Raw genomic sequence first — 72,089 nt, 5'->3', positions numbered from 1 at the left:
AGCTCTGCCTCCTTCACCATGCACTTTGCCCCACATATCCTTTCTCTCTGACATCTGCTTTACCTTTTCGGCCTGTTTTCTTTTTTATTTAAATTAGTTTATTTATTTGGCTTGCACTGGGTTTTAGTTGCGGCACGTGGGATCTTTGCAGCATCTGGAATCTTTAGTTTTGACATGCGAACTCTTGGCTGTGGCATGTGGGACCTAGCTCCCTGACCAGGGATCAAACCCAGGCCCCCTGCATTGGGAGAGTGGAGTCTTAGCCACTGGACCACCAGGGAAGTCTCCGGCCTGTTTTCCTTATTCCTACAGGAGCTAAGCAAGCCTGTTCTTCATTTCCCACACTCTCTCATTTCCTCATTTCTTCTGGCTGTGGGAGATTTTGCCTCTTCTCTAACCCCCTCTGCCAAGTCTGTAGACCTCACTTCTCTCAACTGTGGCTTGAAGCTGACCAGTTTCAGGAAGAGAAGAGAACGGCCACAGCTAACAGTCTGGTAGTGATAGACATGCAGTTCACAAAGCACTTCTATGAAGTTATCAAATGAACGTCGCCTAGAATCACTTTACCCTTCTTGCTAGTGATTCCCCAGAAGTTAAACTTCAGCACTGTTGTTGCTTGAATGTAGAGCTATTATCTTCTGGGTTCTCTGCTATTTCTTTCTGTGTGTAAACTCTTCCCACAGAAATGGTAAGTTTCTAGAGAGCAATAATTATTTCATTTCTTTTGGAAAAGCTGTCATTTCCCACTCAATTAGCATCCTTTTTAAATGGGGCTGGGGAAGGGAGGTCAAAACAGGCAGTGAAGAGGCAGTGACTGAAGGCGGAAGGTGTGACACTGATGACTGTTTGCCTCAGTCAGGAGGAAGAGACGAACCTGCCTCAGTGATGGGCGCCCTGAGCCCCCCATCCCTGCCCTGCTCCCCTACCCCCACCCTCACCCTCAGTTCTACCCACCCCTGGCTGAAGCCGTGCCTTGTGCAGCCACATTGCAGCCTGAGGGGAAAGAGAAAATCAGTCACACTGATCCTGTCTTTGTTAAAATTTTGTTATTTTGTTTATTGTAGACTTTTTGTGTTAATATGATTTTTAAAATATGGCATCAAAGTATTATCTATCTGGATTATTGCATGTTTTGGTAACTCGCCTGCCTCACCCTAGTCCTAGTCTTAGGCTGAAGCCCCATTGTCAAACATGGGAGACTTTTGCTTGCAAGTTTACGTGTCTATTAAAAGGACGCTGACTCCTTGGAAAAAAGCTATGACAAACCTAGACAGCACATTAAAAAGCAGAGACATCACTTTACTGACAAAGGTCCATATAGTCAAAGCTGTGATTTTTCCAGTAGTCGTGTACAGATGTAAAAGTCGGACTATAAAGAAAGCTGACTGCCAAAGAATTGATGCTTTTGAATTGTGGTGCTAGAGAAGACTCTTGAGAGTCCCTTGGACAGCAAGGAGATCAAACCAGGCAATCCTAAAGGAAATCAACCCTGAATATCCATTGGAAGGACTGATGCTGAAGCTGAAGCTCCAATACTTTGGTCACCTGATACGAAGAGCTGACTCCCTGGGAAAGACCCTGACTGGGAAAGATTGAGGGGAGAAGGAGAAGGGGGTGACCGAGAATGAAATATTTGGATGGCATCACTGACTCACTGGGCATAAGTTTGAGCAAACACAGAGAGATAGTGAAGGACAGAGGAGTCTGGCATGCTGCAGTCCATTGGGTTGCAAAGAGTTGGACACGACTTAGCAACTGAACAACAACAACAAAAAGGATAAAGTAGAGATGCACAGACTTGGAGCAATAGCTATGGAACCTCAGGAAACACCACACTCACTTTTACCTGGAGGGAAAACACAGATTGCTGGGCCTGTCCCCTGAGTCAGCAGAATCCGCATTTCTAACAAGTCCCAGGGAAAGCTGCTACAGCTGTTGGGAGGACCACATTTTAGGAATCACTGATGTGAGATTACTCCATTTGAGATTGCTCAGCCAGGGAGAGGTGAGCATTCAAGGTTGGTTCCCTTGTCTTTTAATTAGTTTTTTGTTTTTTTCCAAGTTTTTGACCACACCCTGTAGCATGTGGGACCCTAGTTCTCAACCAGGGATTGAACCCACTCCCCCTGCACTGGAAAGCAGAGCCTTAACGCCTGGACTGCCAGGCAAGTCCCTCTTCTTTCTCTTTTCTTTTTTGCCTTTTCTTTCCTTGTGTATATGTGAAAATGAAGCAGTTCAGCTCAGTTCAGTTGCTCAGTCGTGTCTGACTCTTTGCGACCCCATGAATCGCAGCACGCCAGGCCTCCCTGTTCATCACCAACTCCTGGAGTTCACTCAGACTCACGTCCATCGAGTCCGTGATGCCATCCAGCCATCTCATCCTGGGTCGTCCCCTTCTCCTCCTGCCCCCAATCCCTCCCAGCATCAGAGTCTTTTCCAGTGAGTCAACTCTTCTCATGAGGTGGCCAAAGTACTGGAGTTTCAGCTTTAGCATCATTCCCTCCAAAGAAATCCCAGGGTTGATCTCCTTCAGAATGGACTGGTTGGATCTCCTTGCAGTTCAAGGGACTCTCAAGATCTTTTCCAACACCACAGTTCAAACGCATCAATTCTTCGGCGCTCTGCCTTCTTCACAGTCCAACTCTCACATCCATACATGACCACAGGAAAAACCATAGCCTTGACTAGACGGACCTTAGTTGGCAAAGTAATGTCTCTGCTTTTGAATATGTTATCTAGGTTGGTCATAACTTTCCTTCCAAGGAGTAAGCGTCTTTTAATTTCATGGCTGCAGTCACCATCTGCAGTGATTTTGGAGCCCCCAAATATAAAGTCCGACACTGTTTCCACTTTTTCCCCATCTATTTCCCATGAAGTGATGGGACTGGATGCCATGATCTTCGTTTTCTGAATGTTGAGCTTTAGGCCAACTTTTTGGCTCTCCTCTTTCACTTTCATCCAGAGGCTTTTGAGTTCCTCTTCACTTTCTGCCATAGGGGTGGTGTCATCTTCATATCTGAGGTTATTTATCTTTCTCTCGGCAATCTTGATTCCAGCTTGTGCTTCTTCCAGTCCAGCGTTTCTCATGATGTACTCTGCATATAAGTTAAATAAGCAGGGTGACAATATACAGCCTTGATGTACTCCTTTTCCTATTTGGAACCAGTCTGTTGTTCCATGTCCACTTCTAACTGTTGCTTCCTGACCTGCATACAGATTTCTCAAGAGGCAGGTCAGGTGGTCTGTTATTCCCATCTCTTTCAGAATTTTCCAGTTTCTTGTGATCCACACAGTCAAAGGCTTTGCCATAGTCAATAAAGCAGAAATAATGTTTTTCTGGAACTCTCTTGCTTTTTTGAGCATCCAGCTGATGTTGGCAATTTGATCTCTGGTTCCTCTGCCTTTTCTAAAACCAGCTTGAACGTCAGGGAGTTCACAGTTCACGTATTGCTGAAGCCTGGCTTGGAGAATTTTGAGCATTACTTTAGTAGCATGTGAGATGAGTGGAATTGTGCGGTAGTTTGAACATTCTTTGGCATTGCCTTTCTTTGGAATTGGAATGAAAACTGACCTTTTCCAGTCCTGTGGCCACTGCTAAGTTTTCCAAATTTGCTGGCATATTGAGTGCAGCACTTTCACAGCATCATCTTTCAGGATTTGAAACAGCTCAATTGGAATTCCATCATCTCCACTAGCTTTGTTCGTAGTGATGCTTTCTAAGGCCCGCTTGACTTCACATTCCAGGATGTCTGGTTCTAGATTAGTGATCACATCATCATGACTATCTGGGTCGTGAAGATCTTTTCCGTACAGTTCTTCTGTGTATTCTTGCCACCTATTCTTAATATCTTCTGCTTCTGTTAGGTCCATACCATTTCTGTCCTTTATCGAGCCCATCTTTGCATGAAATGTTCTCTTGGTGTCTCTAATTTTCTTGAAGAGATCTCTAGTCTTTCCCATTCTGTTGTTTTCCTCTATTTCTTTGCATTGATTGCTGAAGAAGGCTTTCTTATCTCTTCTTGCTATTCTTTGGAACTCTGCATTTAGATGCCTATATCTTTCCTTTTCTCCTTTGCTTTTCACCTCTCTTCTTTTCACAGCTATTTGTAAGGCCTCCCTAGAGAGCCATTTTGCTTTTTTGCATTTCTTTTCTATGGGGATGAAAATAATAACATAGTAATGAACCCAACTACATCTAAATTTGAGTAAGACAGTTTTTTAGTTTTCTATGAAGACTTTTTTTACAGAAAAAATTATAATAATTTTCTGAAAGAACATTATAGTATGTTTTTATTCTGCTATGTTTGGCTCAGTGGTAAAGAATCCACTTGATAATGCAGAAGCTACAGGAGACTCAGGTTCAATCCCTGAATTGGGAAGATCTCCTGGAGGAAGAAATAGCAACCCACTCCAGTATTCCTTTTGAGATAATCCCATGGACAGAGGAACGTGGCAGGCTACAGTCCCTGGGGTTGCAATGAGTCAGACATGACTGAGTGACACCGCACTCACTACTGTTTTTACACAAATTAACAGACTTTGTTTTTAGAGTAGTTTTAGATTTACAGGAAAATTGAGCAGGAAGTACAGAATTCCTATATACTGTTCTCCACACTGTCCAAATTAATAGTTTCTCCTAATGACATTTTGCTTTAGTGTGGTACATTTATTACAATTGAGGATTCAGTGTTAATATTGATATATTATTATTGACTAAAATCCATAGTTTACATACAGAGTCTCTCTTTGTACATTCAGTAGGGCTTTTTTTTTTTTTTTTTTTAATATTTATTTCTTTGGCTGTGGTGCATCTTAACTGTGGCATGCAGGATATTTAGTTGTGAACTCTTAGTTGCAGCAAATGGGATCTAGTTCCTTGACCAGGAATAGAATCTGGGCCCCCTGCATTGCGAGCACAGAGTCTTAGCCACTGGACCACCAGGGAAGTCCCCGGTTCAGTTCACTTGCTCACTCATGTCTGACTCTCTGCACCCCATGAACCACAGCACTCCAGGCCTCTCTGTCCATCACCAGCTCCTGGAGTTTACCGAAACTCACATCCATTGAGTCGGTGATGCCATCCAACCATCTCATCCTCTGTCATCCCCTTTTCCTCCTGCCCCCAATCCCTCCCAGCATCAGAGTCTTTTCCAATGAGTCAACTCTTCACATGAGGTGGCCAAAGTACTGGAGTTTCAGCTTTAGCATCAGTCCTTCCAAAGAACACCCAGGACTGATCTCCTTTAGGATGGGCTGGTTGGATCTCATTGCAGTCCAAGGGACTCTCAAGAGTCTTCTCTCAACACCACAGTCCAAAAGCATCAATTCTTGGTCACTCAGCTTTCTTCACAGTCCAACTCTCACATCCATATGACTATTGGAAAACCACAGTCTTGACTAGATGGACCTTTGTTGACAAAGTAATGTCTCTGCTTTTGAATATGCTATCTAGACTGCTCATAACTTTCCTTCCAAGGAGTAAGCGTCTTTTAATTTCATGGCTGCAATCACCATCTGCAGTGATTTTGGAGCCCCCCAAAATGAAGTCAGCCACCGTGTCCACTTTTTCCCCATCTATTTGCCATGAAGTGATGGGACCGGATGCCATGATCTTCGTTTTCTGAATGTTGAGCTTTAAGCCAACTTTTTCACTCTCCACTTTCACTTTCATCAAGAGGCTCTTTAGTTCCTCTTCACTTTCTGCCATAAGGGTGGTGTCATCTGCATATCTGAGGTTATTGATATTTCTCCTGGCAATCTTGAAGTCCCCAGGAGGTTTTGACAAATGTATAAAGCCCCCGCATCCACCATTACAGACCGTATCATACAGAATACAGTCGACCCTTGAACAACCCTGGGATTAGGGGCATGATCCCTTGTGCAGTTGAAAATCTACAAGTTAGCTCTCTGTATATGCAGTTCCTCTGTATTTGCAGTTCCACATCTCAAAGATTCAACCAACCTCTGATCCTGCAGTACTGTAGTATTTATTATGGGGAAAAAAATCTACATAGAAATGGACTTGTGCAGTTCAAGCTCATGTTGGTCAAGGGTCAACTGTAGTTTTACTGTCTTAAAAATTCCTGTGTTCCATCTATTCATCCTTCCCTCCCTCTCTCCTCCAGGACCTTTAGCAATCACTGATCCCTTTTCTGTATCCATAGTTTTGCCTTTCAGAATGTCATGGAATTGGAATCATACATTTTGTACCCTTTGTAGACTGGCTTCTTTCACTTAGCAATATGTATACCTCAGTTTGTTTATCTATTTGCCCACTGAAGAACAACTTGGTTGCTCCCAAGCTCTGGCAGTTTTGAAAGAGCTACTTTAAACACTCATGCATAGATTTTATGTCAACCTAAGTTTTCAATTCATGTGGGTAAATACCAAGGAACTGCGATGACTTTTTAAAATTGTATTTACTTATTTAACTGTGCCAGGCCTTGGTTGTGGCACTCAGGATCTTTGATCTTTGTTGCAGCATGTAAGATCTTTAGTTGCCACATTCAGGATCTTTTAGCTTCCCGGGTGGTGCTATCGTAAAGAACTGACCTGCCAATGCAGGAGATCTAAGAGACGTGGGTTTAGATCCACGTCTATACAACCCACTCCAGTTTTCTTTCCTGGAGAATCCCATGGACAGAGGAGCCTGGTGGGCTACAGTCCATAGGGTTGCACAGAGTCAGACATGACTGAAGTGACTTAGCAGGCATGGAATCTTAGTTGTGGCATATGGGATCTAATTCCCTGACCAGGGATCAACCTGGCCCCCCTGCACTGTGAGTCTTAGCCACTGGACAATGAGGGAAGACCCTGCAACAATCCTTAAAACCTCCCATCAGTGTATTTCCCCCAGCGAAATGGTGGCATGGATTACAGTCCTCAAACTGAACACTACTGTTACAGGGGCGACTGCCCACTGCTTTTTCTGGAGTAATTTAGTTTATTCATATGAAGTGCTCAGAGAAGTGCCTGGCAAAGATAATCATTCAGTAGAGGTTGTTGGTATCATTATTATCTTCATCTTCATAACTGTTTCTAGGTTCCAGACCCCATGTGAGGAGTTTCATAGACTTTGTCGTCTCAAAGAACCTGGCGAGTTTGGGCTCCTTTTTCCTGCTTTACATGCAGATAGCTAAAGCTTTGTAACATGTCCATTGTCACACAAGTAGAGTGGCAGAAACAAGATGTAAAAACAGGCCTTTCTGAAGCTTTAAAAACAACTCCATGGCAAAGGGAAGGAGTTCACTAAAAAATATTAGAAAGAAAGGAAAATAGTGATAATTAAACTTTGGGATTTTTTTGAAAGGCATTATTTCAAAAAAAAAAAAGCAAACCCAAAGATTCATTTTATCAACACTTGTAAAAAAATTATGTTATAATTACATAGTATAATCATGGATCTAAATATTATAAATAGTTCATTTATGCATATTTGTACAAGCTACAAAATGAGTTGTAATTATTCCCATGATGTAAATAAGTGATGTGACTAAATGCTGCTTGAAAAACATAATGGAATAATCTTTCAAGTTCACTATTCTTCTTGAAGCAAGGTAATTCCATGTTAATTCTTTTTTTAAAAATTTTATTGATTTTCATTGGAGGCTAATTACTTTACAATATTGTAGTGATTTTGCCACACATTGACATGAATCAGCCATGGGTGTAGATGTGTTCCCAATCTGAACCCCGCTCCCACCTCCCTCCCCATCCCATCCCTCACGATCATCCCAGTGCACCAGCCCTGAGCACTCTGTCTCATGCGTTGAACCTGGACTGGTGATCTGTTTCACGTGTGGTAATATACATGTTTCAGTGCTATTCTCTCAAATCATCCCACCCTCGCCTTCTCCCACAGAGTCCAGAAGACTGTTCTATACATCTGTGTCTCTCTTTTCCATGTTACTTCTTATTCTACTTGGGTAGAATAGAATAAATTCTATTTATTTATATAGATAAATATAACATATTCAGTTCAGTTCAGTCACTCAGTCATGTCCAACTCTTTGCGACCCCATGAAATGCAGCACTCCAGGCCTCCCTGTCCATCACCAACTCCCGGAGTTCACTCAGACTCGCTTCCATCGAGTCAGTGATGCCATCCAGCCATCTCATCCTCTGTCGTCCCCTTCTCCTCCTGCCCCCAATCCCTCCCAGCATCAGAGTCTTTTCCAATGAGTCAACTCTTCCCATGAGGTGGCCAAAGTACTGGAGTTTCAGCTTTAGCATCATTCCCTCCAAAGAAATCCCAGGGTTGATCTCCTTCAGAATGGACTGGTTGGATCTCCTTGCAGTTCAAGGGACTCTCAAGAGTCTTCTCCAACACTGCAGTTCAAAAGCATCAATTCTTCGGTGCTCAGCCTTCTTCACAGTCCAACTCTCACATCCATACATGGCTACTGGAAAAACCATAGCCTTGACTAGACGGACCTTTGTTGACAAAGTAATGTCTCTGCTTTTGAATATGCTATCTAGGTTGCTCATAATTTTTCTTCCAAGGAGTAAGCATCTTTTAATTTCATGGCTGCAATCACCATCTGCAGTGATTTTGGAGCCCCCAAAAATAAAGTCTGACATTGTTTCCACTGTTTCCCTATCTATTTCCCATGGAGTGATGGGACCGGATGCCATGATCTTCGTTTTCTGAATGTTGAGCTTTAAGCCAACTTTTTCACTCTCCTCTTTCACTTTCATCAAGAGGCTTTTGAGTTCCTCTTCACTTTCTGCCATAAGGGTGGTGTCATCTGCATATCTGAGGTTATTGATATTTGTCCCAGCAATCTTGATTCCAGCTTGTGCTTCTTCCAGCCCAGCATTTCTCATGATGTACTCTGCATATAAGTTAAATAAGCATATTATGTGGATATAAATTTATTATATCTATATGTTATATACATATAATATGTATATAAAATAAAGTTCTGCCACACCCAAAGACTAGCATTTTAATTATAGCCATGCCTTTCTAAATGAGTTGTTTGTCTCTACCACTTTGTAAGATTAATACATTTATTTACTATTTTTCTCTTACAGTCCAGGGAAATCCATCTTCTGAACAATGCAGTATCTAAATATGGGTTCTAAAATAGAAGAGTGTGGTTTAAAATACTGTGTTTACCCTTTATTAGCTGTGTCTTCACATGGGACATATTACTTATAGGCCTTTTTCTTGTGTACAGTGCTGATAAAGTGGTATACTAATGGACCTTCATGAAGCTAAAATAACAATATATAAATAAACACACACACACACACACTGAGGAAGTGTCTGGTCTGGAACATAAAGAGGAATCAGTACATTTTGCAACTACAATCAGGGCTAGATTCTCATAGATGCTCTTAAAATACTGAGTCAAAGATTCAGTAATTTGGGGAAATGAGCACGAATGTATATGGAAACAAGAAATGTTTCATATCAAAACTGTCCAAAACAAAAGTAAATTGTTTTTTAGATTCATTAAATACTTCTTAGTCAAATGTTTATTTCCATAAATTTTGTACTGTTCTGGGAAGGCCAAAAACAGTAAGACAGATCCCCTGCCCTCATGGAACTCACATTCCAGAAGGGGAAGAGAGACAGGTAAACACAGAAATTAATAAGTGGTACAATGAGGACTGTGAAAAGGTAGAGTAAGTCCTCTGCCTATGAACCTTCAAGCTGTGCACTTTCAAAGATGCGAACATGCATGTCAGCCCCTGGATGCCAGCTCTTGTACTTACTACTGCACTTTTCAAGGTTTTATAAGATTAAAAATGTTTTCTTTATTTTTTGTGTGTGTGTGTTTTTATGTATGTATTCTGTGTATGAAAAGTATTATAAACCTATCACAATACAGTACTATACAGCCGATTGTGTGAATTAGGTATACTGCTTTTGAACTCTGGTGTTGGAGAAGACTCTTAAGAGTCCCTTGGACTTGCAAGGAGATCCAACCAGTCCATCCTAAAGGAGATCAGTCCTAGGTGTTCATTGGAAGGACTGATGCTGATGCTGAAACTCCAATACTTTGGCCACCTGATGTGAAGAGCTGACTCATTTGAAAAGACCCTGATGCTGGGAAAGATTGAGGGCAGGAGGAGAAGGGGACGACAGAGGATGAGATGGTTGGATGGCATCATCAACTCGATGGACATGAGTTTGGGTGAACTCCGGGAGTTGGTGATGGACAGGGAGGCCTGGCGTGCTGCGGTTCATGGGGTCACAAAGAGTCAGACACAACTGAGCAATGAACTGAACTGAACTGAACTGAGGGTAACCTTGTTGGACTTCCAAAGGCAAAAACAGAAGTGGGCAGCAGAGGATGCGATGGTTAGATAGCATCACCGACTCAGTGGACACGAATCTGAGTAAACTCTGGGGTGTAGTGAAGGACAAGGAAGCCTGGCATGCTGCAGTCCATGGGGTCACAAAGAGTCAGACACAACTTAGTAACTGAACAACAACAAACAATTGGACTTACAAATGTGCTCTCAGAATGGAACTCATCTGTATGTAAGGGACTTACTGTACAAACACTGAGTTACTGGATATTTTTGGTCTCCAGAGGCAGGGAGCTATATGGGAGAAGTTAACCTGCTCAGAGTCACCTGGTAGAAATCTGTTCGCTGCTGCCTTCACATCAGGGCAAAAGGAAGCCTTAAGGAGATAGAGTCATTATTCCTGGTTACCTCCAGGTCCTGGACATGGTGCAATTCTAATTTCAGTTGTCAATATCACTGGCGAGAAAAAAGCATAGTAAACAACTATGCTTTTTGTCTCCAAGGCCACATTTCAAACCTTCATTAACCAGAAGAGCCACACAACTGGTTACATTGAAAATTAATCAAAGAATTTGATAAGGAAATGAGAAGATGAGAACTACAGGCTAATGTGAGAGCAACTCAGGGCTCTCAAGAGGGTGGTGCTATCCCTGTACAAATACTGAGCTGCCTCCGTGAATTTCCTTTGAGCTGTTTTCCTGTCTAACACATCTTTGTGACCCTTGTGTCCTAGAAAAGTCTAGTCACACAGACTCTTGTCAAAAGTTTGTTGCATCTAAGTAAATTGAATGATTGGAGTTTAAAGACTTAAAGACTTGCCAAATACTGAGTTGGCCCACAAAAATCCTTATCTTAATTGAAGCATGAGGCTTATGCTACAGAAGAGAAGTGTCAATGCCCAAGAAATTCACTATTCTTAAAGGACTCTAAATGAATGCTCCAGAAAGCACTGCTGGCTAAATAATAGCATTCTTCTTTTTGATAGAATAATGCCAGCAACTTTTTATCCATGGGAAGGATGTTTTAATTTTTTTTCTTTCAGAAGCAATGAATAGCATATTGCTCAATTGTCCACTTTTCTTGATGGAGTTCTGCTTATTTTAACTATGAATTTGTGTTATTTTTGATGTTTAAATTATAAAATAAGGAAGTGCATAATGAAACTATTTTCCCTCCTCCACCTACTGCTCCGTAGTCTGACCTCTTGGTGTACATCTTTCCAGGCTTTTTATGCATAAACTCACATCTAAATGTATACTTTTGTATTTATATGATATTTTAACACAAAACTGATCATATTACATATTTACTCTCTGCAACTGAGAGCCCTTTTACATAAGACACTCAGTCTTTGTACAGAACTCCTAATGTAACTATACATTTCTTTCATTATTTAATTTTAAAATTATTATTATTTTATTTTGCCTGCACAGGCTCTTCACTGTGCTACGTGGGCTTTCTCTAGTTGTGGCAAATGGGCTTAGTTGCCCCACCGCATGTGGGATCTTACTTCCTCAGTCAGGTATTGAACCCATGTCCCGTGCATGGAAAGGTGGATTCTTAATCACTGGACCATCAGAGAAGCCCCTGTACATTTATTTCTAAGTTTATCTTCCCTACCAGACACTCAGTCGCATAAGAACTGTTACTCTCCAATGTATATTCACAAGGTACTTAGCACAATTCTAGGTCCATCAGAGTCCCTTGACTAATATTGATTGAGTAAATGAATGAAAAACATTGTCACTGTCATCACATTATGGACATCCTTTTATGATTGCCTTGAACTCCCCTCTGTCCTTCCGACAACCTCCAGGATCCCATTGCACAGACACATTACTGCCTATTGGAGAAGATACTTTCAATTCTCTGTGGTGAGCACCCATCTTCATCTCTTCTCATTTTAAGCTAGGGCTTCCCTGGTGGCTCAGAGGTTAAAGTGTCTGCCTGCAGTGCAGGAGACCAGGGTTCGATCCCTGGGTTGGGAAGATCCCCTGGAGAAGGAAACGGCAAACTACTCCAGTATTCTTGCCTGGAGAATCCCATAGACAGAGGATCCTGGTGGGCTGCAGTCCATGGGGTCGCAAAGAGTTGGACACTACTGAGTGACTTCACTTCACTTTATAAAAGGTAAAATTTTATTTAGGCATGTCATGGTCCATTCAGACTGCGGTAACAACCAGTGTAGTTTATAAAAAACAAATTAATTTCTCGGTTCTGGAGGCTGGAAGTCCAAGGCCAGGGTGAGATTATGGTCTGGTGAGGGCTCTTTTTGGGTTGCAGGCTTCTCACTGTGTCCTCATGTGGCTGAAGGACTAGGGCGCTCTGTGGGATCTCTTTTGTAAGAGCACTAATCCCATTTGTGAGGGCTCCACCCTCAAGACGTATTCACCTTCTGAAGACTTCACTTCCTAATAATAATAAATAAACCCCTACCTTTGAGAGTTAGGATTTCAACACATGAATTTTGGAGGGGATGCAAACATTCAGACCACGCTGCTGCTGCTACTGCTAAGTCGCTTCAGTCGTGTCCAACTATGTGCGACCCCAGAGACGGCAGGAACAGTAAAAATATTCAAAGCATAAAGAAAAAAATATAAAATGAAAAATAATGTCAATACTTGCCATCTCTCCCTACCACTAATTCTCCTTCTCAAAGAGAATAGTAGTGCCACTTTTGACTACTTTTGTTTTATATTTATTATTTTATCTGTTTATTTTATATTTATTATTTTTTATATTTTATACTCTTGTTTATATCTTTTGGTTCATCTTTTATAATTTAAATAAGATATTATGGTTCATAGCTCATAATTCACAATTTGGATGGTACCTTTTAATTCTCAACTGTGGAATATGAGGATGTTAGTATATATGTACCTCAACCACAATCTCCTCAATTTTATGCTTTCAAAAAGTTGTATTCTTATTTTTTATGATGAAAGTATACATTTACAATATGATTGATAGCTAGGAATCAGCATTCCCTGATTTATCTTTTGATTGACCTAAAATTTTAAACTCAAATAAAAATAACATTTACAATATTAAAATATGCTTTATTGCCAAGTTCTCTTTTTGCTCTAGAAAAACAAAAGCTGTGTCTCTGAAGTCTTAACTACTGGGCAAAGAATACCCAAATTGCCAAAGAAAAATGGATTTGCATCTTCAGTTTTCTTTTCATCTTTTAGGAAATACTCAGTTGCCATGATTTCTTGGCTCTCATGCCATATTCTTTCTTGTATCCCTTTCTCGTTTGGCTAAAGTTTTCTTATTTATTTACTTTTGGCTGTGCCGGTCTTTGCTGCTGTATGAGGGCTTTCTCTAGCTGTGTTGAGTGGAGGCTACTCTTCCCTACAGTGCAGCAAGCTTCTCACTGCATGGCTTCTCTTGTCATGGAGCACAGTCTCGAGGCACGTGGACTGCAGTAGTTGTGGCACACGGGCTTCATTGCTCTTTGACAGGTGGAATCCTCCCAAACCAGGGATCCAACCCATGTCGTCTCTATTGGCAGGTAGAGTCTTACCCACTTTGCCACCAAGGAGGTCCTGAAGTTTTCTTGTGAGATACCTGAGTGTAAACTTTCTGAATGTGTATACAGTTGAAAACTTTTTATTCTCATAAAACTTGATAACTCATATAGGTATAAAATTCTAGGTTGAAAATTATTTTTTCTTGACCTTTGGAGATGTTGCAACTTGGTACTTGCAACATCTTTGGAGATGTTGCAACCAGTGTTGCCAGTTTATTTCTCATTTCTTTGTAGGTAGGTGTGAGTCTTTAAAAAATTATTTTTTTATTAAAGTAGCTCATGATTTCCTCCAAATTTTGCTGTTGATTAAGAGTCAAGTAGCTCTAAAAATCTTATTAAGTAACTTGTTTTACTGCCACTTCTTGTTGTTTTTTGTTTGGGGAATTATCTATTAATCTTTTATCATGGAAATTGAAGATTCACCATTCTTTCATTAATTCTGCATGCAGTCTTCCATTCCTCCTGTCTTTCTGATGAACTTAAGCACAATTTTGTTTTGATCAATTTAATGTTTTTATGATTATGCCCGTTAACTTTATTTTAAAATATTGCACATCTTTTTGCTCTCACTGGACTTCTTCATTCCTTTTCATTTTAGTTTTTAAAATAAATTTATCCTTAATTTAAGCTCAAACTTTTGGCAAATTATTTAAATGTCCTTTATACATAGATTTATGTGCATATGGTATACTATCAATTTTGTCTCTTTGGAGAATTCTTTACAGAAATTTCTGAACTTCTCTAATTTGGACCTATGTCTTCCCAGGGTTGCCTAGCTAGTTCTCCTCTCACCATCACTTTGGGAATTTCCTCACCTCACTTAGGCTCAGTTTCCTGTTCCAGGATCTCACTGACTTGTTTCACATATTCATTCTGGAGGAATACCTCCTCCAGTAGCTTCCTGAGAAACAGTACATCATGCACTGAATACACATTTTGGCATGTTACATTTCTGAAAACATCTTCATTCTATCCTCATACTTAATTGATTATTAGCTAGATTTGAAATTAATCCTGTGTTGGAATCCATTTCTTGCAGATTTTGAAAGCGTTTCCTTATTCTCTTTAAGTTTCCACTTTTGCCTTTGAGAAGGCTGATGCAATTTTGATTACTATTATTATTACTTTATACACAACTGTTTCTACCCTCTGAAAGTTCTTAGAATCATCTTTGTTCCCAGTGTTTTGACGTTTATCCATCATATATGCAATTTTCAATATATGCCTTTTTGCTCTGGAACTTTTTATTAAAGCATCCTAATCTTATTTTAGGAGCTTCCATGGTGGCTCAGATGGTAAAGCATCTGCCCGCAATGCGGGAGACCCAGGTTCAATCCCTGGGTTGGGAAGATCTCCTAGAGAAGGAAATGGCAACCCACTTCAGTACTCTTACCTAAAAAATTCCATTGACAGAGGAGCCTGGTGGGCTACAGTCCATGGGGTCACAAAGAGTCGGATACGACTGAGTGGCTTCACACTTCAATACATATTTCAGTCTTATTTTATGGATGTAACATTTTGTTATTTCTGCAAGAATATTCATGACAGTATTTTTTTTTTTTAAGTTTTCTTTAAAACAGACTGTTTCTCCCAACTTTATTCATTCTGGATGTGGCTTTGCTCTTTCCTATTAGCCTTTCCTCAGGTATATATTGATCCCTAGTTCTATGTTCTTTTAAGAATGGGGCATTTTAGTGATATTGATCAGACAGTTCAATTCCTAAGTCTGTTCTTTGGGGCTGTTCTCATTTCCCAGAGGATCTCCTAGTTTTTTTGTCTGCAGATTAAAACATTACTGAAAACGTTCTGAGATCCGGTTGGGAACAGGGCAAGTAGTCTCAAGATTCTGCATGCACCTCGACTTTCACTCATTCCTCTGGTTTTCATAGAGTAACCCATCCCTCAGCTGAAATCTTGTTCCTCTCAATCAAGAGACTGTTTTAGTCTCAGGTATGCTAAGTCAGTAACCTGTTTTAGCCTCAAAGATTTAGACTGGATTTACTTTATGGATGGCATACTCACTTTTATGTCTTTAAGAATATTATTTGCACTCATCTTAAAGGTTTATTCTGTTTGCTGTATTTCCTCAGGATGTAAGTGCTTCCATTTGTTATGCTTGGTGATGTTCTACATCAAAATTTTGGTGATTCCTGGGTTTCCATTCTTCTTTGATTTCTGGCTTTCCTGTCAACCTTCCTTTCTGCAAAACCTGATCTTGGGAGAGGGTAACGTGTGCTGTCTGATGAGGCATATTCTCTAGTGACTGGAGGAGGGGCAGATGGGCTTATGTTTAGAGGATGTAGGCCTTTTTCTGGATTAGTGGATATCTGCTTCTTCTCCTTATGTTTCCAGAAGGATGATTCTTTCCAGGGCCTGAGAGTGAGCCATGGTTTGGGGGAAGAAGTTTTATATATATATATATATATATATATATATATATATATATATATATAGGCTACATTGGTGGCTTGTGGGATCTTACCTCCCCAACCAGGGATTGAACCCAGGCCCTTGGCAGTGAAAGCATGGAGTCCCAACCACTGGACAACCAGGGAATTCCAAAAGGGAAGAAGTTCTTATAGGCAAAATTTGGGATGAGGACTGGCTGTAGTGTGTGTGATTTTCTTCTGATTGATTGGTGGTAAGGTAACAGGGCAGTGCTCTAGGAATCCTGTGCTCAGCCTGAAGTTGCCATCCTCCCCCAGGGTGGGGCCTTGGTTCTGCAGAAAAGCTCAAAGATATCCTTATGTATATTCCTTGAGGAGAAGCCAGGACCCTCCCCCAAGTCTATACTACTGTTTCTTGACTGCTCCTCCCTTGTTTCTTCATCCCCTCCCTTCCCTGATGGACATGAGTTTGAGCAAGCTCCAGGAGCTGGTGATGGACAGGGAAGCCTGGCATGCTGCAGTCCATGGGGTTGCCAAGAGTTGGACATGACTGAGCAACTGAACTGATCTCTTCCCCGATTAGTAGCTATTTGAATTTGCCCTTTGGAAGGTCAAGGCTTCTGTTCAGTTCAGTCTTTCAGTCATGTCCAACTCTTTGTGACCCTATGGACTGCAACATGCCAGCCTCCCTGTCCTTCACCATCTCCTGGAGCTTGCTCCAACTCATGTCCATTGAAACAGTGATGTCATCCAATCACCTCATCCTCTGTCATACCTTTGTCCTCCTGCCTTCAATCTTTCCCTGCATCATGGTCTTTTCCAGTGAGTTGGCTCTTCTTATCAGGTGGCCAAAGTATTGGAGTTTCAGCTTCAGCCTCAGTCCTTCCAATGAAATCTGGGTTGATTTCCTTTAGGATTGACTTGTTTGATCTCCCTGCCATCCAAGGGACTCTCAAGAGTCTTCTCCAACACCACAGTTCAAAAGCATCAGTTCTTCAGCACTCAGTTTTCTTTATGGTCCAACTTTCATATCCATACATGACTACTGGACAAACCATAGCTTTGACTCCATGGAAACTTTGTTGGCAAAATGATGCCTCTGCTTCTTAATGCACTGTCTAGGTTTGTCATAAATTTCTTCCAAGGAGCAAGTGTCTTTCAATTTCATGGTTGTATGGATGGAGGAGCCTGGTAGGCTGCAGTCCATGGGGTCACTGAGGGTCAGGCACAACTGAGCAACTTCACTTTCACTTTCATGCATTGGAGAAGGAAATGGCAACCCACTCCAGTGTTCTTGCCTGGAGAATCCCAGGGATGGGGGAGCCTGGTGGGCTGCCGTCTATGGGGTTGCACAGAGTCGGACACGACTGAAGTGACTTAGCAGCAGCAGCAGCAGTCACCACCATCTGCAGTGATTTGGGAGCCCAAGAAAATAAAGGCTGCCACTGTTTCCATTGCTTCCCCATCTATGTGCCATGAAGTGATGGGACTGGAGCCATGATCTTCATTTTTTGAATGTTGAGTTTTAAGTCAGTTTTTTCACTCTCCTCTTTCACCTTCATCAAGAGCCTCTTTAGATACTCTTCCTTTTCTGCCATAAGAGTGGTGTCATCTGCATATCTGAAGTTACTGATATTTCTCCTGGCAATCCTGATTCCAGCTTGCGATCCATCCAGCTTGGCATTTTGCATGATGCACTCTGCATAGAAGTTAAATAAGCAGGGTGGCAATATACAGCATTGACGCACTCCTTTCCCAATTTGGAACCAGTCCATTGTTCCATGTCTGATTCTAACTGTTGCTTCTTGACCTGCATACAGGTTTCTCAGCAGGCAGGTAAGGTGGTCTGGTATTTCCATCTCTTTAAGAATTTTCCACAGTATGTTGTGATGCACACAGTCAAAGGCTTTAGCACAGTCAATGAAGCAGAAGTAGATGTTTTTCTGGAATTCTCTTGCTTTTTCTATGATCTAGCAAATGTTGGCAATTTGATCTCCGGTTCCTCTGCCTTTTCTAAATCCAGCTTGTACATCTGGAAGTTCTTGGTTCACGTACCATTGAAGACTAGCTTGGAGGATTTTGAGCATGACCTTGCTAACATGTGAAATGAGTGCAATTGTGAAGTAGTTTGAAAATTCTTTGGCTTTCCCTTTATTTGGGATTGGAATGAAAACTGACTTTTTCCAGTCCTGTGGCCACTGCTGAGTTTTCCAAATATGCTGGTATATTGAGTTCAGTTCAGTCACTCAGTCGTGTCCGACTCTTTGCGAGTCATGCAAATTAATAGCATCATCATGTTGACTAAAAAGATGTACAGCTTGAGAGTTGCAAGTTAAATTTTATTTGGGGCAAAATGAGGACTGCAGCTCGGGAGGTAGCACCTCAGATGGCTTTGAGAGACTGCTCCAAAGTGGTAGCAGGAGAAGGTCAATATATAAGGTTTTAGTAAAGGGGGAATTCAATACCATTAAGCACTCAGTTTACAAAAGGTGTTTTGCTAGTCATGAGGATCTGATGTCACCATGAAGAGATTGAATTCAGTTAGGTTCCGTTTAGTCACTCAGTTGTGTCTGACTCTTTGTGATCTCCTCTTGGACTGCAGCACACCAGGCTTCCCTGTCCATAACCAACACCCGGACCTTTCTCAAATTTGTGTCCATTAAGTTGGTGGTGCCATCCAACCATCTCATGCTCTGTCATCCCCTTCTCCTCCTGACTTTAGTCTGCTTGGCACCAGGGTCTTTGACAATGAGTCAGTTCTTCACATCAGATAGCCAAAGGATTGGAGCTTCAGCTTCAGCATCAATCCTTTCAATAAATATTCAGGTCTGATTTCCTTTAGGATTGAAAGGTTTGAACTTCTTGCAGTCCAAAAGACTCTTAAGAGTCTTCTCCAACACCACAGTTCAGAAGCATCAATTCTTCAGCACTCAGCTTCCTTTACATTCCAACTCTCACATCCATACATGACCACAGGAAAGACCATTGCTTTGACTATATCAACCTTTGTTGGCAAAGTAATGTCTCTGCTTTTTAATATGCTGTCTAGGTTGGTCATAACTTTCCTTCCAAGGAGCAAGCATCTTTTAATTTCACGGCTGCAGTCACCATCTGCAGTGATTTTGGAGTCCAAGAAAATAAAGTCTGTCACTATTTCCAACGTTTCCCCATCTATTTGCCATGATGTGATGGGACTGGATGCCATGGTCTTCATTTTTTTTTGAACGTTGAGTTTTAAGCCAACTTTTTCACTCTCCTCTTTCACTTTCATCAAGAGGCTTTTTAGTTCTTCTTCACTTTCTGCCATAAGGGTGGTGTCATCTGCATATCTGAGGTCATTGCTATTTCTCCCAGCAATCTTGATTTCAGCTTGTGCCTCTTCCAGCCTGGCATTTCTCATGATGTACTCTGCATATAAGTTAAATAAGCATGGTGACAATATACAGCCTTGACATATTTCTTTTCCAATTTGGAACCAGTCCATCATTCCATGTCTGGTTCTAACTATTGCTTCTTGGCCTGCATACAGATTTCTCAAGAGGCAGGTAAAGTGGTCTGGTATTCCCACTTCTTCAGGAATTTTCCACATTTTGTTGTGATCCACACAGTCAAAGGCTTTGGCATAGTCAATGAAGCAGAAATAGATGTTTTTCTGTAACTCCTTTGCTTTTTCTGTGATCCAACGGATGTTGGCAATTTGCTGTCTGGTTCCTCTGCCTTTTCTAAATCCAGCTTGAACATCTGGAATTTCTTAGTTCACATACTGTTGAGGCCTCCCGGAAAATTTTGAGCACTACTTTGCTAGTGTGTGAGATGAGTGCAGTTGTGTGGTAGATTGAACCTTCTTTGGCATTGCTTTTCTTTGGGATTGGAATGAAAACTGACTGTTTCCAGTCCTGTGACCACTGCTGAGTTTTCTAAATTTGCTGGTGTATTGAGTGCAGCACTTTCACAGCATCATCTTTCAGGACTTGAAATAGCTCAGCTGGAATCCCATAACCTCTTTTACCTTTATTCATAGTGATGCTTCCTAAGGCCCACTTGACTTCACACTCCAGAATGTCTGGCTCTAGGAGAGTGATCACAACATAGTCTTTATCTAGGTCATTGAGACTTTTTTTTGTATAGCTCTACTGTGTATTCTTGCCACCTTTTCTTAATATCTTCTGAATGGATTTAGTGCTCTCTAGATATAAGGAGATGCAAGGATTGAGATCATAAAATCTGTTCCTGAAAACATTCAACTATCTAAAGACTCTTCCCACCAGATTCCCTGGTGAAGAGAGTGCCTCACTCCACCCTGAATTCCCTCAGAGGTTGTTGAAGGTCAACAGCATGGGGTTCAAACTCCATAGAGACAGATGGCAAATACCTTTGTTGTTCATTCATTGGCAATGTTCTTCTCAAGAGCCAATTTGTAGTTGACAATCTTTTAGGATTTGAAGTAGCTCAGCTGGGATTCTGTCACCTCCACTAGCTTTGTTCCTAATGATGCTTCCTAAGGCCCATTTGACTTTGTTCTCCAGGATGTCGGGCTCTAGGTGAGTGATCACATATTCGTGGTTATCTGGGTCATGAAGATCTTTTTTGTATAGTTCTTCTGTGTATTCTTGCCACTTCTTATTTTTTTTCTGTTTCTGTAAGGTCCATACCATTTCTGTTCTTTATTGTGCCCATCTTTGCATGAAATGTCCCTTGGTATCTCTAATTTTCTTGAAGAGATCTTTAGTCTTTCCCCTTTTATTGTTTTCCCGTATTTTTTTGCATTGTTCATTTAGGAGGACTAAGCGAATATGAAGCAGACAGTGTCAGCCAAGGAGACTTAATGAAGTCCATTTCCTACAAGGTGTACAGGCAGTGGGTGGGGATGGGTGGGTGACTGGGGGATTGGGCAGACACAGGAAGGATTTGTCCCCAGGAACCCCACAGAGTTTCTTCTTGGCTTCATTAGTTGACCTATCTTGAAGTTTTTACTGAGCACTAGTTTTACATGTTGTTTTCCCTACTTTGTCTTCTTTGTTCATTTGGCCATATTTGCTTTCTTTCCTGCTGTTTCCTTCAGCCTTTCTGTTCTTCTGTTTGATTCCTTTCTTGCTAACACTGTTATAGGTCCATTTAACAAACAAGCAACTTTTCTTCCTTTTCAATAAGACACAAGAGAAGGAAAGGTAGTCTGATGCAAGTCTTTCTTCTTGAATCCAAGGGCTATTCTGTGAATTCCTACACTTTTCAGCAAATGCTGGAGTGTTATTTGTGGCCGGCAACAGCACAGCATTTTATCCCCGCCTATGGCACTGAATCACAGCTTTGTTATTTTTGGGGGGGGGGGGGGTTTCATTTATTTGTTTGTTTTAATTTGCTCACATTTCTGTGACTCACAGTTTCTTTTTTCTGTGGTTAATCACACAACAGTGTGGATATTTATGAAACTCAGCCACTCGTTCAGACCAGAATATTGGCACATCCCAAACTTCTGCCATAAGGTTGAGCAGCAGGTTCTGTTTCCAAGTTAGCCTGCTCGGTGTATCACAACACTGCACACCCTGTTTCTCTCTAGTTCATAACTAGGAAAACATGATTCTTTCAGGAAATTTTTCTTGTGTCTCTCCAAGAGCAAATACAAAGTCTAGGATTAAATAAATCTCTTTAGTTCAAGATAAGATGGAAAAGAGCAAAAAGAGAGAGTAGAGTGTAAAAAATTCAGACTGATCTCATTTATTAGATTAGAGCCACTCACTGATTTGAAAAGGCCCATTTTAGGAGAGAGTGAAGCAAGCTCTATTAATGAATAGATTTCTGTGTAGTAAATACCACAGCCTGTGTGTTATTAACACTTGCCTTTTATAAATAGGGTTTGCATGGAAATGAACTTATGACTGAAAATAGTAATATGTATTAATTAAAAGAAGAGCTTATATTGACAAATGCTGTGTAGTCACTTTTAGTCAATAGTTAAATGGGTTTGGCTATTATGTGCCAAGCTGGGGAAAATTTGGGGGGCTACAGAGGATTTGCGCAGATATATTCTGTCTGCTTCCAACCAAGTAAAGAGGGTTATTTCTCTTTCCTGAAATGTCATAATCTTAGATTAATCAGTGTGGAGCACATTTCTGTAAGTAAAGATAGTCAATCTGAAGAGAAATACAAATAGCTCCTGGAAAGCTATTCTCCAGATTCTTAAAACTATAGTTTCAGCTTGAACTTTTTTTTTTTTACAAAAGACATTGATTTCACATCTGTAATTACGAAGGTGTATAAATAGCCCCCAAATTAAAGCATAGTACTTTCTTTATTCCTTCCGTTTGGGAGATTGAAGTAAATTTAACCCCAGGGCAAGGCCTCGTCTATAATACACTCATGTCACTGTGCCTGCTTGGCTCAATATAGATCGAAAAGAATTGAATCAGTCTTCTGGAAGAGGTCTGCAGCTAGGTGCTAGCCATTAGATGAATTTAAACCTACAAAATTTTGAATCTGGCAGTTTTGCTTTCTCTCTTTTTTAAAATTGAAGTATAGTCAATTTACAATCTTGTGTTAATTTCTGCTATACAGCAAAATGACTCAGCTATACATAAATACATTATTTTTTAATATTCTTTTTCATTATGCTTTATCATAGGGTGTTGAATATGGTTCCCTGTGCTATACAATAGGACCTTATTTTTTTAATCCATTCTATATGTAATAATTTGTATCTGCTAACCTTAAACTCCCAATTCACCCCTCCCCCAGAGTTGTGAAAACCACAACTCTGTTCTCTATGTCTGAGAGTCTGTTTCTGTTTCATAGATAAGTTTGTTTCTGTCATAGTTTTGATTCCACATATAAGGGATACCATATATTTGTCTTTCTCTGTGTTATTTACTTCACTCAGTAAGATAATCTCTGGTTCCATCCATGTTGCTGCAAATGGCATTATTTCACTCCTTCTTTATCCATTCATCTGTCAGTGGTCATTTAGGGTGCTTCCAGCAGTCACGTATGGATGTGAGAGTTGGACTACAAAGAAAGCTGAGTGCTGAAGAATTGATGTTTTGAACTGTGGTGTTGGAGAAGACTCTTGAGAGTCCCTTGGACTGCAAGGAGATCAAGCCAGTCAATCCTAAAGGAGATCAGTCCTGAATATTCATTGGAAGGACTGATGCTGAAGCTAAAGCTCTGATACTTTGGCCACCTGATGTGAAGAACTGACTCATTTGAAAAGACTCTGATGCTGGGAAAGATTGAGGGCAGGAGGAGAAGGGGATGACAGAGGATGAGATGGCTGGATGGCATCACCGACGCAATGGACATGAGTTTGAGTGAACTCTGGGAGTTGGTGATGGACAGGGAGGCCTGGCGTGCTGCGGTTCACGGGGTCACAGAATCAGACACAACTGAGCATGAACTGATGTTGTGGCTCTTCTGAATAGCACTGCTATGAACATAGTGGATGCCTGTATCTTTTCTTTTTCTTTTTTTTTTTTTTAATCTAAAAGTTTGACTTTATTTTTTATTTTTTTTAAAATTTATTTATTTATTTATTTATTTATTTTAATTTTAAAATCTTTAATTCTTGCATGTGTTCCCAAACATGAACCCCCCTCCCACCGCCCTCCCCATAACATCTCTGTGGGTCATCCCCGTGCACCAGCCCCAAGCATGCTGTATCCTGCGTCAGACATAGACTGGCGATTCAATTCTTACATGATAGTATACATGATAGAATGCCATTCTCCCAAATCATCCCACCCTCTCCCTCTCCCTCTGAGTCCAAAAGTCCGTTATACACAGCTGTGTCTTTTTTCCTGTCTTGCATTCAAAGATAAGATTCCTCTATCTTTTATAGTTTCCCCAACCCCCCAGGAGTTGGATTACTGCATCATATGACAACTCTGTTTTCAGGTTTTTTTTTTTTGTTTTTTTTTTTTTAGGAACATCACACTGTTTTCCATAGTGAGAGTACCAACTTACATTCCCATCCACTTTTTCTCTTTTATGCCCACATCAGAAATACCCTATGTGATCTCCATTTATGTCACTCACCACCAAATCAATACTAAGGATGGGCTACCAAGTCAGATTAAAATAAATCCCACCTTGAGCCTTTTTAAATTAACTTACCCAAGACAGTATTAAAGATCACAAGAACTTGAAATAAAATAAGGGGGCAGATCTCTGTTTGGTTGTGAGTTCTCAATAGACGGTGATCGTATTGGTTTTTAATGTTCTGATTTTCCCAGGATTTTAATGTGTTTTCATCTGGCTGATGAAAGAACAAGGTCACAGTCATGAGTGCTGTGGCAGAATATTCCTGGCAGCTCTCCTACCATAGAATGGAAAGGCTTGTTTGTCTCTTTAAGAACACAAGTTTTCAAACAAACCTAGGGATTTCTGGGTGTTATCTGAGGGGACTTAGGGGAATCTGGAGCAGGTTGGTCATTGGAGAGAAGACAAACTGGCTGGAGGCCAGACCCTATCTCGTCCCAAACTCACAAGCCTTCATCATCATGTTACACCCAAATTTTACTGAGAGACTATGCTTCAACATAAGATTTCAGTTTAATAAAGCTTGTCTTCCTTAGTACAAAATAACTAAACCCCTTTATGTTTGGAAACTGGTCCTTTCAAAGAAAATGTGTGGTTCTTTGCTCTCTGAGAATGAAGTTATGTCTAAAATTTTTGAGATCTTCTAAAGGAAAGATCAGTCAGATGAATTGAAAACCCCCATTCTCCGAATGTGACTCCAGGGATAGGGGGTGGCATGAGGGCTGTGAGGAAATTGGAAGCCACGTGTCCTTGCCTTCAAGAACTGGACACGTCTGGCTTCAGATTCAATTCAGATTCAGATTCCATTCAGATTCAGATTCAACCATCAGTTACATTTACATGCATCTTGTTGTACATCTCGCTGTGAGTTTTTATGCATTGCATTTTACCCTTTCCTCATAGCACTTTAGAGGTATGTATTATTATCCTTATAATTGAGGAAACAAAGGCTCATGGAAGATAAATGCTTTGTGCAAAAACACATAGCTCATAAGTAACAGAGCCAAGATTTAAACCTATCTCTTCGTAGTTTTTTAGTTTAATATGATTTAGCTCTTAGACTCTAAAACTCTGAGAGTTTGTATATTCCATCGTATTTCCATATTATTTGCACTGTTTGTGATTAGAATTATATTATTATCCTTCAGTAGGTGAATGGATAAACTGTGATACATTGAAATCCAAACAATGGAATATTATTTGATGCTAAAAAGAAATGAGCTATTAATTCATGAAAATACATGGAGGAAACTTAAATGTATATTACTAAGTGAAAGAAGCAGGCTTCCCTGGTGGCTCAGCTGGTAAAGAATCTGCCTGCGATGCGGGAGACCTGGGTTCGATCCCTGGGTTGGGAAGATCCCCTGGAGAAGGGAACGGCTACCCACTCCAGAATTCTGGCCTGGAGAATTCCATGAACTGTATAATCCATGGGATCACAAAGAGTCGGACATGACCGAGCGACTATAAAGTTGCTCAGTCGTGTCCTACTCTTTGCGACCCCATAGACTATACAGTCCTTGGAATTCTCCAGGCCAGAATACTGGAATGAAAGAGGCCAATCTGAAATGGCTATGTACCGCATTGTTCCAACTACACGATGTTCTGAAAAAGGCAAAACCGTAAAGACACTGAAAAATCAGTTGTTGCCAGGGGTTGGAGGTGGGGAGTAGGCAGGATAAGGATCGAGAGGCAGAGCACAGAAAACTTTAAAGGCAATGGAAATATTCTGTATGATGCTGTGAGGGTGGATACATATACATATACATATACACATACATACATATGTTTGTCCAAACCCATAGAACGTACAAGTCCTAGAGTGAACTATAGTGCAAACTATTGACTTTGGGTGATTGTGACTTGTCAATGTAGGTTTATCCATTGTAAACAATCTATCACTCTCAGGGGGGATGTTGATCAGTGGGGAGGCTATTCATGTGTGAAAGCAGAAGGTATATAAGAAAATCTCTGCATTTTCTGCTCAATTTTGCTGTGAACCTAAAAATAAAGTACTATTTTTTTTTAAAGAAGGTATACTTAATGCTAGACACTAAAATATATTGATTATAGGAAATAAAATTCTATGTACTTTGAGTGAGTCACTTATACAGTGATTCCACAAGGATGCCTTTGGATTTCCAAGCCCTTCCTTTCCTTATAGCAACAAGGCATTAAGACCTGGGCATTTCTGGGAAGTCAGAATATAAGGATACCCAGATTTGAGAATTCAAGGGAATATTCTAGGGCACCCAAGAAACTACTTGTAACTCTCCCCCAACTTCTTCATTTTAGGAGTTTACAAACAGGTCCAGTATCAATTAATATATTTTAAAAGGGCTGATTTTAACCTGAAAGCAGTTGTCTATCTAGTTTGTAAGCAAGTTGTAATAAAATATTATGAGTGTTTTGTTTAGCTTCTTGAACGTTTTCTGATTTCTCAATATGATTATATTTGATAATGTCTTTGTTTGTGTGTATTTTCTCAAGTGCTAAGAAAAAAACTAGCCAGACTGTATTCAGAAAAGTTATACATCAAATATATTGTAGCAAATGATGGTGCTTTCTCAGCACTATTCAGTACTATTGTGTGTTCTTCATCTTTTAAAAAAAGTATTCTTATTTTCTATTCTTATTTTGAATTTATGAAACACTGAGCACAAGCTGGCTTGTGAAATATAAGAGGTACTGCAAGCATTTCTTTGAAGAAATGAAAAGCCTGACTCAGCAATGGTGCAGCAAAGTTGGAATCACATGGAGGCTGAATTTATTTTCTCTCTCCTCTACCATTATTGAATGGTCTGTGCTTTGTTCTTGAATGTCCCTGAATGTCACTGCAGATTTTTTATCCCTAACCCACCTACAACTTTCTTAGACAAAAAGATTATAGTTTAATATACATACATACATATATGTTACATATGTACATATTGTATAAAACTATGAATTGTTCAAATTGGACCATAGTTTCCTGGGCAGCATGGGATGGTGGGAATCATGTCAGTTCTTAGCTACCAGATCCCGAAAAAAAGCCAATATCATGGAATCATTATCTGTGTTACTAAGAAATATGTATCTTGGGTTGGTAAAAATTGCCTTGGGTTTAAGGTTCTGTTTCTTATTAGCTGAATGGCCTCAGGCAACTCCATCCTCCCTTTATGCCGTAGTTTCCTCTTATATAAAATGGTACAATTAGTCCCTAACTTAGAGGGACTTAATACTGCAGCTAAATGAGTACTTTCTCCATGCCAGTCCCAGTGGAAAAGTCTCTAATATGTTAGAACATTTAATCTTCCCAACAGTTCTGCAAGGTAGTATTCTTAGCCGACTTTCATGGGTCTCAGAGACATTAGTCAGGTTCGTCCAATGGCACATGCCAGGGAGTCCTGAGTGAGATTCCAACACAGACTCCTCTCTCCTCATGTCTCAGGGCAGCTGTGGAACTGCCTTGGGAACTGGAAAGGTTTCATGGGTAAGGTATTTTCTTTGGGGGAGGGAGGGTAAGGAAGGTGGAACAGGGGTGGACAGGACAGGAGATGAGAGAAGAGATCAAGAAGCAGGCAGATGTGAGCAGGGATCCCGTTTCTGAGTTCACGTTCTGCAAATGAACCTGCCGGAGGGCTAGGCTATGGACCGTCTGGGTGCTGGCTGCTGCGCTCATATCAAGTGCCCACAGTGTCTTAGGACAGTTTCTCAGCACACTGTGTGCACCTCGGGAGGCAGTTAACCCCTTTGGAAAGGGGTTAACTCTAGGTGCCTGGATCCCACCCTGCTGGGCCCCAACCTGCCACTTTTAAGCTGGGGGTGTCATCTGCTTCCTCTGAGAGTCCAGACAGGAAACAGGACCCACGGAAAAGCAAACATTCACAAAGGTCCTGCTCACATGGGAAAGTCGTTCATCAGCGCCTGTGTATAAGGAGAGAGTGTTCACTGCTGCTTCCAGAAGGCCAGGTCTGGCCCAGTGTGGTATCTTCACACAGTGGATAATTTCCCAGGGCCTTTTCCCATGGATATTTGAAGTTCTAATATATAGCTAGAAACTGATCACCTGAGCAAAATATTCTAAAGATCCTTGAGGACTACTATATTAAAACTTTCTTATGATCTGCATTAATATTCTTAGTTTTCTTATACTTTATTGATTATAAATAAATAATCAATATTCTTGGAAGTTTTCTGATATCTCAATATGATTACATTTTATAATGTCTTTGTGTATATTTTCTCAAGTGCTAAGATAATAATTAGCAGGACTGTATTCAGAAAAGTTCTTTTCTGGATACACCCAAGTGCTCCAAAAGGAAGTGACCTCTTGAAAAATAATTTCCATTTATAGAGGGGGAAGAGGAGGGCTTTTGTCTCTTTCCATTGCAGGTCAGGGCTGCATGAATAATGAAGACTTAACAAGCTGAGTGATCAGTCTCCAACAACTGGGTACTTTAGTGCTCCAAGAAAACTATACACGAAACTGTGGCACTTTTCAGAGACCAGGAAGTGTCCTATAAAAACAGTAACTAATCACTGATATTTACATAGTGTTATTGAGTAAATGTTTTCACAAGTCTCATGTAATTCTACCTTCAGCATTTAATATGATTTTTTAAAGGTAATAGCTAGCATTCTTTGAGTCTTATTATGTGTCAGGCAGTTATAAACCCAATAATAAATTATCTCATTCATCCCTGAGACAACCTTATGTTGCTTCCATTTCACAGATGAGAAACTGAGGCTCAAAGCTGTTCATGATTCCCCAGATAAGGCATCAGAACATGGCGACTTTCTAGCTCTTCACATCCACAGCAGGAGGCTCTGGTGGAATCATCACCCAAGATGCACACTTCTGTACTGGGCTTGTCTTGGAGGATATTGCTTTTTAACCCACATCACCCTGTGTTCTGGGAACTGTCGGTTCTGTGGGGTGCCAGGTATTGCAAGGAAAAAGTGCTCTGTGGTCAAGTGAGTTTTTGCAGTGTTGCATTACACAAGCTTTTTGGGCTTCCTAGGTGGCGCTAGTGGTAAAGAATACAGCTGCGACGCAGGAGACGAGGGTTCCATCCCTGGGTCTGGAGATCCCCTGGAGAAGGGAATGGCAACCCATTCTAGTATTCTTGCCTGGAGAACCCCAAGGACAAAGGAGCCTGGCGGGCTACAGTCCCTGGGGTCACAAAGAGTCAGACATGACTGAAGTGACTTAGCATGCACACCAGCAAGCTTTTTACATTTTGAAAAAAAAAAAAAAAAGCTTTCTAGGAGCCTTATTTCCCTAAACATACTTTGGGTGGATGCTGATCTGGGTTATACTCCCCAAGAAAGATGTTCTATGGACTTCCCTGGGAGTCCAGTGGTTATGATTTCACCTTCCAAAGCAAGGGGTGCACGTTCAGTCCTTGGTTGTAGAGCTAAGACCCCCACAGGCCAAGGGGCCAAAAAAAAAAAAACAAAAACAAAACATAAAACAGAAGCAAGATTGTAACAAATTCAATAAAGACTTAAGAAAAAAACAAAGGCTCTACAGGCAGAGCTAGAAGGTGAGTCTCTTTGGCCTCTTAGGTTCCATAACCCATTCCTCTTTCTATCCTGAAAGATAGTTGGAAAAATCCTGAAATGAAAGCAGCTTCACACAGAAAAAGCAGATTAAAAAATATTGCTGCTCAGAGCCACCCCATGTATCTGTTGTTGTCCACAGCTCCAACATCAACTTCCATGTTCTGGGTCAGAGCACCACTCAGAGCTCACCTGACCTCCCCAAGGTGGTGCCATCGTGGAAAGATGTGGGAAGGGGGAGATAACCAGGTTTCAGATTCCATCCCACCCCTGCCACCCTCCAGCACTGGGATTTGGGTAAGTTATTTACCCTCTGGGCTTCTATTTCAATATCTACAAAATAGGAAGAGAAATACTTTCTTCATGTGGTGTTTGTGCAGATTAAGATTTATTTAGCAAGGCAGCTAGTATGAAGTCTGGCATGGAGCCCCATGATCAATAAAGGTAGCAACTCTGGCAGGCTAGAACAAGAGCCTTCAAAATCAAAGCTGAACTGTGCTGTGGCCTTGGCCCTGGCATTCAAAAGGGGTTTAGTAAATATTTGCTTTGCTGGCTCCTTCTTGCGTGCAGTGTACATTGAGTAATATTCAGCAGTTTTTATATTAGCCACCAATCTCCATGTTGTCACTTAGCCAAAAAAGTTAAAAACATAGTGTATTTTTCACACAAAGCAGTGGGTTTGTATAGGGCAGTCCTTAGAGGAATCCTTTTGTAGGTACTTATATGTGATTCTAAGTGGATTTAAGAGAAACATGAACTAGAACAATCCCCTCTAATTCCACAGCCTGGCACCACTTGTACTCACCTTGCATCCTCACTGCCAAACCATCTATCAAGGTGAAATCTCACTTGCTCATGGAGCTTCATCCCACTCAGTGGCTTTAGAGAAGGGGCCCGAGCCCTTCTCCTCAGGACACACCTTCCAGTCTCTGACAGCAGCTGTCGTGTCCTCCCCACAACCTCTTCCCCGTGTGTGTGTGTGTGTGTGTGTGTGTGTGTGTGTGAGTCGCTCAGTCGCATCCAACTCTTTGTGACCCCATGGATTGTAACCCACCAGCCTTCTCAGTTCATGGAATTCTCCAAGCAAGAATACTGGAGTGGGTACCCATTCCCTTCTCCAGGGGATCTTCCTGACCCAGGGATTGAACCCTTGTCTCCCACATTGCAGGCAGATTCTTTACCATCTGAGCCATCAAGGAAGCCCTCCTCCCCAGGCGTAGATACAGATGAAAAGAGAAGGACCTCTGGATTGTTAGAATGAGCTTCTATTTACTCTACTGCCAGTACTTAGGTCTGTATCAGAGGGATTTTTCCAAAATGCAGAGAAAAACTCCTGGCTCTGTTGTTTCCCAAAGCCCGCTGAATGAACCAAATTCCTTGGTAAAGCCCTCAGAGCAGCCACAACCTATCTTTCAAGTTATTCTCGCTGGCCCCCCCTCCCCCATCAGCCCTAGTAGGTCCACTCTCTCATCATAGTAAATTCACTGTCTCTTTTCTCATATGATATCCAGTTTTATATCTTCGTGTCTTGTTCAAAGTATTTCTTTGGCACGAGTATTTGATTCCCCTGGTCTTTCATGCATGCTCCCCTCCATTCTCAAGGCTCAGCTGAAATGTCACATCCTGCAACTTCTCCAGGCAGTTATTTACTTCTTGCTGTGCCTCCCCATGGCCTGTGAGTACATTACTGCAAATGTAGGGCTTATGACACTCTGACTCAGGAATTCGGTTTATAATTGGTCTATCTCACCTGCAAGGTATGGGTCAGGCCTTACTCATCCTTGTGCCCCCAAGCACTTGGTGCAGTGTCTGAGGCAACTGGTAGATGCTTGATAAATGTCTGTCAAATAAATGAATTGAGCATAGAGGAGTGAAAGAATACTTCTACCTTGTGAATTGACCACCAGCCAGGGGTTCATTGGAGTTGGGATAGGCTGGTGATTTGAGACTCTCCTGTTCTGAGCGGAGTCATTCATGTTGGAATAGTCGTCTCCCAGATCCAGCAATACCAGGAGGACCTGCGGATGGAAGTGAAATTGACAAGTGAAACCGCACACCTCAGACTGAGGCTTGCACCAAGTCATACCTCAGATTGGGGCCCGCAACAAGTTACACCTCAGATGGGGTTGAACCCAGCCCAAACTCAGATTGGAATTTGAGCCTGCAGGCTAGGACTCAAACCTACTCTCTTTTAATTAAAATTACACACCCGGTCTCAGGACTTACAGAAGATCAGGTTCTTTATGTCTCAGCACAGAAGGGATTGAGCAGAGGCAAAGTGATAGGCAGGAAGTAGATTTGTTGAGAGAGATACACACTCCACAGACAGGATTTGGTCCATCCCAAAAGGCAAGAGTGGTCCCAAAATATGAGGTGGTTAGTCTTTATGAGCTAGGTAATCTCATAGGCTGAGTAGGAGGATCGTTCCCAGTATTTGGGGAAGGGACGAAGTTCTCTAGGAACTGGCCCACCACCCACTTTTTTGGCCTTTTATGCTCATCCGCAGAACTGTCGTGGCATCTGTGAGTGTGTCATTTAGCATATCCTAAAATATTATAACGAGTGTATAGTGAGGCTCAAGATCTACAGGAAGTTGAATCTTCCGCCATCTTGGACCTAGTAGGTGCCCACCAGTTTGTGTCATGTCCTCAATGGCTATATCAGGTTTTTTAAAGATTATGCCCCACCCCCTTCCCCCCTTGCTCATTAGTATGAGATGACAGGAGGGAATGATTGTGTCCTCTGCTCCTGACCTTGCTGGTAGGAGGAGGTGGAGGGCCCAGCTCTGTGACCTGAGGATGCGCGCAAGAGTGTTCACCTCAAGAGTCTGGAAGCCTCTTGCCACTCAGATTTTGGGGCTCTCTTACCCAGTGTAGCTCCTTCCTGTAAGTTTTAAAGGACTTGAAAAGTCAAGTGAGCCCCCCAAGATATGAACCAGTCCAAGCAGACAGTTCAGCTGACATAATGAGGAAGGTGGAGGATTTACAGGGAGGGCAAACCTCCTGGGTTGATGCAACCATGGATCTGTCTGTATGTCTGCCCAGGTTTTCGGTCAGGGAGAACATCACTTTTCAGCAGGACCAGCTTCCTGTGGGCCTTCCCTGGTGGCTCAGCTGGTAAAGAATCCGCCTGCATTGCAGGAGACCTTGGTTCGATCCCTGGAGGAGGGCATGGCAACCCACTCCAGTATTCTGGCCTGGAGAATTCCATGGACTGTACAGTCCATGGGGTCGCAAAGAGTCAGACACGACTGAACGACTTTCAGTTCACTTCACTTTAACTTCCTTTAAGTCTCCTCAGCTGAGTCTGCTAACTTCAGCAAGTTTCCTCGGTGGCGGAGGAGTCAGGGACCAGAAAACAGGTTCACAACCCAATTAAAGGATTGTGGAATAAGCCGGCGCCAGCTGCTGGGGAACAAAGCAGGTTTGCAGGGACCTGAGGGCCCCCGGAAGAAATCGGGACAAAGCCATTTCATTGCAAGTCTGTAAATAAACGTTCTCATTTGATGAATAGGCATGACTCCAAGGGGTCAAGCCCGGGGATTTGTTACCTTGGGGCTGGCTGTGGAATTTTCTTTCCTGGAGATTTTCGCAGCAGGTTACATTTTTGTCTGTCTAGAGTCGTTCAGCTCTGAGCCATCCTGGGAGTGGGGCGGGAGTGGCAGCTTCCAGAGATTAGCCTCCCTTAATTACGGACACTCCTCTAGAGAAGGGATGAGGGGAGCTGTGCGTGATCTATAGGTTTATTTTTACCACCAGCAAGTTTTCCTCTTGTTAGCCATAGAGGAACGACTTGTTCTCCATGGTGATTCAGAGATCTTGGGATTCAGTGTGTTAAATGAGCCCCTTAATCAGTATCCAGAATAGCATAAGAGTTCCGGAAGATGAACAGATAGATATAAACCCCAGAAGTTGAACTCATCCAGTAGGCTAAAAACAGTTTTTGAAAAGCCTGAGTAAGTAAGGTTATAAACAGGTTGTTAGAATAAGTAACTGCACGTTTAATGTGAGAAGCAGCCTGCTGTGGCAAATTCACTCTGGAGCCAGATTTTAAGTTCTCATCTGAACTCTCCCACTCACTAGCTGTGTGACCTTGGGAAAGTTCCTTAACTTCTCTGTGCCTCAGTTTTCTTCTATGAAAAGAAGAAAATAGCAGTTCCTGCTTCATATGGACATTGTAAGTATTAAATGAGTTCATTCATGTAAAGCACTTGGTATAGTGCCTGCATATGAATAGTATGAATTAAAGGTATGTTAACTGTTATTGTGTTTGCAAAAATATTCATATTTACCATACCTCTAGTTGTTCTTGTTCTAGTTTTCTGAGCTATAATGATATATATATCATTGTATACATTTAAGGGATATAGCATAATGGTTTGACTTACATGTATGGTGAAGTGATTACTACAGTAAGTTTAGTTAACATCTATTACCTCTTAAAGCTATAATAAGAAAAAGGAAGACAAAAAGAAAAAATATATTTTCCCTTTAACAACTTTCATATACATCACACAGCAGTGTTAGCTTCAGTCACCTTGTTGTACATTGCATCCCTAGTATTTATCTTTTAACTAGAAGTTTGTATCATTTGATCAGTTCACTTCAGTTCAGTCGCTCAGTCGTGTCCAACTCTTTGCGACCCTGTGAATCGCAGCATGCCAGGCCTCCCTGTCCATCACCAACTTCTGGAGTTCACTCAAACTCCCATCCATTGAGTTGGTGATGCCATCCAGCCATCTCATCCTCTGTCATCCCCTTCTCCTCCTGCCCCCAATCCCTCCCAGCATCAGAGTCTTTTCCAATGAGTCAACTCTTCGCATGAGGTGGCCAAGTACTGGAGCTTCAGCTTTAGCATCATTCCCTCCAAAGAAATCCCAGGACTGATCTCCTTTAGACTGGTTGGATCTCCTTGCAGTCCAAAGGGACTCTCAAGAGTCTTCTCCAACACCACAATTCAAAAGCATCAATTCTTCGGCACTCAGCTTTCTTCACAGTCCAACTCTCACATCCATACATCACCACAGGAAAAACCATAGCCTTGACTAGACGGACCTTTGTGGGCAAAGTAATGTCTCTGCTTTTCAATATGCTATCTAGGTTGGTCATAACTTTTCTTCCAAGGAGTAAGCGTCTTTTAATTTCATGGCTTCAGTCACCATCTGCAGTGATTCTGGAGCCCAAAAAAATAAAGTCTGGCACTGTTTCCCCATATATTTGCCATGAAGTGATGGGCCCAGATGCCATGATCTTCGTTTTCTGAATGTTGAGCTTTAAGCCAACTTTTTCACTCTCCTCTTTCACTTTCATCAAGAGGCTCTTTAGTTCCTCTTCACTTTCTGCCATAAGGGTGGTGTCATCTGCATATCTGAGGTTATTGATATTTCTCCCATCAATCTTGATTCCAGCTTGTGCTTCTTCCAGCCCAGCATTTCTCATGATGTACTCTGCATATAAGTTAAATAAGCAAGATGACAATATACAGCCTTGATGTACTCCTTTTCCTATTTGGAACCAGTCTGTTGTTCCATGTCCAGTTCTAACTGTTGCTTCCTGACCTGCATATAGGTTTCTCAAGAGGCAGGTCAGGTGGTCTGGTATTCCCATCTCTTTCCGAATTTTCCACAGTTTATTGTGATCTACACAGTCAAAGGCTTTAAAGGCTGCTCCAGGATTTCTTGCTGGCTCTGCAAACCTGGGATGTTCTCGGGTGGGGGAAGAGCTCAGGGGAGGGGGCCTGACTGGTGAGCAGCGGCCTTGGCCCACAGTCTCACCATACTTAGGTTAAGAACACATGCACAGCATCACATGTGTACAGAGCCCTGTACACACACAGTCTCTTCACATGACAATAGTGCAGAACACACACACACACACACACACACACACACACACACAAACAGCCTCTGCTGGTCACAGAACTCTGTGGTTTAGTACTGGAGCCAGCAACTTTTCAACTCATCAGAAATTCAACTCTTAGCTTCACTGTTTCCTAACTGTGTTCCCTTATTTTGGTTACTGTGCTGTTTAAAGTCCCTTCAGTCATGTCTGACTCTTTGCGACCCTATGGACTGTGGCCCGCCAGGCTCCTCTGTCCATGGGATTCTCCTGGCAAGAATACTAGAGTGGGTTGCCATGCCCTCCTCCAGGGGATCTTCCCAACCCAGGGATCCAACCCGCATCTCCTGCAGCTCCTGCATTGCAGGCGGATTCTTTACTGCTGAGCCACCAGGGAAGTCCTATTTTGGTTACTCAACCTTCCAAATCCTGTTGGTCAGAGGGGTTTTCAGGTGTTCGAGTGAGAGGATGCTCAGTATCATTTGATACATTCTTCCAGTTCCTGCACCCCTCATCTGCTGCTTGTGATCACAAATCTGATCTCTTTTTCTATGAGTTTTGTCTTTAGATTCTACATATAAGAGATATCACGTAGCATTTGTCTTTCCCTGCCTAAAATTTCATTTACCATGATGCCCTCAAGGTCCATCCAGTTCAGTCCAGTCACTCAGTCATGTCCAACTCTTTGTGACTCCATGGACTGCAGCGCACCAGGCTTTCCTTTCCATCACCAACTCCCAGAGCTTGCTCAAACTCGTGTCCATCAAATTGGTGATGCCATCCCACCATCTCATCCTCTGTCATCCCCTTCTCCTCCTGCCTTCAGTCTTCCCAGCATCAGGGTCTTTTCTAGTGAGTCAGCTCTTCGCATCAGGTGGCCAAAGGATTGGAGCTTCAGTTTCACCTTCAGTCCTTCCAATGAATATTCAGGACTGATTTCCATTAGGATTGACTGGTTTGATCTCCTTTCAGTCCAAGGGACTCTCAAGAGTCTTCTCCAACACCACAGTTCAAAAGCATCAGTTCTTCAGCACTCAGCTTTCTTTATGGTCCAGCTCTCACATCTGTACATGAGTACTGGAAAAACCATAGCTTTGACTATATGGACCTTTGTTGGCAAAGTAATGGCTCTGCTTTTTAATATGCTGTCTAGGTTGGTCATAGTTTTTCTTCCAAGGAGCAAGCATCTTTTAATTTCATGGCTGCAGTCATCATCTGCAGTGATTTTGGAGCCCAAGAAAAGTCTGTCACTGTTTCCATTGTTTTCCCATCTATTTGCTATGAAGTGATGGGACTAGATGCCATGATTTTTGTTTTTTGAATGTTGAGTTTTAAGCCAGGTTTTTCACTCTCCTCTTTCACTTTCATCAAGAGACTCTAATTCTTCTTCGTTTCTGCCATAAGGGTAGTGTCATCTGCATATCTGAGGTTATTGATAATTTTGTCTGCAATCTTAATTCCTCTTCCATCCCGGCAGTTCACATGATGTACTCTGCATATAAGTTAAATAAGCACGGTGACAATATACAGCCTTGACGTACTCCTTTTCCTGTTTGGAGCCAGTCTGCTGTTCCATGTTCTAATCCAGTTCTAATTGTTGCTTCTTGACCTGCATACAGATTTCTCAAGAGGGAGGTAAGGTGGTCTGGAATCCCATCTCTTGAGGAATTTTCCACAGTTTGTTATGATCAACACAGCCAAAGGATTTGGCATAATCAATGAAGCAGAAGTAGATGTTTTTCTGGAATTCTCTTGCTTTTTCTATGATTCAGCGGATGTTGGCAATTTGACCTGTGGTTTGTCTGCCTTTTCTAAATCCAGCTTAAACATCTGGAACTTCTTAGTTCACATTCTGTTGAAGCCTTGCTTGGAGAATTTTGAGCATTTCTTTGCTAGCGTGTGAGGTGAGTGCAATTGTGTGGAAGTTTGAACCTTCTTTGGCTTGCCTTTCTTTGGGATTGGAATGAAAACTGACTGTTTCCAGTCCTGTGACCACTGCTGAGTTTTCCAAATTTGCTGGCATATTGAGTGCAACACTTTCACAGCATCATCTTTCAGGATTTGAAATAGCTCAGCTGGAATTCCATCACCTCCATTAGCTTGTTCGTAGTGATGCTTCCCAAGGCCCACTTGACTTCACACTCCAGGATGTCTGCTCTAGGTGAGTGATCACACATCGTGATTATCTGGATCATTAAGATCTTTTCTGTATAGTTAGTTCTTCTGTGTGTTCTTGCCACCTCTTCTTAATCTCTTCTGCCTTTCTAGTATCTCTTCTTCTCTAAGGTCCATGCCATTTCTGTCCTTTATTGTGTCCATATTTGCATGAAATGTTCCCTGGTATCTCTAATTTTCTTGAAGAGATCTCTCATCTTTCCCTTTCTATTGTTTCCCTCTGTTTCTTTGCATTAATCACTTGGGAGGGTAAAGTGTCTGCCGGCAATGTGGGAGACCGGGGTTTGATCCCTGGGTCAGGAAGATCCCCTGGAGAAGGAAATGGCAGTCCACTCCAGCACTCTTACCTGGAAAAGCCCATGGATGGGTGAGCCTGATAGGCTATAGTCCATGGGGTTGCAAAGAGTCGGACACGACTGAGTGACTTCACTTTCACTTTCTTATCTGTCCTTGCTATCCTTTGGAACTCTGTATTCTGATGGATATATCTTTCCTTTTCTCCTTTACCTTTCACATCTCTTCTTTTCATAGCTATTTGTAAGGCTTCCTCAGATGACCATTTTGCCTTTTTGCAATTCTTTTTCTTGGGGATGGTTTTGATCACTGCCTCATGTACAGTGTTACGAGCCTCTGTCCATAGTTCTTCGGGCACTCTATCAGATCTAATCCCTTGAATCTATTTGTCACTTCCACTGTATAATCATAAGGGATTTGATTTAGGTCATATCTAAATCAATGGTCTAGTTGTTTCCCCTATGTTCTTCAATTTAAGTATGAATTTTTCAGTAAGGAGTTCACAATCTAAGCCACAGTCAACTCCCAGTCTTGTTTTGCCTTACTCTGTAGAACTTCTCCATCTTCAGCTTCAGAGTATAATCAGTCTGATTTCAGTATTGACCATCTGGTGATGGCCATGTACAGAGTTGTCTCTTGTGTTGTTGGAAGAGGGTATTTGTTATAACCAGTGCATTCTCTTGGCAAAACTCTGTTAGCCTTTGCTGTACTTCATTTTTTACTCCAGTGCCAAACTTGCCTGTTATTCCAGATTCTCTGTGGTTGCAAATGGCAGAATTTCCTCTTTTTTGTGTACATATATGTATATATATACACACACAAATATGTATACATTATGTATATATACACACATATACATATATATATTATTACACATATATACATATATATATTATTACACATATATATACATATATTATATATATGTATATATATGTACATGCGTGCTCAAAAGCTAAGTTGTGTCTGACTCTGCCACCCCATGGACTGTAGCCCACCAGGCTCCTCTGTCCATGGGATTTTCTAGGTAAGAATACTGGAGGGGGCTTCCATTTCCTTCTCCAGGGGATCTTCCTGACCCAGGGATTGAACCCATATCTCCTGCATTAGCAGGCATATTCTTTATCACTGACCAACAGGGAAGTGAATATGGGTGGACATTTAAGTTGCTTCCATGTCCTGGCTATGGTAAATGAGGCTCCTATGAACATGAGGGTTCATTTTTTTTTTTTCAAATGTATTCTTTTTGTTTCCTTTGGCTATATTCCCAGAGGCAGGATGTTTGGATTGGATGGTGCTTCTACTTTTTGTTTTTTGAGGAGCCTGTATTCTGTTTTCTATAATGGCTGCACCAATTTGCATTTCCACCAATACTGCAGAAGGGCTCCCTTTCTCCACACCCTCACCTGCATCTGTTATCTCTCATCTTTTTCTTGATAGCCATTCTAATTGTTTTTGTGTGGCCAAATTTTACTTGACTGTGTTAAAAGTATGGAAATGAATGTCTTACAGAGTCCCACCCTGAGTAAAAAAAGTCCTCAGCCATGACTAGGTGATTGGTCAAGTTAATATAATTAGGGTAATCAGTAAGAATTTGTTCAGATACATCCAACTTCTTCAAATAGATTCTGAAGCTTTACATACCATTTCTTCCCTTTTTGCCTCACACAGCCTCAATTGTCTGTTCTATCTGGAATCCCTCACTCTCCGGACACGTTTCTCTGTTTATCTAACTTTCAGCTGTCCCTTGTGCCATGCCTTCCTCAGTAGCTCAGTTGTGTCTGACTCTCTGTGTCCCCATGGACTGTAGCCCATCAGGCTGCTCTGTCCATGGGATTTTACAGACAAGAATGCTGGAGTGGGTTGCCATCTCCTCCTTCAGGGATCATCCTGACCCAGGAATTGAACCTGCATCTCTTGAATCTCCTGCATTGGCAGGCAGATTCTTTACCACTATGTCACTTGACACACCCCTCCTATCCTTCAAGAGCCTGTCAAATCTTACCTCTTTGGACATGGATTTTTCTTCTGTTTTTGGGCCAAGCAGCATGACTTGTTGGACCTTATTTCCCCAACCAAGGATGGAGCCCAGACCACAGCAGTGAAAGCATTGAGTCCTAACCACTGGGCCACCAGGGAATTCCCTCCTCCTCCTTTATCTCTAATAATCTTCTACATACATTTTAGGGTACTTTTCTCTTTCTGTATTGTTTCATAACTTATTTGTGCTTTTTTTCTGATTTTTCCCCTATTTTTTTGTAAATGTCTTATATTTTCCATATCCCCTAGCATAAAGCTTTCTGTATCATGAGTGCTTGAAACCATGTATAGAACTAAACTGAGATAAATCTTATAATGTAATGTTTGCTGTGAAAAACTTCTGTTCTGGGGACATCCGTGTTGAGTCCAACCACCTATGCTTCTGGTATTACTAGGTATCCCTAGGCATTACTAGGAAGAGTGATTGAACAAAATATTTATTCTCATGTTGAAAAGTGTATGTTCATGGAAGAGGGCAGAAAGCTTTGCACTGGGGCACAAATATGATACTGTATCACATTCTGGTCAGTGTATTTTAACACAGACACTCACCAAGTAACATATAGTAAAGGTTGGTGTCTTGGGGGAGTGAAGGGTTTATCTCTAAATGAAGAGGTGTGATAACCAAGGATGTACAGCCTGGGTCTTCACCCAGGTTCTCATTGCCTTCAAATATTTGAAGAGTTGTCATGGTGATAATGAGGGAGTTAGACTCTGAAATGCTTCAGAGGACAAAACGAGGACCAGTGGGTGGAAATTACCAGGAGGCAGGTTTCAGCCCAACATTAGAACATTCTAATAACTATCACTCTTCATCAGTGGAAGGGGCTGCCTGAAACAGTGGTAAGCTCCCCATGTGGAGGTTTTTGAACACAGGCTGAATAAGTGTTGCAGGGAGTGGGGGGTGTTGACCTCCAAGACCCCTTCAGCTCCGCAGATTAATTGATTTTATGGAAATCTGTATTTGTGCAAAGGATGGTGGGTTAAATATCCTGCATTGCACTGCATTTTAGAGGCTGGCTGAGTTAGGAATAAAAAAAAAAAGTCAATGGCTTATTTCTTTGCTTTTCCCAAGGAAAGGGATATAAGCTTTCATTTAGGGATTTTATAAAATCTGTTCAGTTTGAATTTCTTGTCTCAAGGCTTAAGTGCAAGAAGGTGCTCGTCCAGCTTTCTACTTGGTAACAGGCTAAACTGTATTGCCACGGATTCTTTCCTATGAATCTTGTTTCGAGTCCATTCTTATAGGCTGTCCTTGATGCCAGGACTGTATTTCTGTGGCTTGATAATTCCTGCAAAGATGCTCATGCTCTGATGTTGGGGGAGGGAAGAGGTATTTGTAATCTCATACTAACCTGAGTTTCCTGAGTGACTCAACATTTTCACACACTTTCTACACTCCTGTGAATAATGGCATTGCTGGCTTGCTTCCACACTGTTAATATATTCATGTGTATTCTGTTTAGGACAAAAATAAAAGTGCAGTGTGTTGGCTGAAGAGGTCCCTTCATTTCCTCCTCCTCTGTCTCTCCCGGGCAGAACCAGTTCTTTCCTGCCCTTGATAAAGACTACGCTTTCATTTTCCAGGTAATTAGCAAGGAATTCTTTCTGCATTCTTTTGATGCTTGTGGTTTGTAGTCACACCATCTGATGCAGAGCTTAGATTTATACCTCATATTGACTGAATCATTTATATCAAAGACTCATGTCTCAGCTGCTATAACCTTACAGCCTAGACAAGATCCATTAGACATCTTCTCATCCATCAGATCATTGGAAAAGTGGGAAGCATTTCCAAATTCTGATTGAAAAGAAACCAGTGTCCCACCTCAATCCGCAGCCCCGCACTCTCTCTGGGCTCCCCTGAGGTACCGGACAGTAAGATTATTCCAAAAATTCTAGGTGTCTCAGGGCAGCTGAAAACAGGAATTGGCTTTAATTAAATTGAAACACAAAATAAACAGTCTTTGGGTAGAGTGGCATTCCCCTGGTTTTTCACCTGCAGAATTTTGATTTCATGAAACTGAAGGACCCAAAATGAACTTCAGTTAATTTAAGCAACAATGGGAGATATCATAGTTATTAATAATGTTTGTATTAGTTTATATTAGGTTAAGAAGCTATTCTTCTTAAAAATAATTACTGCAATTTACAAAGCATAGCTTCTGAATAAGCAAAAACATCTCAAGCTCTGACCCAAAAAGGAGACCAAGAGAGGAAAAACAAGGCATTGTTCATCATTCATCTATTACGGCTCTCTGTTCTCTGTTCTTGTTGGCAATATTTGTCCTTTTCTGAAATTCACCAACAATAGAAAAAGGAAGAAAGGAGATTTTTCCCCAATCTTTTGTTCAAATCTGTGACAAAAGTTGCTGCAGAAAACAAGCTCATTTTTTTTCTTTCTTCCTTAGGATCAGGAAGTAGGCATGGGACACATTTCTTCTCTCTGTGCTTACATTTTGTGCTGTCCTCAGAGCTTCATTTTGGAAGAGATTGGTTTCACATACCACCAGCTGGAGCAGAGGGAGAAATAATTTCCCCAGGAGGTGACCAAGCTATTAGGATATTACTATAGAAATAGCACTGACATGCTCACACATCAACATTTGTTTATGTAGAAATGAACTATTTTAGACCATCCTGATTGCACTTGGCTCCCACCTCCACTAACTGAGCCTTCGTCTGGTTTGGATTTAGGTTGTTTTTTTTTTAAACTCCACTGAATTGGGTTTCTCCTTGCTTATACATTACATCTGCCACCTGTACTATTGCAAGCTGCATACAGGACACCTTGAATGGTCCTACCTAGCTTCTGTGATGTGATCAGAAATGTCATTTCATTTCATCAGTATTGGATCATGTTACCGGAACTTTACTTAGACTTTTATGAACAGAGTTGGAAGCTCATCATTGCCAACTTTAATCCTCAGAGGTCAGGCTTTCATCTATGCGATGGCAGGGAGCTGTTTGGGAGGACGTGCTGTCATCTTTAGAATAAAATCTGTCAGGCTTTCGACACTCTTGGTTTAGATATTAAATTCAGATTTATGTGCTAACTAAATCATCGTAGCTTTCTAGGTGTCAAGGTGGTTTTAATATCCCTAACTCAGGGGAAAATTCAGAGCGAAACATTTAAAATAAGGACAGGGCAGAGAGGGATGGATAGACAATTAAGATTTCTACCATCGACTTGACAAAACCAGAAATGTTTCCTTCTTAACAAGAGTCATTCATCCTGGTGACTTCTCTTAGCCTTTTTAACATGGTACCTCATTTTGGCGATGGAGTCTTCTGCCTTGTGAAGTTCAGGCTGCTGGGAGACTGTACTATGGTCAGAAAAAAAGGGGAGACTTTGGGGGACAGTGGGAGGAGAATGCTTCCTCTGGAGTCACTGGCATACCTTTATAATGCCATTCTCTCTGATTGTCATTGCCATGAAAGGACAAGTGGTTCAATACGGCTGTTTGTGATACAGGTGATATTTGGACTTCAGTTATTCCAATGATCACTTCCTTAAGGTCAATGCAACATACATGAGAGTTTTACAGCCCATAGCATCTGCCCATTGACACTATCCAGGTCACATTTATTCTGTTTATCCTATGAGCATTCGCCAAGAGAGACTGTCAATCGCCAAGTGTCACTTCTGTAGCCGGGGTCTGAATTATTGCTTGGGGTGGGGTGGGTGGAGGATATTGAGGAAACAACAAGGGTGTCAAGGTTAAGACTTTTCACTCTTTGTAGAGCATGGAGCTGGTAAGCTTTGCTGGTGAAAGCAGTAATATCAATCATGTGTGCAGAGAATGTTAGGGAGAGTATATGAAGCAGGAAGGAACAGCTGGAACTTTGATGGTGGTCTGGTGGCTAGGGCGCCACGCTCCCAAAGCAAGGGTCCTGGGTTGGATCCCTGGTTAGGGGAGTAGATCCCACATGGCGCAACTAGGACTGGTGCAGCCAAATTAATGAATTAATTAAATAAAATAAATAAGTAAATATTTTTTAAAAAGGAACACCTAAGGGATGATGCAGAAGGGTCTGTGTACATTGTAGGTGGGGACAGGAAAAGGCAGAACCAAGATGGAGCCACCTGGTTCTCAGGAGCTAGGGAACTTGGCTGAGTTTGTTCTCGAAGTGAGAACCGGCTTGTAAACAGTGATGCCTGTGACATTTGCCTTCAGTGTCCCTCTCTGCCACTTCTCTGCCCTTTCCCTTTTGTTCGGTAGCCTAGGTGCACTGCCAACTCTGTGTTCATCTCCTTCTGTGTTTTCAGTACACCATTATAAGTGTTCTGCTTTCCCTTCAAAGCTTCTCCCATTTTCTTACTTTATTTCATCTTGAAAGGTTAGATGACAGTCATCAGTTGCTTTAGGACCATGTATTTTTTCGTAGGATGTATTAATTGCCCCAGTATATGACTTAGGCCATTCTTTCTTTTCTCTTATAGTTGCATGGGACTCCAACACCATCCTCTGCGTTACCCAAGGCAAAGATGGGCTGAGTTTTCCTGTAGTTTTAGGAGTTCCTTTGGAAGAGATGGGAGAGGGCCAAGAAAGCTCTCCTGGCCTCAGGGCTGTTGCTCAGCACTAAAACTTGTGGCCTCTCTGGAGCCGCCTGCAGGTGTCTCCGTCCTGAATCTGCGCTTGGACTGTGTTCTCAGCGGGTTCTCTCAGGGTGTCACTTTGTCCATCTGGAAGCTTTACTTGAGGGTTGTGAGAGCCTTGCTGGCGATTGCCTGAAACACACGCTTCCTGCCCCGCCTCCCTCTCCCTGCCCCGCCCCCCTCTCCTTGCTGCGCATGCTCCCAACGAGAGCCCGAGGAGTCCCTGCGTGTTGTGTGGAGTCCCACTTGGAGTGTGAGTCTTCCTCTGGGTGTGATTCCCCAGTGGGAGCTCTGGTTCCTCAGTTCAGGAAGCTTCCCTAAAAACACTTTACCCTGTAGGGCCAGGCTGCTGGGGTGGGTGGAGGGTTTGCTGGTTGGAGGGGTGGGGTGGGGGGGGAGACCTGCCCCCACCCCTGTTGGTCTCTGCAGGATTCTTTTTCATACATATTCTCTCTCTCTCTCCCTCTTTGTCCTCTGCCAGCCCTTTTTTTCTGTTCCTCTGTTTTGTGTGATGATTTGGAGAGATTCACAGACTTCTCCAGCAAGCCACCATTTTGTCCCTCTCAGAAGGCTCCTTGCATTGGTCAGAGTTCTTTAGAGAAACAAAACCAATGCATGTATATTAATAAATGTGTATTTACAGGGTTGGCCAAAAAGTTGGAGTTTTTCCATAAGATTGAATAAACCTGAATGAACTTTTTGGCCAACCCATTAATATTATATGTATGTTTATATTTATATAGTGATTATATATCATGTGCATATATATACATATGTGTGTGTGTATACATGCTTCCCTGGTGGCTCAGTGGTAAAGAATCCACCTGCCAATGAAAGAGACCCAGGGTGTCTTTGATTTCTGGGTCAGGAAGATCCCCTGGAGAAGGAAATGGCAACCCACTCCAGTATTCTTGTTCTGGAAATCCCATAGACAGAGGAGCCTGGTGAGCTGTAGTCCATGGGGTTGCAAAGAGTCAGACATGACTTAGCGACTAAGAAACAACAATAACAACAACATATATATATATATGTTATATAACATTTATTATAGGAATTGGGTTCTGCAATTACAGAAGTTGAGAAGGCCCAGGTCTGCAGACAGCCCTCTGGGGAACTAGGAACTCTGTGGTGTGATTCAGCACATCAGAAGGCCTGAAAACCAGGACTCCCTCCCTAGGTCTGAGGGCAGGAGGATATGGAATTTAAGCAAAGAGCTCTTTGTTCAGGTCAGACCCTCAGTGGGTTGAATGATGTCCTCCTGCCTTGGAGAGCTGTCTCCTTTCCTCAGCCTACCATTTCAAATACTACTCATTGCTGGAAATACCCTCACAGACAAATCCAGAAATAATGTTTTACCAGTTATCCAGGCGTTATTTAGCCTAGTGGAGTTTACATAAAATTAAACATCACACCATTCTTCCCCTCTAGGTTGAAATCATTCCTTCTTTGGATTCTTTCTTTGGGTTCCAGGGTTTCAGATCATAATTTTCTTTGGGCGGACTACTTCTTTGATGACTCCAGTACATTTTTATAGTTCGTTCATCTAATCTCCCCTTCTTATGTGGTCTTCAAGCGCTGTATCCTTAGCCTTTTTGTCCGTATTTTTCTGGGCAGTCTTTACTGTACCCACTATTTTAAAATATTTTTCTCTTTGGTTAAGATTTCTCTGATAAAAATCCAATTCCTAGAACTCTGCTAGACATCAGACCTTTGTTTCTGGTTGCTAGTCATATAGATAACAGGTGAATTACATTTGGAAAATTTCAAAATAAATCTCTTCAATTTTCCAGAAAACTATTTTACCCTAATTCAACTGGCCAGAATCAGTTTCTCAAAAACCACAAAGTTATTCTGACTTCTACCCTAGACTCCTCTATTCTGAGTCTCAGACTTCTGTAAATTCTAGCATTGCTATGATCTGAATGTTTGTGTTCTCCCAAAACCCATATGTTGAAAACCTGGTCACAAGTGTGTAATACTGTTAGGAGGCGGGGATTTGAAGAGGTGATTAGGTCATGAGCGTAAGACCCTCACCAATGGGATTAGTGCCCTTATAATAGAGATCACAGAGGATGTAACAAACAGCATGGTGACTATAGTTTACAATACTGTATGGTAAATTTGAAAGCTGCTGAGTGAGTAAATCTTAAAAATTCTCATCACAAAAAAAATTTTTTTAACTTTGAGGTGATGGCCAACTAAACTTATTGTGCTAATCATTTCACAATATATACATACATCAAATTGTTATGTGATATACCTTAAACTGGGCTTCCCTGGCAGCTCAGATGATAAAGAATCTGCCTGCAATGCAGGGGCCTGGGTTCAATCCTTGGGTCAGGAAGATCCCCTGAAGAAGGGAATGGCTACCCACTCCAGTACTCTTGCCTGAAGAATTCCATGGACAGAGGAGCACTAATACAATGTTACATGTCAATTAAATCTCAATAAAACTGGGAAAATAATTTTTTAATTAAAGTATAACAGAAAAAAACTCTTCTGTTCAAATTAGTATTATGTAAACAATCAAGTTAATATTGCCTTAACACCATTAAGATAAATTAGACCTTTATGTGTTTTGAATAAATGTATTTATAAGAAAAGTTTAGTAAGCTGTTACATTTTTATAAAAAATTGAGCTTGTCTCAAGTGTATAGCAACATAATTTTATAAACATCATTAATTTTCACATTAACAATTGCTTTTGCAACTTATGTAATTGAGCAATGCTTCAAAAGCATTGAAACAATCAAAGGCAAAGGAATTTAGCAGAAAAATAAAGCAGTAAATTTATTAGCACAAGATGAATTCTTGTCTTCAAGAAAATTGCTATATGATCAGTCTACTCTATAACATTCCTGGGAAATTTTTTGTCACTTTGAAATGCTTTTTCCTGTGCTTTCAATTTTTCTGGCAAGGAAAACACTGTTCAGAAACTCACTCACACCAAAGGAAAAATACATTTCTGATCTTTTTCTTTCCTGAGTCAAGAGGAGCTTATATGTTCCTCTTTGACTTTCTCCTTTCTTGAAGATTTATTTGTAGCCCCAACTTCCTCATATCTGAATCCGTTTTTCTAAGGCAGACCTTGTTTTCTTTTTTCCCCATTACATACATACAATACTTTTTAAATATATGAACTTTTTTCTTTCATCAATGTTATTGCTGTTATTCAGTCACTAAGTCTTGTCCAACTCTGTGACCCCACGAACTGCAACACACCAGGCTCCCCTGTACTTCACCATCTCCCAGAGTTTGCTTATGTTCATTGAGTCAGTGATGCCATCCAACCGTCTCATCCTCTGTCACCCCTTTTTCCTGCCCTCGATCTTTGCCAGCATCAAGGTCTTTTCCAATGAATCGACTCTTCACATCAGGTGGCCAAAGTATTGGAGCTTCAGCTTCAGCATCAGTCCTTCCAGTGAAATATTTCATCAATATTTTGGTATATAAAAGCAAACTTTTATCACTAGCATTGTTATGACACTTCATTTATTTTTTCCCCCTACACTTTTCCAGTAAGTTAAAAATTCAGAATGGTGGACTCTAGCTTTATTCTGAAATAATTTAGTCCAATTATTGCTCATGATACCTCTATTTTTTATTGTTTAAATTTATTAAGAAGGTTTGTGCTCAAGTATGTGCTCAGTTGCTCAGTCATGTCCGACTCTTTGCAACCCCATGGACTGTAGCCTGCCAGGCTCCTCTGTCCCATGGAATTTTCCAGGCAAGAATAGTGAAATGAGTTGCCATTTCCTCCTCCAAGGGATCTTCTTAGTCCAGGGATTGAATCTGCATCTCTTGGGTCTCCTGCATTAGCAGGGGGATTCTTTACCACTACCACCACCTGGGAAGCCTGTGAAGGTTTGATTTGTACCATCTTTGGAACATGAAAAATTATATTTACAGGCTAGTTGTCCTGTTATATATCTTTAAAATGATTTAAATCTTCATTGTCTTTATGTGTTATTATTTTGCAAAATTTTCTTTAAAAGTCGTTCTTTTATTTTTCAACTTTAAACCATTTTATTTTTTTTGATAAAGAAAATTTGATAAAGGTATAAACCATTTTCTCTTTAAAGTTGTTGTAATCTAGTGCCATTTTGAAGTTAAGGAAAGGAAAGTTATTCTAAAATGTTTTGCAGAGAGAAGAAGGTTTTCGAATAGATAGGCCAAATTAATTCCAGAATGGAAATCAGCTACCAGAAAAATTTAAACATTCAATATTGCTTTTTAGAAATCTGAAAGCCTCATGTTAAAATGAGAAGTGGGGTCAGAAGTTCAAATCTTCTCTTTAAAAAATGGGGATATTTAACATTTTTTTTTTAAATGAAAGGAACATCTAATGAGCCTTGTTTATAATATATACATAAAGAAATGCATCAAATTTTTGCAAAATCTAAGTTATGCAATCATTTTATATGCAAGAATGTTAATAGAGAAGATTGGATACCTCTTCAAATTCAGTTAGCCTGACCCTTAAAAGCTTCAGGGCCCACTCCCTCTCAGAAACTTGACTAAACCAAATTTTAAATGCCAGGTTGCACCCAGGAGAGAGAAACTGACCTTGTGGATATGCTTGTAATTTCTTTTCTAGTAGTTGTAGCCATAGCCAGATGTGCCTTTTCTCAGATCTTTAGAATATCTGTATAGGTACATTATTTTATAATGATATATTCCTGTAGGGAAACTTTTTATTATTAACTGAGGTATAGTTGGTTTTCCTCCAATATTGTGTTATTTCTTGTGTAGAGCAAGTGATTCAGTTATACATCACTATACATATTCTTTTTCATATATTTTCCATTATGGTTTATTACAGGATATTGAATATAGTTCCCTGTACCATATAGTAGGACCTTGTTCTTTATCTATTTTCTATATAGTAGTTTGTATCTGCAAACCCCAGACTCCTAATTTATCCCTCCCCACCCCTTTTCCCCTTTGTAACCAGAAGTTTGTTCTATATGTCTGTGAATCTGTTTCTGTTTCATAAACAAGTTTGTGTCACATTATAGATTCCACATATAAGTGATATCATATGGTGTTTGTCTTTCTCTTTCTGACTTCACTTAGTATGATCATTTCTGGGGCTGTCTATGTTGCTGAAGATGGCATTATTGCACTCTCTTTTGTAGTTAAGTCATATTCCATTGTATATATACCACATCTTCCTTATCAACTCATCTGTTGGTGGGCACTTAGGTTGCTTTCATGTCTTGGCTACTGTAAATCATGCAGTTATGATCACTGAGGTACATGTGTCTTTTTAATTAGAGTTTTGTCCAGATATATGTCCAAGAGTGCGATTGCTGGTTCATTTGTGCATGCTAAGCCACTTCAGTAGTGTTCCACTCTTTGGGACCCTACAGACCGTATCCTGCCAGGCTTCTCTGTCCATGGAATTCTCCAGGCAAAAGTACTGGAGTGGGTTGCCGTGCCCTCCTCCAGGGGCTCTTTCCAGCCCAGGGACTGAACCTCCATCTCTTACATCTCCTGCATTGGCAGGCAGGTTTTCACCACCAGAGCCACCTGGGAAACCTGCTGGATCATATGGTAGCTCTGTTTTTGTTTTTTTAAGGAACTTCTGTGTTGCTCCACACTGGCTGCACCAATTGACATTCCCACCATCAGTGCAGGAATGTTTGTAGGGAAACATTGTGAGCTTTGGATTCACAAAAGAGATGAGACAATCTGTAGTTTAGACAGGGTGGGAGTCACGATGGGGCCACAGAAAGCTAAGTAAAAAAGAAGGCAATGATGTAGAAAAGTGTTGATAACACTGTTTTTAGAATTATTTTTACACAGTCTCCTGATTTCTTCCCCAAACTTACTCCTTTCTTTCCATCCCCCCACTGATGGACTCTGCTTCACTAGCATTTGATTCCTCAGGCCCAGAACTTTTCTGAGCCATCGTTTAAAGTGTTTCATATCCCACATGTAATTCACCAGCAAATCCGGTCAGTGTTACATTCGTATCACAGATTTGACCACTTCTCAACATGTTCACCTCCACCACCCTCATCATCAAAATCTTTTTTGCCAGGACTGTTAAATTGCCTCCTAATTAATATTCCCTCTTTCTGCTCTTGTTCCCTTACTTGCTTTCTTGTGACACCCAGCAGCCAGAATGATTGTTTAAAAATGTAAATCAGATTATTCCCCTCCCTTGTTCAAATCTAATACACCTTCCCATCACACTTGGTATGAGGCCCCACATCAGCAGTTCTAAAGCAAGTCTGCACATTAGAATCACCTGGGGAGTATTGACAAATCACTGTTGATTGAGTACCACCATAAATCAACAAGCTCAGATCTCTGGGGTCAGGACCTAGAATCTGTGAGATGGTTTTTTTTTTTCTTATTCATTTCTGTGGCTGTGCCAAGTCTTAGTTGTGGCACTCAGGATCTTCAATCTTCCTTGCAGTATGTGGTATCTTTTTTTTTTCTTTTTTTTCGGCATGAGGGATCTAGTTCCTGGACCAGGGATCAAACTATTCTGCATTGGAAGCCTGCAGTGTTAGCCATTTAGACCACCAGGGAAGTCCCTCTGTGAGATTTTAAAGCTCCCCAGGTGTTTCAGAGGTGAGGGGTTGCAAGTCCGCTCTGGCTACCTCTCCAACCCCATTGTCTGCCACCCTCCCTGCTGCACCCCCACTTTGACTTCCTTGTTGCTCCTCAAGCCTGCTGAGGATATCTAGGACTCAGCATTTTCAGCTGCTGCTGTTCCCTCAGCTGGCTACAATCATAACCTCACCCCATTCAGATCTCTGCTCCACAACACCTTCTCAAAGAGGTCTTTCCTGACCCTCATCTTGCTCTATACCATTGCCCTCTTTAGTTCTCTTAAAGGAAATTATATTACAACTGCTTGTTTGTTGATTTCCCTGCCTGCTGTCTCACTGCTAGAATGTGTAAAATCCAGGAGGTGAATACTCTCGTTTGTTCACTGCCATGTTTCAAGTTCGTAGCACAGTTCATAAACCAGTTCCTAGACATTGTAGGGACTTAATAAATACGTATTATTGCAGCCATGAAATTAAAAGACGCTTACTCCTTGGAAGGAAATTTATGACCAACCTAGATAGCATATTAAAAAGCAGAGATATTACTTTGCCAACAAAGGTCTGTCTAGTCAAGGCTATGGTTTTTCCAGTGATCATGTATGGATGTGAGAGTTGGACTGTGAAGAAAGCTGAGTGCCGAAGAACTGATGTTTTTGAACTGTGGTGTTGGAGGAGACTCTTGAGAGTCCCTTTGGACTGCAAGGAGATCCAACCAGTCCATTTTAAAGGAGATCAGTCCTGGGTGTTCTTTGGAAGGAATGATGCTAAAGCTGAAACTCCAGTACTTTGGCCACCTCATGCAAAGAGTTGAGTCATTGGAAAAGACTCTGATGCTGGGAGGGATTGGGGGCAGGAGGAGAAGGGAACGTCAGAGGATGAGATGGCTGGATGGCATCACTGACTCGATGGACGTGAATCTGAGTGAACTCCGGGAGTTAGTGATGGACTGGGAGGCCTGGCGTGCTGCAATTCATGGGGTCACAAAGAGTCGGACACGACTGAGCGACTGAACTGAACTGAACTGATTGTTGTTTTAAAAAAAGTTTTTTTTAACTTATTTTAGTGTGCTTGGCCAATGGCCAAAAGGATGCCACTGCCCAGGATCTGTGGTTGGAAAATCTGGAGATTTGGCTTTGCCTCCTGCTGGTTTTTGGTTTGGTTTTGACTTTGGAATTTCCCCGCAGTTGTTTGGCCATGGAGCCTGCAAGTTAGCACAGACGGCACACTCTAGGGCCTGATGAGGGGCCGGATGACCTGGTTCAGTGGGCTTTGGCTGCGATAATACGTATTTATTAAGTCCCTACAATGTCTAGGAACTGGTTTATGAACTGTGCTACGAACTTGAAACATGGCAGTGAACAACTCTCAGGCTTGTTGGGGTGAGGCAGGGGCGGAGAGTCAGATTAGCCTGAAATCAGCCCAGTTGGGCAGGATCTGTGAGGCCGGAAGCTGCTGCCGCCGCCTCCTCCATAGTTTTTCCAGAACTTATGCAGGAGTCGCCAGCCCCACCGAGGCTGTAGAAAGGACCTGAGAGAAAAAACCTGAAGCTTTAAATCTGCCCGTTGCCCAGTTATTTCAAGATTGTGTTCAAAATGCAGAGGAGGTAAAATAGAAATTAGTTATATTTGTTCATATTGAGACATTATTTTTTTTTTTTTAAATTGACATAACATTGTATTCTTTCAGGTGTACAAAGTAATGATTTGGTATATGTAATATTGCAAAAGATCACCACAATAAGCCCAGTTAATCTGCATTACCACACATGGTTACAAATTTTTCTGTTTCTTGTGTTGAAAACTTTCAGCAGCTTTCAAATATGTGATACAGTACTATTAACTGTAATCACCAGGCTGGTCATTAAATCTCCGGGAGTTACATGTTTTCTGACTGGAAGTCTGTGCCTTCTTAAGACCCTCCTTCACCCATTTTGCACCCCTTTACCCCCTCAACCACAAATCTGTTCTCTGTATCTATGAGTTCTACTTTTTATTTCTTAAAGTTTCACATATGCTTGAGGTGTATGGTATTTGCTTTTTCTGACTTACTTAACATATTGCCCTCACAGGGTCCATCCATGTTGTCAAAAATAGCAAGATTTCCTCATTTATGGCTGAATAATATTCCATTTTGTGTATACATAACACACTTTATCAAAATTTCCAGGAGAAATATCAATAACCTCAGATATGCAGATGACACCACCCTTACGGCAGAAAGTGAAGAGGAACTAAAAAGCCTCTTGATGAAAGTGAAAGAGGAGAGTGAAAAAGTTGGCTTAAAGCTCAACATTCAGAAAACGAAGATCATGGCATCCAGTCCCATCACTTCATGGGAAATAGATGGGGAACAGTGGAAACAGTGTCTGACTTTATTTTTGGGGGGCTCCAAAATCACTGCAGATGGTGATTGCAGCCATGAGATTAAAAGACACTTACTCCTTGGAAGGAAAGTTATGACCAACCTAGATAGCATGTTAAGAAGCAGAGATATTACTTTGCCAACAAAGGTCCATCTAGTCAAGGCGATGGTTTCTCCAGTGATCATGTATGGATGTGAGAGTTGGACTGTGAAGAAAGCTGAGTGCCGAAGAATTGATGCTTTTGAACTGTGGTGTTGGAGAAGACTCTTGAGAGTCCCTTTGGACTGCAAGGAGATCCAACCAGTCCATTATAAAGGAGATCAGTTCTGGATGTTCGTTGGAAGGACTGATGCTAAAGCTGAAACTCCAATACTTTGGCCACCTCATACACAGAGTTGACTCATTGGAAAAAACTCTGATGCTGGGAGGGATTGGGGGCAGGAGGAGAAGGGGACGACAGAGGATGAGATGGCTGGATGGCATCACCGACTCGATGAACATGAGTTTGGGTGAATTCCGGGAGTTGGTGATGGACAGGGAGGCCTGGCGTGCCGCAATTCATGGGGTTGAAAAGAGTTGGACACGACTGAGCGACTGAACTGAACTGAACACACTTTATCCATTTATCCATGGATGAACACATAGCCCTGTTGTGAATAATGCTGCAGTGAAGGTGAGGGTAAATATACCTTTTAAAGTTAGTTTTTCTTTTATTAAAATAACTTTGATTGGAGTATAGTTGCTTTACAATGTTGTGTTAATTTCTTACAGCAAAGTGAATCAGCTTTCCATATTTACACATCCCTTCTTTTTTGGATTTCGTTTCCAGGTAGGTCACCACAGAGCATGAATGGAGTTCCCTGTGCTATATGGTAGGTTCTCATTAGTTATCTATTTTATATGTAGTAGTGTATATATGCGGAGAAGGCACTGGCGACCCACTCCAGTACTCTTGCCTGGAAACTCCCATGGATGGAGGGGCCTGGTAGGCTGCAGTCCATGGAGTCGCTAAGAGTCAAACACAACTGAGCGACTTCACTTTCGCTTTTCGCTTTCATGCATTGGAGAAGGAAATGGCAACCCACTCCAGTGTTCTTGCCTGGAGAATCGCAGGGTCAGGGGAGCCTGGGGGGCTGCCGTCTGTGTGGTCGCACAGAGTCGGACACGACTGACATGACTTAGCGGCAGCAGCAGTGTGTATATGTCAACCTCAGTCTCCCGGTTCCTCCCACCACCACCCCTTTTTCCCTTTTAGTGTCCGTACATTTTCTTTCTCCACATCTATATCTCTATTCCTTCTTTGCAAATAAAGTTTATACCATTTTTCTAGATTCCACACATGTGCATTAATATACCATATTTATTTTTCTAACTTCACCCTGTATGACACTCTATAGGTCCATCCACGTCTCTACAAATGACCCAGTTTCATTCCTTTCTATGGCTGAGTAATATTCCGCTATGTGTTTAATATTCCACATGTACCACAACTTCTGTATCCATTTCTTTGTTGACGGACATTTAGGTTGTTTCCATATCCTGGCTATTGTAAATATTGCTGCAATGAACATTGGAGTGCACGTGTCTTTTGAATTATAATTTTCTCTGGTTATATGCCCAGTAATGGGATTATTGGGTCACATGGTAGTTCTGTTTTTAGTTTTTTAAGAAAATTCTATACTGTTCTCCATAATGGTTGTATTAATTTACATTCCCAGCAATAAGGCAAAAGGGTTTCCTTTTCTCCACACCCTCTCCAGCATCTGTTATTTGTAGACTTTTTTTTTTTTTTTTAATCATGGGTATGTTTTTATTCATTTATCTTCAGAACACTTTACAGCACATAATAAATACTCCATACATGTTTGGTTACTGCACAGTTGAATTAGGGAAACAAAGATGCCCCGGATCACTGGCCTATATTTCTCTCACGGGAATCTATAGACTAAAATATCATTTTGATTTAATCACTTTCTATAAATAATCATACCTTTTGGAGTAACTACTGATTTTGGTTTTTTTTTTTTCCATTATTTCTCATTTCCTTTTTTTTTTTTTTTTAAATTTTAAAATCTTTAATTCTTACATGTGTTCCCAAACATGAACCCCCCTCCCACCTCCCTCCCCATAACATCTCTGTGGGTCATCCCCATGCACCAGCCCCAAGCATGCTGTATCCTGCGTCAGACATAGACTAGCGATTCAATTCTTACATGATAGTATACATGATAGAATGCCATTCTCCCATATCATCCCACCCTCTCCCTCTCCCTCTGAGTCCAAAAGTCCGTTATAGACAGCTGCGTCTTTTTTCCTGTCTTGCATACAGGGTCGTCATTGCCATCTTTCTAAATTCCATGTAGACTTTTTGATGATGGGCATTCTGACAGATGTGAGGTGATTTCTCTTTGTGGTCTTGATTTGCATTTCACTAATGATTAGTGATATTGAGCATCTTTTCATGTACTTGTTGGCCATGTGTATGCTTTCTTTTGAGAAATGTCTATTTAGATCATCTTCCCATTTAAAAAAATGGATTATTTGTCTTTTTGCTATTGAATTATATGAGTTCTTTGTACATTTTGAATATCAACCTCTTATCTGATACATAATTTGGAAATATTTTCTCCCACTTGGAAGGTTACCTTTTCATTTTGTTGATGATTTCCTTTACTGTGTGACTTTTTTGTTTGATGTGGTCTTATTTGTTTATTTTTGCTTTTGTTGTCTTTGCTTTTAGTGTCAAATCCAAAAAAATCATTGCCAGGACAGATGTCAAGGAACTTAAAGCCTGTTTCCTTGCAAGAGTTTTATGGTTTCAGGTCTTACGTACAAGTTTAATCCATTTTGAGTTAATTTTTAGGCATAGTGGTCTAGTAGCATGTGGCTCTCCAGTTCTTCCATAACAATTTATTGAAGAGATAGCCCTTTTCCCAGTACATTCTTGAGACTTTCGTTATAAATTAATTTACCATGTGTGTATGGGCTGATTTATGGCTTTCTGTTCTATTCCATTAATCTATTTGTCTGTTTTTATGCCTTTATCATACTGTATTGATTACTATAGCTTTGTAATATATTTTAAAATCAGGAAATGTGATTTTTGCAGCTTTGTCATTCTTTCTCAAGATTACTTTGGCCATTTGAGGTCTTTTGTGATTTTATATGAATTGTAGGATTGTTTTAATTCTGGAAAAATACCATTGGAATTTTGATAGAAATTGCATTGAATCTATAAATTTCTTTAATAATATGGATATTTAAATATAATAGTAATTATTCCAAGCCATGAGCATGGAATATCTTACAATTTATTTGTTTCTTCTTCAGTTCTTTTAATCAGTGTCTTATACTTTTCAGTGTGTGATCTTTTACCTCCTTGATTGAATTTATTTGTAGATACTCTGTTCTTTTTGATGCAGTTGTAAATGGGATTGTTTTCTTAATCTCTGAGAGTTCATTATTAGTGTATTGACACACAGCTGATTTTTTAAAACTTTTAATTTTGCATTGGGTATAGCCACTTAACAAAGAATGTTGTAATAGTTTCAGGTGAACAGTGAAGGGATTCAGCCATACATATACATGATACATGGATCCGTTCTCCCCCAAACTCTCCTCCCATCCAGACTGCCACATAACATTGAGCAGACTGCCATGAGCTAAACAATAGATCCTTGTTAGTGACATACAACTATTTTTTGTCTATTGATATTATATCTGGCAACTTTACCAAATTTGCTTACTTTCACAGTTTTCTGATGGAGTATTTTGAGTTTTCCATACATAATATCATGCCATCTGCAAATGGAGACAGTTTTACTTTTTTCCTTTCTGATTCTAATGTGTTTTATTTCTTTTTCTTGAGAAGTTTATTTGGCTAGGACTTCCAATCCTGTGTTGGATAAAAGTGATGAGAATGGGCATCTTATCTTATTCCTGACCTTACAGAAGAAAAGCTTTTAGCTTTTCAGTATTGAGTATAACGTTAGCTATGGACTTGTCATATGCAGCCTTTATTAGGTTGAAGTACGTTTCCTCTGTATTTACTTTATTGAGAAGTTCTTAAGCATACATGGATGTTGAATTTTGTCAAATGCTTTTTCTGTATCTATTGAGATGATTATATAGTCTTTTTCTTCAGTTTGTTAATGTGGTATATCACATTGATTTATCTGAGAATATTGATCCATCCTTTCATCCCTTAGATAAATCATACTTCACTGTGGTATATGAAACTGTTGGCTTTAAGAAGTCACAACCTAAAAGTTGAGAGTTTTATTTTATTTGGTGGGAATTTTTAGGACTTTAGGCCCAGGAGACAGCATCTCAAGTAACCCTGAGAGAACTGCTGTGAGGAGGCAGGGAAGGAATCAGGGTATATAGAAGTTTATAACAAAGGGCAGATAGTCTGAACCTCAAAAGATTATGGTTAATTAAGGAAAACCAGATATTGCAAGTTAAGGGATTTAGTACTTTTTATATATGGGAAGGTACAAGAGTCTGGGCTCGCTGAAATCATTCCTTTCATATGTATCTCAGCCATATGGGCCCAGTGTCCTGCGTTTTTCATATCCCCTCCACACTCTGTAGGGAGTGGCTGCAGCCTGATGGCTGTGGTTAGCAAGTATTATTCTCTTTACTGGGTGCCCTTTGGGGCATTTACATTTGGATGGCCAGAATCAGTGATGGCTGTGACATCCTTGCTTATGGATATGGCAGGAAATATGCCATTTCTCAATCCCTTTAATGTATCATTGAATTCAGTTTGCTAATATTTTGTTAAGGATTTTTACATCTGTGTTCATCAGGGATATTGGCCGGTAATTTTCTCTTTTTTGTGATCTTTGGATTTGGCATCAGGGTAATGCTGGCCTTGTAGAATGACTTCACAAGTCTTCCTTCCTTTGCAATTTTGGGGAATAGTTTAAGATGAATAAGTATTAATTCTTTGAATGTTTGATAGAATTCACCTTTGAAGCCACCTGTACTAGGCTTTTGTCTGCAGGTTTCTGATGACTGATTGAATCTCCTTAATAGTAGTCAGTCTGTTCAGATTTTCTATTTCTTCATGGTTCATTCTTGGTAGTTTGCATATTTCTAGAAATTTATCCATTCTTTCTAGGGTGCCTAATTTTTTGGTGTGTAATTGCTCATAGTAGTTTCTTATGATCCTTTGTATTTCTGTGGTACTGGTTATAATGTTTCTTTTTTTTATTTCTCTTTTGATTTATTTGCATCTTCTTTCTTTTGTCTTGGTAAGTCCAGATAAAGGTTTGTCTATTTTATCTTTTAAAAAGAAGCTCTTAGTTTCATTGATCTTCTATACTGTTTTTCAATCTCTATATTTTGTTGATTTCTGCTCTGACTTTTGTTATTTCCTTCCTTCTGCTAACTTTAGGCTTAGTTTGTTTTTCTTTTTCTGGTTGCTTGAGGTGTAAAGTTTTTGTTGTTGTTTTCTTTCTTTCTTTTTTTTTTTTAATTTCAGATCTCTCCCAAGATTAGGGAAGTTTTCAGCCATTAATTGTTTCAGCAAATTTTCTGCCCCTTTCTTTTGTTCCTCTTTGGATTACTGTAGTGCAATTATTGGTTTCCTTGGTATTGTCCTATAAGTCCTTTAAGCTGTCTTCATGCTTTTTCTTTCTTCTTTTTGCTCCATTAATTGGATGAATTCCATTGCCCTATCTTAAAGTTTACTGACCCTTTTCTCATTTCAGCTTGTCTACTATTGACTCTCCCTATTGAAGTTTTAAGTTCAGTTATTGTAATCTTTAATTCTATGTGTCTGTTTGGTACTTTTAAATACTTGCTATCCCTCTTTTGAAGTTCTTATTTTATTCATGCATTACTTTCCTGATCTCAGCAAAGTTTGTGATCGTTATCTTAAGTTCTATCAGCTAAATCTTCATTAACTTTTTCTTTTTTTAAGTTTTGTCTTATTCTCTCATTTGGAATATATTCCTTTGTTTCTTCATTTTTCTTGATTCTCTGTGCTGGTTTCTAGCATTAGGTAAAACAACCACTTCTCCCAGTTTTGAAGTAGTGGTATTATGTAGGAAATGAATCTTACTGTTCAATCCTGTCTGAGCTCTTGGTTCTCTCTCAGACCTTTGTGATCGCCAAGCAGGCTCTTTTACTTTTAACAGCTCCCAGTAGTTAAGGGTGCTCCAAGACCTGTCAGTGCCCTGATTGGGAGAATCTCAGTCAACAAGTGGCTTCAGGCTGATCGGAAGATGGAACCTCAGATTGCAGCTTGTAAAGTATGCAAATATATCTCTTTCAGGGGAAGACAGGGAGATGGGTGTTTCTGTCTGCTTTCTCTGTGCTGAGCCCTGGGATGATAACCCGTTCAGAACTAGTCTTTTGTTCACTACCATTATGCTGAACCCATGAATGTAAGCCCCACTGGACATCAGAGCCAGGTATGAAGGGATATGTCCTCTGGCTACACACTGGAAAACATACCTTATCATAGTATTGTAAGGCACAAATTAGTGTGTGTTATGTATTGTATACCACATTTTTTTGCAAAATTATTTCTGTGCTGTTTTAACATCCAAGTAAAAAGACAATTTGAATCTGATGAAAGTGGTAATTAGTAGACATAGAGAGAAAGCAAGTTGTAAGAATGATCAGGAGTTGGCAGTAGTAGAAATATGGCAAAAAAATAAACTGATGAGAAATGAAGAGGGCTATTGTAAAGACTAGTGAGGGAAGTGAATACTTTTGGAGGACAGTGTTTCGGTTTTGTGCTTTTGGCTGCATAGTGTACCTTTGGGATCTTTCCTGAGCAGGGATCAAGCCCCAACCCCCTCAGTGAAAGCACCAAGTTCTAACACTGGACTGCCAGGGAATTACCTTGGAGGGCAGTTTTTGTCTGATGAATCTAGAGGGTGGGTAAGGCTTTTGTTCTCTCTCTATTTAATTTATCTGTGTCCTTGTCCTACTCACTTCTACATACCACTTTCCTGCATGCACCTACAGGCATGTAGCCCTAAACAGAGGATAGTGATAAATGAGGACAGTCATTCATTCCTTCAACAAGTAATTTTTATTTGACAACTGTTCTAATCCAGGCACTGGGTTATAATAAAAGATGAATATTTTCACAAAGCAGAAACAGTTCTTTGTTCCAGGGATGGTAGAGTCCAGCAAAGGGACAGACAATAGGCCATAACAACAATTTGTTGCTAAGATAAGAGAAAACAGGGGACTAGGGGAACCACAAGAGGAAACAGAGGAACCACTAGGGGAACTCTCCCAGAGTTGGGGCAGGGATGCTCAAGGAAAGCATCTCTAAGGTGATATTTGAAGGAAGAAGAATTAGCCAAATCAAGGAGGAGGAGGAAAAGAAAGGGAAAGGTGTACCAGGCAGAGTGGTTTTTGCAGAATGGCAAAGCTCACCATAGGTGGAGCATGGACTGTAAAGGAACTTACTGGGAGATCTGCAGCATTTGGGGGTAGATTTGGCATGTTCCAAATGTATTGGTGTAAGTGGCGCCTAGAGACTGAAGGGCACCTAGGGATCCTTGATGAGATATTTCCTGGATATAGAAACCTGTCTGCCAAGAGGCGCAGGTTAAGAGTCAAGGTTTCTCAGTTGATTGGTTTCCTGTGGTAAATCCCTCTCTCATCATTTTATATTATAACTTGGAATGAACCTACTACAAGGCAAGACAAGAGTTCTCAAAGACTTTGTCTGTGTATCGTGACAGATTGTAGAAACTCAGGAAAATGTTTCTGTCTGTTCCAAATAGTTGGATTTGTTGCTTTCGACTTCTACAAAACAAGAAATGAAGACTAGGCGGTGTGAAGCAATGGAAAGATGGCTACATCTTGGCAGTCTTATTTTCAGAAGATTATCTGGTTTTCTTTATTGAGAACCAGGAAAGACAAGCTTCAAGGCAGGGCAGTTGAATGTCCTGAGCACCTGTCCCTTGACCTGCAGACTTAAAGTGAGGATAAATACTGGCCAAGATGTAACAAGTAAGGATGTATTATTGTGACTTACATTTTGTCATTTAAGAATGTAAACTGAACAATTTTTTTAATTGTCTAAATATACAGAATTCAAGGAACAGGCTAAATTACCTTCTTTGATCATTTGAGCAATTATAAATCACTGATTAAATATTTGAGATATTTGTTATTTACAGAAGGCTGGTAACTTTTAATTTGCATAATATCTCATAATAGTTCATTAAAAATGATGAACAACATAGAAAGCAATATATCATTTAAATTACTTAAGAGGTAAAGCCATTCACCTCTCCCTAGCCTTGTGTTTTATTAGAATAATTTTGGTGGTAAAATAGCATCTTGTTTGTACACGTGTATTTGTATGTTTTCCGAAGATAAGATGAGGGACAGGAATAAATAACCCTAAATCCTTTATCCCTTGGTGGCCGGTTCTCCTAGTGTGATGGGCTTTAGCTCCTGTCTGGCCTAGAATTCCAGCCCTACAACTGGAACTGTACAGCTTTGAACAGTTTATCTAAACTCTCTGAGCATCAGTTTGCTCACCTGTGATATAGGTATCTCAGTAATATTTTAATCAGAAGATTGCATTGAGATTAATTTAAAGATTACAACATTAATTTAACCCATTCTTGCTAATACTAGGCACATACCAAAGGCTCAGTAAATGTTGGCTGCTGCTGCTGCTGCTAAGTCGCTTCAGTCATGTCCGACTCTGTGCGACCACATAGATGGCAACCCACCAGGCTCCCTCGTCCCTGGGATTTTCCAGGCAAGAGTACTGGAGTGGGATGCCATTGCCTTTTCCAAATGTTGGCAGTTGCTAACTTTTAGAATGGTGGAGCTAAATGTTTCAGTTGAGATTTTTATGAAACTTATGGCTGTTTCCTCAGGCCCCCCAAAAAGCTTATATACAAGACATTTTGCATGTATTTTCAGGAGTCTCACCAACCCCTTGAGGTTCCTGCATAATTAAGAGCAGATGAGAGGGGCTGAGATTCTGTGTACAAGGGGAGGGTTTGGCTAGATAAGCACAAGCCTGGTTTTTATTTAAAATTAATTAATTTATTTTAATTAGAAGTTAACTACTTTACAGTATTGTAGTGGTTTTTGCCATACATTGACATGAATCAGCCACGGGTGTACATGTGTCCCCATCCTGAAACCCCCCCCCCCCCCCCGCCACCTCCCTCCCCATCTCATCCCTCAGGGGTGTCCCAGTGTACTGGCTTTGAGTGCTCAGTTTCATGCTCAGTGTCCGACTCTTTGTGACCCCATGAACTGCAGCGCAGCAGGCTTCCCTGTCCTTCACTATCTCCCAGAGTTTGCTCAACTCATGTCCATTGAGTCGGTGATGCCATCCGACCATCTCATCATCTATTGTCCCCTTCTCCCCTTGCCCTCAATCTTTCCAGGTATCAGGGTCTTTTCCAATGAGTCAGCTCTTCCGATCACGTGGCCCAAGTGTTGGAGCTTCAGCATCAGGCCTTCCAATAAATATTCAGGATTGATTTCCTTTAGGATTGACTGGTGTGATCTTGCAGTCCAAGGGACTCTAAAGAGTCTTCTCCAACACCACAGTTCGAAAGCATCAATTCTTCGGCACTCAGCCTTCTTTATTGTCCAACTCTCACATCCATACGTGACTACTGGAAAAACCATAGCTTTGACTATATGGACTTTTGTCAACAAAGTGATGTCTCTGCTTTTTAATACACTGTCTAGGTTTGTCCTAGCTATTCTTCCAAGGAACAAGCATCTTTTAATTTTGTAGCTACAGTCACCATCTGCACTGATTTTGAAAGTGTACAAGAAAATGAAATCTGACACTGTTTCCACATTTTCCCCATCTGTTTGCCATGAAGTGATAGGACCAGGTGCCATGATCTTTGTTTTTAGAATGTGAGTTTTAAGCCAGTTTTTTCACTCTCCTCTTTCACCTTCATCAAGAGGCTTTTTAGATCCTCTCCACTTTCTGCCATTAAAGTGGTATTATGTGCATATCTCAAGTTGTTGATATTTCCCTCAGTAATCTGGATTCCAGCTCATCCAGCCCAACATTTTGCATGATGCACTCCACATATCAGTTACATAAAGAGGGTGACAATACAGCTTTGACATACTTCTTTCCCAATTTTGAACTAATCTGTTATTCCATGTCTAGTTCTCTTGCTTCTTGTCCTGCATACAGGTTTCTCAGGAGGCAGGTAATGTGGTCTGGTATTCCCATCTCATTAAGAATATTACAGTTTGTTGTGATCCACACAGTCAAAGGCTTTAGCATAGTCACTGAAACAGAAGTAGGTGTTTTTTGAAATTCCCTTGCTTTTTCTATGATCCAGTGTATGTTGGTAATTTGATCTCTGGTTCCTCTGCATTTCCTAAATCTAGCTTGAACATCTGGATGTTCTCAGTTTACATACTGCTGAAGCCGACCTTGAAGGATTTTGAGCATAATCTTGCTGGCATTTGAAATGAGTGCAATTGTACAGTAATCTGTACATTCTTTGCATTGCCTTTCTTTGGGATTGGAATGAAAACTGACCATTTCCTGTCCTATGGTCACTGCCGAGTTTTCCAAATCTGCTGGCATATTGAGTGCAGCGCTTTCACAGCATCATCTTTTAGGATTTGAAATAACTCAGATGGAATTCCATCACTTCCACTAGCTTTGTTTGTAGTAGTGCTTCCTAAGACCCACCTGGTATATATGAAAAGTTGGTAAATTTGATCTTAGGAAGATACTGAATTCTCTTCTGTTTACATCTGTTTTTCCACTGAAGTAAGAGGCAAAGCCATTAGTTGAGAATGAAGAGGGAAGGAAATGTTTGAGGCCTAAGGAGAGAAAAGGGAGTAACTGGAAGAGTGAGAAAGTGAATTGCATACGGAATATATACCATGATTGCTGGGCAGCATCACACCCACGTTAGGTTTGTTATCACAAGTTTACAGTGAGATTAGATAACTGTTGAGCACAAATGCAAATTAGGAGGATCAAGGAGGGAGAGTTCCCTGGTGACTCAATAGTTAGGACTATAGGCTTTCACTGCTGAGCCCATGGATTCAGTCATTCCCTTTTTGGGAAACTAAGACCAGGGGGGAAAAAGATGGCTGAGAATAACCAGGTTTGGGTATTTCCAGATGAGGGAATTGTGGTGTCTGATACTATTTCTCATGTGACTTCCCTTCCCTGTTGTTACAGACTTCGATGGAGAATCCTGGGCCACGTGGTGGCATGCAGACCTTCTGTTCCTGGGAAGTGATGGGAGCTCCCTCATGGGAGGGGCAGAGTGCCCTCCCTTGTCTCCACCTCCCCATCAGGACCTGGAAGAATCAGAATCTGTCTCCCATTGCTCTGGGGGTAGGAGGTCCCCTTCTGAGCTGGACAGGGAGAGAATCTATTCTAGAATAGATGATCTTACCTCTTCCACCTATTACTGTATCAGGTGACTGTAATTACTTATGCTAACTCCATCGTGGTGTTGTTGAGTCACTAAGTCATGTCCAACTCTTTTGTGACCCCATGGACAGTAGCCTGCCAGGCTCCTCTCTGTCCATGGAATTTTCCAGGCAAGAGTACTGGAGTGGGTTGCCATTTCCTTCTCCAAGAAATCTTCCCAACCAGGGATTGAACTCACATCTGCTGTATTTGGCAGGTGGATTCTTTACCACTGAGCTATCAGGGAAGCCATGAACTCCATCTTAGAGTGTTCTGTTGGATTGTCAAAGTGTTCTGTGTTAATCAAGTTATCTAGGAAGTTAATAAGCCATTTTCCAAGGAAAAAGTACATAGTGCCTAAAAAGGCATGTTCATACTGAATTTCCATGACTTACAGGGGGTAAGTGTATGCCTTATTTCACTTACCTTAAAGGGTAGGAAAATAGAAACAGATGAAGTTAAGGGTGTAACTTTCCTTGCTCTTATACCAAAGTGTACTCAGTCAATTTCTCTACCAGTTTGACTCCACTGGTAGCATTTTATTTTCTCCATCGACTTGTTTCTGTTAAGGCCTCGAGAACAGGAGTTACAAGCAATTTCTTTACCCTTCCTGCTTGGATTTGTACCGTGGTGAAACATGACCCAGGGAAGCCAGAGAACAGAAGGGAAGCCAGCAGTTTCTGCCTCTCCTGCCTCCACAGGATCTTGGCTTTTTCTTTCAAGATTGAGTTCCAGGATTACTGCTCTTTCCCTTGCTCTTATGTACAGCCCTTTATCTCTCAAGCAAAAGCTATTTTTCTAGCTGGTGTGGCAGTCCAAGGCACACCCTACTGAGGCAGGCAATGAAGAGTGTGCTCGTCTCTGTTCATCAATGGAAAGGCTATATGAGATAAGAGTGGGCAGACAGGCTTCCAAAGTCAGCTGGACCTGGGATGTATTGCAAATTAAAATAGTTTTTCTCTTTTTGAAAAGAGGCTTTTAATTTTTTTAGAGGAACTTTTTTTTTTTTTTTTTTACTTTACAATACTGTATTGGTTTTGCCATACATTGACATGAATCCACCATGGGTGTATATGTGTTCCCCATCCTGAACCCCCCTCCCACCTCCCTCCCCATACGATCTCTCTGGGTCATCCCAGTGTACCAGCCCCGAGCATCCTGTATCATGCACTGAACCTGGACTGGCGATTCATTTCACATATCCTAATATACATGTTTCAGTGCCATTCTCCCAAACTTACAATAGTTTTTCTAATTCTTATATCTGATTCTTCCTCCTTCTTCTTCTTTTTTTTTTTTTTTTGGCCATGGCCTGAGGCATATGGGATCTTAGTTCCCCAGTCAGGGACTGAACCTGTACACCCTGCATTGTAAGTACAGAGTCTTAACCACTGGACCACCAGGGATGTCCCTCTTTCTTTTTTTCTAAGGTGTTCCATCACCTATAGCATAAGCAGAGAAATCAAACTGGCTTCAGCCATAAGGATTTGATGGACTTGTGAAACTGGAAATCTTACGCAAAATGACTTCTGAGGGACCTCATTCCATGGCCCTTGCTCCCTATGTATTTCTTCAGCTCTTCACCCCTGAGTGGACTGACTTCATTCCCAGGCTGGCAGCAGTTCTGGGCCTTTCATCACACAGAACAGTCTTTGAGGAATGTCCAGAATGTCTTCTAGAAGATTGGGCAGAGCTTTAGCAGAAGCTCCAAGAAGCCTTTCCATGGTCTCAGCGGGTCAAAGGACAACTTTCCAACCTCTGTAAAGGAGGATGGGATTGCTTTTAGACAGCTAAGACTCACCCTAGGACCTGGAAATGGGGTCAGCCTTCTCAAGACTTTGTAGGGGAAGAAAAAATCCAGAGAAAGAAATTGAGATTTTGTTAGGATGGATGAAGGAAGGAATGGATACAGGGCAGCCAACCAATAATCCAGTCTACAGGGCCTGATGTACTGCTCTCTCCCAGTGCTTATGCTTACTGAACAAGCAAGCTCCCTTCTCTATTTGGTTCCAGGTTAAAACTGTCTGGCAACTGGGCCCCAGAGGTCTCATTTATGTCCCCCAGTAGCATTTTCCTGAAGTTGACTTTCTGGGCACACTGTCTATGCTAGAATCTTAGATACTCCATCTGTCACTCAATCTTTTCTTTTTTTTTTTTTTTCCTACTGTTTATTCACTCATTTATTCATTTATTTGGCTGTACCGGGTCTTTGTTGTGGCATGTGGGATCTAGTTCCCTGACCAGGGATCACACCTGGGCCCCTTGCCTTGGAGCCTGCAGTCCCAGCCACTGGACACCAGTGAAGTCCCTGTCTCTCAGTCTTTCTTGGTTCTTGGTGCTTTCTTGTGGCCTGGCTTTTCTGAGCAGGATTTGTCTTCTCTCTCTCTTTTTTTTTTTTTTTTAAATTTTTATTTTTACTTTATTTTACTTTACAATACTGTATTGGTTTCGCCATACATTGACATGAATCCACCACGGGTGCACATGCGATCCCAAACATGAACCCCCCTCCCACCTTCTGGCACTCTAACCATCCAAGGCTTCTCGGCTCCCATTCAAGATTTCTGTGCTCTGCCCAGTGAGTCACCTTTCCTAGGAACTCATCCTCTGGTCTTGTTGCTGACTTTGGGATCAACTTTTGAAAAGTCTAAAACCCAACCATGTTTGATGATGCCCCATCCATTACATCAAATTCTTTTCCAGTCCCATTTTAGTTTCATTGTCATTGCCCAGGAGCTTGAACTGAGTAGGGGAGATGGTGTGAGGGCAGAAGCAGATTGCTGCTGGAAGGAGCCATGGGTAGGATGTTTTTAATGTGACCAGAATGGCTCCACTGGAGGCATTCCCCCATCCCACTCCCCCTTCCTCGGCTAGAGCCTGGAAGCTGCGGCTCCAGAGCCCCACATACAACATGAAGACCAGGCCTGCTCGTTCTGTCTGAGGGAGTTGCTGTCACTGAGGGAAGGGAAAGCATTGGGTCCCTGGAATCACATCCTCACGAGCAAATAATTGCAGAAAATTTTAAAGCATGTTCCCAATTTTCCAGAAATGCAAATTAAAAACTGATTTACTGCAAGGTTGTTTTGCCTTTCTGCTAACAACTGTACATCACAGTCTGTCAAACTCACTCCCTCCAGGAAGAAATATGTGTCATTGTGAATACAGAGGGTAAAGCAGGCTCCTTTCCTATATTCTAATACATTTTTTTTTGTCCCTTGGGAAGAAAAATGGCACTAACTTCGTGATTATAAATGCAAGCTTTAGGATCTTTTACATTTGTCTGTACACTTATGAAAGGGTCAAGGACCAAGGAACATTATTATCATGATATTAGCCAACTTTGAGAACATGCTGAGTGCCAGATTTTTTTTTTCTTTTTAGTTGGAGTATAGTTGCTTTAAGACGTTGTGTTAGTTTCTGCTATACATCAAAGTGAATCAGCCATATGTCTACACATATCACCTCCTCTTTGCATTTCCTTCCCATTTAGGTCACTACAGAGCACTGAGTAGAGTTCCCTGTGCTATGCAGTAGCTTCTCATCAGTTATATATGTTACACGTAGTATCAGTGGTGTATATATGCCAATCCCAATCTCCCATACATCCCACTCCCCCGTCCCCTCCACCACTGTGTCTGTATGCTTGTTCTCTACATCTGTGTCCCTATTTCTGCTTTGCACATAGGTTCCTCTGCACCATTTTTCTAGATCCCACATATATGCATTAATATATGGTATTTGTTTTCCAGTGTTTGACTTATTCCGCCCGGTATGACACTCTCTAGGTCCATTCACATCTCTGCTAATGTATGTTGTTGTTGTTTAGTCACTAAGTCATGTCTGACTCTTTTGAGACCCCATGGACTGTAGCCCACCAGTCTCCTCTGTCCATGGAATTTTCAGCCCACTGGAGTGGGTTGCCATTTCCTCTTCCAGGGAATTTCGTGACCCAGGGATCAAACCTGTGTTTTCTGCATTGGCAGGTGGATTTTTTACCACTGAGTCACCAGGGAAGCCCTGCAAATGTGTGTGCCAGATATTAAATGTATTAACTTACTTAGTGGTCACAGACTGTCATGAGGGTAAGTGGTATTATTCATCCATGAATGCTAAGACTCAGATTAATAAATCCAAATTAGCCCACTTGGCAAACTGCAGAGTTGCTTATCAGAGCGAGTCTCCAAAGTTCTTGTCCTTGACCGCTTGCACCCTGCGTGGAAGTCTGTCCCCCACAACACATCCCTTGTGTGAGAGCACATTGTGTTACTTCTACCTTTAAAACTATTCCTTTGTTATATTTTGTGGGGGCTTCTTTTCTCTTCCCTATTCCTTTTTATGATTTCAGCCTCCTTTCCCAGTGGAAGGAAGTTCATGCCAGTAAGGAGAAGTCTGAGAAGGATGTTTGGGCCTGAGGTAGACTAGACGAACTCAGTGAGTGATAAATAACTTCCAGGGGATCAGGATGATGCCAAGGGCTTAGAAGAGAGAGGTCCAGAACCTTGACAGGTAGGAAGTGACACAGAGTGGCCTCAGTAAGCAGCCAGGCACTGGGGGTGGGGCCACAGACCTTCTGTTTCTTCCCTTGGCTTGTCTACCACTTGATTCTTTCTATTTAATCAAAGTTAGAGTGACCAGAGCATCTACATGCCCTTTCCAGCACGAGTTCTTTGACATACCTTCATTTTGGCTTTGTCGATCGTATGTCAGCTTTATGGTTTTAAAGGATTCTGGACCTTCCTGGATGAAATACAAAAAAATAAATCTTAGAACCTTTTTTGTAGTTATTTTCATGCATCAAAGATTCATTGAATATTAACTATATTTCTGGTATTGCCTTAGGTTCAGGAAATTATTCAGAGTATAAGGACATTTTTAGCCCATCTATAATAGGGGCAAAAAAAGTGAAAAAGGAAACTTATTTTTTTAAACTTGGTTGCACTGGGTCTTAGGTGCTGCACTCGGAATCGTCTGCTTTCATTTCGTCATGTGGAATCTTAGTTATAGCAGGCAGGCTCTTTAGTTACAGCGTGTGGGATCTAGTTCCCTGACCAGGGATCAAATCCAGTCCCCCTGCATTGGAGGCTCAGAGTCTTAGCCCCTGGACCACCAGGAAAGCCCCAAGAAAACCTTTTAATCCTACAGATATATGCACATGTGTAAACTGTGGTTAACCTCAGATGGTGTTTGTCTTGACCTCCAGTCCAAACCGGGTGATAAAGTTTGTTTCAGTCTTTAATCCAGACCATTACTTTTCATGAGAAGATTTAGTTTTATTCAATTATCAGTAGACTCAAAGCACTGTGGACCAGATTTGTGTCTTCGCCTCTGTATTTCAGCACCCATCACAGAGCCTAAGATACAGCAGGAGCAGCAGGAAGCGTTTATTAGAAAAGCTCACTTCTCATAAGCCAGTCTGTAATATGAGTATGCCCTGTGTATGGATTTCTTTTGCCCTTTCTCCCAACTCGACTGTCAGCTCTTTCAAACTTTCTGAAGTCTTTGATTGCAAGAAGGATCCAGGAAATAAAGATTCTCAGGGAACTAAAAAAAACAAAAAAAAACAAAAAAACTTTCTGGAGGAGAGAGAGGTTTGACCCAGATGTTGATGTAGGAGACTCTTGAACACCTCTCCTCCCACGGACACACTGACAGCCAGACATTTACGGCCACACACAGAGCAATTACATCTGAAAGAAATGCAGAAACTAACTAGTGACTCCTACACAATGGAAAAATGAGAAAATACCCACATCAAGATGAGTAGGAAAAGCTGGAACACGCTCTTGCCATAAACCACACCCTTGGCACAGCACCATACAATGTGGGGGTTGCTCCCGGCTCCCAGCTTCTCCCTGATAATTGACGTTTGGAACCCACACTTAGCATCTCAACCTTTAAGACTCCCATCTGAGATTCAGGCCCCCATAGCATTGATCCCTGAAAGCCAAAGAGTCCTTGTGTCTACAGGACCAGCTGTTTACAGGGCACAAGCACTCATTGTCTGTTTCCCAGGACTCCCCACACTGAGGGAGCAGGCAAGACCAACCATCTCCCAGTGTTTCCCTGAAAGGGGTCCATCCACGTACTTTGAAACTGCTGTCTGAGGATCAGACTTCTAATATAGCCCATGTCTAGGGCCTGCCAGCGACCTTCCTTGCAGACCAGGGAAAGTGATGGTTTGTTCTCTACTATCTCACTATAGACTGCTTTGTGTGTCTTCAGTTTCTCGCTGGAAAGAGCTTGTACGCATGCCTGTATCCCCAGCTTTTGCTCTGTTGCCTAAGGGATGAGTCCCTGGATTGCAGGTTCTGACTGCAATTGGGCTTGCATTCGTGGTCCCACAGGACTGTAGCAATCAAAGAAGCAGTTACAAATAAGTGCAAGAGCATCCCTCCTTCATGACTATGTACATAAGCCTAACGCAGAGAGAAGAGGTGAAAAAGCCCATCTCCCAGCTTCTCCCTGGAACGGGCTTAACTGCACACTTTCTCAGCTGCTTCCTGAGGATACGCATCCAGTCAACCTGTGTCTAGGCACTGAATGTGATCCTCACCTTTAAGATATTGTTGGTTTTTGGCATACCCTCAACGACTGGAACCCACTAACAACAAGAGAGGAGACACAGACAAGTGAGAGACCACCAAGAGCTAGGGTGGGGCTGGAGGATAAAGGGCATTTTCCTATGTGAAATCACTCTGTCGAGGCTGGGAGAGGTGGCCGTTTTATCTAATGCACAGAAGATGGATCATCAAGGAAAATGAAGAAACGGGTATGTCCCAAACAAGAGAACAGAAACAGATCTTAATGAAATGGAGAGAAGTGATTTAACTGATGGGAGTTCAAAATAATGGCCATAAGGATGCTCACTGAAGCCAGGGAAGCAATGCATAAACAAATTGAGAGTTTCAGCAAAGACATATAGAGCACATAAAGTGCCAGACAAAACGCAGAACTGAAGAAGGTAATGGCTGAGAAGATTCAATAGGGGCGCTCAGGGTAATGACTGAGAAGATTCAATAGGGGCGCTCAAGGTAATGACTGAGAA

The sequence above is a fragment of the Budorcas taxicolor genome, chromosome 9, assembly GCF_023091745.1.
Source record: "Budorcas taxicolor isolate Tak-1 chromosome 9, Takin1.1, whole genome shotgun sequence".
NCBI lineage: Eukaryota > Metazoa > Chordata > Mammalia > Artiodactyla > Bovidae > Budorcas > Budorcas taxicolor.
This window is presented reverse-complemented; position numbering follows the sequence as displayed.